General features: G+C 34.7%; 2 protein-coding genes across 3 annotated transcripts; one reads left to right on the top strand and one right to left on the bottom strand.

The window, feature by feature from the left end:
- Positions 1-2,771: 2,771 nt before the first annotated feature.
- On the bottom strand, positions 2,772-16,261 carry LOC148942906 (uncharacterized). The gene is made up of 2 exons (XM_089101970.1): positions 16,038-16,261; positions 2,772-3,485 (listed from the first exon to the last, which is right to left on the bottom strand). The coding sequence occupies exons 1-2, from the start codon at positions 16,210-16,212 to the stop codon at positions 2,956-2,958; spliced, it is 705 nt and encodes a 234-aa protein (XP_088958096.1). The 5' UTR covers positions 16,213-16,261; the 3' UTR covers positions 2,772-2,955.
- Positions 16,262-27,833: 11,572 nt separating this feature from the next.
- Positions 27,834-61,637, top strand: LOC148942905 (caveolin-1-like). Of its 2 annotated transcripts, none has more exons than XM_089101971.1 (5): positions 27,834-27,968; positions 34,022-34,183; positions 35,616-35,774; positions 56,666-56,908; positions 61,362-61,637. In XM_089101971.1, the coding sequence occupies exons 2-5, from the start codon at positions 34,022-34,024 to the stop codon at positions 61,470-61,472; spliced, it is 675 nt and encodes a 224-aa protein (XP_088958097.1). In that variant the 5' UTR covers positions 27,834-27,968; the 3' UTR covers positions 61,473-61,637. The 2 variants fall into 2 exon arrangements, with proteins under 2 accessions (XP_088958097.1, XP_088958098.1); XM_089101972.1 differs by lacking the exon at positions 27,834-27,968 and adding an exon at positions 32,866-32,884.
- Positions 61,638-72,089: the final 10,452 nt, after the last annotated feature.

The raw sequence follows: 72,089 nt of genomic DNA, 5'->3' as shown, positions 1-72,089 counted from the left end.
TTGCTTTTTTGGATCATTATCATTGAAAAATGCCCTTTTTAGTATTTTCAGTGGAAAAAATGTTTCACTTAAACGCAACGGAAGTTTTTCATGACGAGAGTGCATGGGGTATATTACCCTTGGTATCTTTCGGTAAATAAGAAATTCAATTATTTATGATATACTATTCGGTATGAAATATATTTAGATTTTAGAAACCTGAAGGAAATTAGAAGAATTTAAGATGTGTAATTAATATACTTAATGGAAATTCTTATTTTTGTTAATGCAATTTTTCTACCGTAATGCTGGAAAGAATACTTTTTGGAATTCTTTTGCTGCTTTGGATTATTATTATTGAAAAATGCCCTTTTTAGTATTTTCAGTGGAAAAAATGTTTCACTTAAACGCAACTGAAGTTTGTCATGACGAGAGTGCATGGGGTATATTACCCTTGGTATCTTTCGGTAAATAAGAAATTCAATTATTTATGATATACTATTCGGTATGAAATATATTTAGATTTTAGAAACCCGAAGGAAATTAGAAGAACTTAAGATTTGTAATTAATATACTTCATGGATATTCGTATTTTTGTTAATGCAATTTTTCTACCGTAATGCTAGAAAGAATGCCTTTTGGAATTCTTTTGCTTTTTTGGATTATTACCATTGAAAAATGCTCTTTCCCAGGGGCAAAAATCTCTTGGTGCTATCCATTTGAATACGAATAATTAATCAAGAAAGGAAATCTATTCGACTTGTTTTTTCAAACTGATGCAGAAAGAGTTGTTCATCTACATTTTATAGAAAAAACATGATTATTTTACCCTTCGGCTGAAACCAGTATTTTTACTGGAAGTCCATTAAACTTTTGAACACGTTATACCAAGGAAATCTCTTTAGTTTTGGATATTGACCCTAGAAAACCTGTCTGGTTGCTTGGTCGCATTATAGGTCCTTAATATAACGTGTTTTGTCGTTTTATAGGTCCATAATATAGAGTGTCTGGTCGTATTATGCAACCCCCGTTGAAATTGCGTAAATGCACACTACTTATAAGCAATAGCTTTTAATTGAGCCATTAAACATCTATCTACGATGATGTGCAGCCTGCTAATCCTTCAGTAGCTTACTGATGAGCAGACAATTTATGAAACTTACTAAAGGGGCTTAGAGGGGGAGTGTACGGGAGGGATTCTTGTAAAACTTCAGTCAAGGGTTCTGGAATAAAACTATTACAATAGTACCTGTTTTGTACTTCAGGGCTTTTCCACTTAAGAAGTGGCACCAAAAGTGTTTTTTTTCCAGTACTTTATCGCACTTACGAATGGTAAAATTGATAATAAAACTAAAGAATCATGTATATATGAACAATAGCTTTCAAATTAGCCATTAAACATCACTCTTATGTTCTGGTAGCCTGCTAGTGCCATCCCATAAGAAATGTCTCAAAAAGTAATATTTTAGTGCCATATGACACTTACAGATGACAGAATTTATAAAAAGCACGTAGATATGATAAATAGCTTTGGAATGAGCCATTAAGCATCTCTCTATGATGTTCTGGTAACCCTCTAAGCCTGTAAATAAAAAAAAATATTTTCCTTGTTGTTCGAGGAAGGGGACTGTAATTTCCCTGTACGAGGTTTTTGACCTATGCTGATTCTAATGGTACACTTTTCATTTTGATCTGACGCCATTTTCGATGGGTTTGAGGCTTTTTTTCGAAATCACCATAAATTTCTTTTCACAATAAACTTTTACTTATAAGACGAACCGAAACAATAGTTACCATTCCTGAGTCAGTGTCAGATGAAAATTATTTTTTTCAGTGGACAGTTTTTTTTTCAAAGGACGTTTTTAAATTTTGGTTACTATGGGCTTTAGTTCACTGAAAAGGTACACTTTTCATTTTGATCTGGCATGATTTTCGAGGGATTTTAGGCATTTTTCGAAATCACCATAAATTTCTTTCCGTAACAAACTTTTACTTTTAAGACGAACCGAAAGAATAGTTACCATTCCTAAGTCAGTGTCAGATGGCAATTTTTTTTACATTAGCAGTTTTTGTTTCAAAATACAATTTTAAATTTCGGTTACTATGAGCTGTGGTTCGCTCTTTACTAGGTTGCAGCCATGATATACCCCAGACCACTCAAGTTGTTCATTCATTGACGCACTGTAAAGCTCTTGTTTCGTTATTTTTTCAGCTTAGCGTGAGAAAAGACAAAGCGAAGTGAGAGGATCGGAGGAAAATGTCCCGGGTGCCGCAGCTGGGAGGGCACAGTGGTTGGAGCGTTGCCGACTTTGATTTTTTTTGCCTGTATTTGAATCAGGAAGTGGGTACTGTAATTAATTATTTCCCGGGCCTAGAAACACCAACCCTAGAAACAGCTCTGATAACTATACAGTAAAAATAATAGCGCTAAAAATAGGTTAGGTACTTGTTTAACAGCCAATATACACACATCGAGAAAAGCAAAAATCAGATAGCCATTACCCGGTAATTACCTATCTGACGCTGCATAAACAAGGGTTTCTCACTCCAGACAATATATTTAAACTTTAGTTTTTTGGGATTTAGGGGGAAAAAGCTACCTAGCTTAGGTTTGGTTATGTATTTATTACATGCCATGCTTTACCCCCCCCCCCCTCTTATGTGCAAATATATAGCCCAAATTTGTTCATAAAGTGCCATAATTTTGTCCATTTTGTTTTATTTCTCTAGCATTAACGAAACTTCACTTCTCGTCTGTTTATTGGCCAATAAACAAGTACCAAAGGTTATAATATATTCACAGTTTATTTTAAATCTAATTTGGTGCATTTCAAATTAAGAAAAGCAGTGTTTTTCTCTCATATAAATCCAAAGTAAAACTGTCTTTGTAACACAAAAATACACATATGCCAATAATACATATGCTTAGGAAAGAATGTTCTTAAGAAAGTTAATGGAAGCAGACTGTTATTACGACTATTCTTGCAATTCTAATTTCAGAAAATATGGTGCATGAGTCCTTTGTGTAATATCTTTTATTATTTTCATTACGTCAAACTGAAATTCCACTGCTTCTTCTTCGCTAAACTTTTCAACAGTAGGTAATATACCTTTAAAAAAAGACCACATTCTGCTTTCCTCCTCTTTTTCCACCGAGTCTATAAATTTAGCCATTTTCGGGTTGAATTCAACCCTTCTATCGTCTACCTCTTTCATTTTTCTTTTTAACCTAATCAATTTTTGTCTGAATGTCTGAATCTTTTTGTCTGGAATGCTGTTGTCATACATAGGTGAAACTGTATTCTCATCTCCACCGTCGTCACCTTCGCTAGTGGGTATATTGAATTCACGATATTCGACAATTTTTTTCAAGAAGCTGATTTCTTCATAGTAGATGTATTTACGAGAAAGTTTGTTGGTCGAGTCTGCTCCCTGGTCTTTCGTTTTTTTGTGGCATCTCACCCAGCTGCCTCGCATATTTTCCCATTTCTTCAACACAGATTTCCCTAAGAAATAAATATTTTTAAGTTTTTTGGCTTCACATAACGAAAACATATTAAGGGTAAAGACTAGTTTTAAGCCTCATTTTCATTTGACGTTATATATGGACATTTTGCTGTGAATGTCCGATATTCTTGAATGTCGACATTCACTGGTGAATATCCGAAATACCTTTTTATTCTCCATGGATTTAGTGAGCGTTGCCGGTCAGCTTTTCTGCTTAATGCAAGATGTGATGATAAAAGGTTAGGTTAGATTATGTTTTGTTAGGTTTGGGCTATGTTGGGTTTTTTAACCAATCTCTGATATTTATAACCAAATTTAACCTAAATTGACATACCCTAACCTAATTTTAACTTTTACCATCATAGCTTGCGTAAGACTGAAAAAGATGACTCACAAAGCTAATTGAATTCAAGCAGAAAAAAAAAGAATTTCAGACATTCACCGGTGATTGTCGACATTAACCAGATTTCGGACAGTCACGGTAACAGACAAACTCTAAAGAAAACTGACTAAGAAAACTGCAATAGTACGTTTTTTTAATATTGCACAGAAAAACGGGATGTTTAATTGGCTGATGCATTTGACATTGTGCCTGTAAAACACAAAAATAAAAAAGAGGCTTTGGGCAATTACAATTCGAAGTTACAAGGTTACATCAAGACTGGTGGGACGAATCATCGTTCCTAGAACAAAGTCGAGAATGAGTATGAGTAATTATATTCATAAATTTAAAATAGAGCGAAAATAAGAGTTCTAAGCTTATCTTGGAAAAAACTATTTTTGCGAAGGTTTATACAAAAATCAGGGCCGGATTGACTAGGTACGGGGCCAAATTGGAAATTTTTATTGCGGGGCCCTCTCTATACGTTAAATTCTAAGTAAAATTCAGAATGTTTTTATTTGTTTTTCTTATTTGTTTTTGTTTTGTTAATAGTCTCTTTAGAACCCAAGGGGAACCCCCTGTTTTTAACTTAGGAGCACAGACACGTAGGGTGTTACATAATCCTTTTTTGAGATTTATTTTTCTCTCAATACATGTTTCTCAGAGGTCCACTAGATTCTAATGATTTTTGCCCCCGTTCAGACAAAAGGCCAATTTCCATCCAATAGAATTGCGCCTTCATCAAATGGTCCATGAAATCCTTTCCAATATTCTGTTCCGAGGAATACTTTCTACATGATAGTCGTAACACTGCAATAAAAATCCACATTTTCCAACCGATTAAATGATTTCCAAGCCATTCTACATCAGAGCACAAGCGTCCCCCAAGCTATTGACCTTTACATTATTAAATACACCTGCCTATTAGAGGTTTATTAGTGTCCCAATGCAATACAGACAGGTTGAGTTGCACAACGGATGTTACATAACATTGTTTTTTTCATTGCATTAGTGAAATACATTGAAGTTTTATTCTAAACAATAAATCTTGAAAGACACGGGCCTTTGTAGATACAAAATTTATTAATAAAAACAAATTTACAACATTATTAAAACATTGAAAAAGCAGTTAAAAAACATGACAAACGAAAAAACAAAAACATTCGTAAATTAAGGAAAAATAGGGCTCCTGGCAGTCGATTCTGGAGGGGGCAAGGTTGATATTAGAGTCAAATTTAGGCCCTATTCAGGTATTTCTGAGAGCTTTTAACAAAAATATCACGTCTCTTTGAATTGAGCCTATGAATATTTACCCACCATGACAATATGCGCATTTGAATAATATTTTCTCATCACCCCAAGACATTTTCAGATATTTCTTGTTAAAAATTATACTTCAACCCATTGATCCAAGTTTTTGCAAGCCAATCCTTTCATGATGCTCCACAAAACAACCAAAACCACCACCGCATTATGTGCCTGCCCCTCTGTAATCCACGCGGTATTCTCCTCATCACCTCCTAGGTCATTTTCATCCTTTTCCCTCTGACAATAAGCTTGTGAATTTAAATTAAAACACTGTTTTTGTGTGTTTTCTTAATGGCGGGACTTAGCATTTCATTCCTAGGACGTGATACCCCAACCAACTCACGCATCAGTACCCCACTATTACTGCTCTGCGGCACCCTCTGACATCTCCTCATCACCCCCGAGATATTTTCAGACATTTCTTGTTAAAACTTATGCTTCAACCCATTGATTCAAGTTTTCGCAAGCCTAGCCTATCCTGATGTTCAACAAAAGACCCTCACATCACCATGGCATTACGCAACTGCCCGTCTGTCATCCAGGTGGCATCAACCTCATTACCTTCTAGGATATTTTCAACCCTTTCCCTCCGGTAATAAGCTTGTGAATCTAACTTAAACACTGTTTTTTTTTATTTTAACAGTGGGACTCGGTCACTCACTGGTAGACCGTGATATTCCAAGCAATTCACGCCACAGTGCCACACTATTACTTCTCTGCGGAACCCTCTAACATCAGATCATCATCCCAAAAACATTTTTCAGACATTTCATATACTGAATTATGCTTCAATCCATAGATTCAACTTTTTTTTACGTGCCAACCTTTTCATGATAATCCACAAAACACCCCTAAACCACCACGACATTTCACACCTGACCCTGCGATCCATGTGACACCCTTCTCATCAGTCCTAGGACATTTTCAACCCTTTTCCTCTGAAAATAAGCTTGTGAATCTAAGTTAAACACTCTTTTTTACTTGAACAGCAGGACTTAGCAATTTCATTTTTAGAATGTAATGGTCCAAATCATTTCACACCACTTGGAATTTAAAACATTTCTTGAACGAGCACTCTCCTTATTTCCAATGGTCTTATAAAAACTGGCATTTTTGCCCCCCACCTCCGATTTCACATTTCTGATTCCACCAATTCCTATCCGAGTTCCACCAATTCCAAGATTTTGTGCGCGGCTGCCTCTTTGTTAATATATGGCTACCAAATGGTGCACCCCTCTGGCGCATATTATCCCGCAAAAGGGTTTTTCAACTTATTTCCCCGACAAAAATAATTTATAAACTAAAAATGACTTTTTTTTATTTGCACAGCGGAACTTGCAGTACTATTATTAGATTGCAAAGCTCCACGACAATCCCCAGTCTGTTGCACTCAATGGCAGGCATGTAACACCCTCTGGTGTGCATCATCAGACTTATAGCATTTTCAGCCATTTTCCTTAAGAAATATCTATTCACACTAGAATCGATCGTTTAAACAAAAACCCCTCATTGACGTCTCTTTTTTATGACTCCTGCCAATTGAGACCAGCGTAACACAATGTACCACCTCCTATGACACCCTCCGGCGAACATCCTAATAAATCACAAATTCTTATTACAAAATTCAAAACACTATTACAAAACAGAATAATAATTCTCAAAAAACAAAAAATAGATCCTGAGAGATCACAAAATTCCTATTACAAAATACGATTTAATTCCTAAAAAACAAAAAATTGTTCTTACAAAATACAAAAATACTTTGCATAATTCTAAAATAGTTTTAACAGCACCTCAAATGCTTCTCCTAGAACAGGAAAAACTTCAGTCATAATACAATAATTCCTACAAAATAGAAAATATTTCTTACAAAATACAAAAACACATAGCACAATTCTAAAATAGTTCTAACAGAATGAAAAACTGTTGATCATGAAAACAAAATACTTGCTAAGAAATCCAAAAATTCTAACAACACCCATACACTTCTTCTGGAATACGAAAAAGTTTAACCATAATCCAAATAATTCATATAAAAAAAGAAATAAGTATTACAAAATACAAAAATACCTCGGACAGTTCTAAAACACTTCTTATAGGATGAAAAATACTTGATGAAGAACACAAAATACTTTCTACAGACAACAGAATTCTAACAACACCCTATATAATTCTTATGGAATACGAAAAATTCTAGCACAATCCAAAATAATTGTTACAAAACAGAAATAAATCCTTAAAAATACAAAAAATATATTGCTCACTTCCAAATAGTTTTAACAGAACGAAAAATAGTTAGTATAGAGCAGGAAATACTTGCTAAGAAACACAACATTCTACCAGCATCCCAAACACTTCTTATATAAATTCTAAGGCCACTCTGGCCTGCCATAACATAAAAAACGATCAAAAATGGGTGTTTTAAAGGCCAAACGAATATACTGAAGAAAAAACAAAGCACATTTTTCGAGAAAACAACCGCCAGTTTTCTTCGGCGCGAACAAAATTATATAAACAAGGAAAATAACGAAGAAGAAAAAAACTCGGATAGTCAACAAAACTAATCAAAAAACAAAGAAAAAACAGCAACAAAATTAGAACATAAATGCAATTCAATAAAAGACAAAAATTATAAGAATTAAAATCAAATACCTAACAACCATGAAATGAGCTATTGCCAATATCTGCTATTTGCACAAAATCCAAAAATTCTTAACTGCCATTGGAGGATGCTAACGAACAAATGAAAAAATAAAAGAGAAAATTTCATTCACTGAAACAAACAAACCAGCAATTAAATAGTCAAAATATTCGCTTTGTTTCTTTCTTCAGTATTTTGTTTGGTCTTTAAAAACTCCATTTTTGATAAATTTTTTGTTTATGATACTTCTTATAGAATACAAAAAGTTCAAACATAATCCAAAATAATCCCTACAAAACATGAATATCTCTTACAAAATATGAAATACCTTACAAAATTCTAAAATAGTTCTAACAGAATGAAAAATAGTTGGTGTAGAACACAAAATACTCGCTACAAAACACAAAAATTCTAACAACACCCTAAATACTTCTTATAGAATACAAAACCTTCAAACATAAACCAAATCCATTCTTACAAAACAGAAATAGATCTTACAAAATATAGAAATACTTTCCATAAGTCTAAAATAGTTTAAAAGAATAAAAAATAGTTGGTAAAGAACACAAATTACTTTCTACAAAGACAAACAAATTTTACAACAAATCTTGCTACAAACAAATTTTAACAACATCCCAAACACTTCCTATAGAATACAAAAACTTCAAACATAATCCGAAACAATTCTTACAAAACAGAAATAACTTACAAAATACAAAAAAAAACTTTGCACAATTCTAAAATAGTTCTAAAAGAAAAATAGTTCGTGCAGAACACAAAATACTTACTACAAAACAAAAAATTCTAGCAACATCCCAAATACTTCTTATAGAAACAAAAACTTCAAACATAATCCAAAATCATTCCATGCAAAACAGAAATAAGTCTTACAAAATACCAACATACTGCAGACAATTTCAAAATAGTTCTAACAGAAAGAAAAACTGTTAGAACAGTAAAAAATATACTTATTACAAAACACAAAACTTCTAACAAAACCCCAAATGCTTCTTATAGATTACGAAAAACTTCAAGCATAATCCAAATAATTCCTAAGAAACAGATATAACCAATACAAAATACAAAAAATATATTGCACAATTCTAAGATAGTTCTAACAGAATGAAAAATAGTTAGTGCAGAACACAAAATATTTACTACAAAACACAAAATTCTAACAACACCCCAAATACTCCTTCTAGAATACAAAACAAACCTGGAATACAAAACCATTCCTACAAAACAAACGAACGCTTACTGAACCCAAATGAACCTAAATCAAAATCAGTTGACATAATGAATCCTAAGTGAAAAAATCAGTTGTGGTGCCATCAATAACTTTAGTGAAAAAAGAGATGGTAGTAAATGGGAAGTTTCGCTACCAAGGACATAAAATTAAATTGTTTTTTCGTATCTTCTATCCATGTACCTTAGGTCAGATTAATAGTTTTCCTTATAATTAGAAGTTTTGGTACCAGGGACATGAAACTAAAATGCTTTTTCGTCTCTTGGTTCCAAGTGCCTTAGCTTGAATTAACATTTTTCTTTATATTTGGAAGTTTTGGTGACAATGACATGTTATTAAAAAGTTTTTCGTCTCTTGGATCCATGTGCCTCAGGTCACATTAAAATTTTTCATTATGTTTAGCAATTCTAGTATCAAGGACATGAAAGTAAAGTTTTTTTTATCTCTTGACCCATGTGTCTCAGGTCAAATCATGCCTCAAAACTGTGGTTTTCTAAAAATTTTCTTTATATTTGAAGGTTTTGCTATCAAGGAGATAAAATAAAAATGTTTTTTCGTCTCTTTAATCCATGTACACTAGGTCCAATTAAGATTTGTCTATGTTTGCTTGTTTTGCTACCAATGACATAAAATTGAATTTTTCTTTCTCTTGGATCCATGTCCCTTAGGTCGAATTAAGATATCTCTTTATATTTGGAAGTGTTGCCTCCGGGGATATGAAATTAAAATCTTCTTTCGTCTCTTGGATTCATTTACCATAGGTCAAATTAAATTTTTCTTTATATTTGCCAGTTTGGTATTAATGTAAAGGGAATTTTTGGGGCATATTATGATGATGGTGTAAAATATAACATCCCACTCGAAGAAGAAATGGATAGTTGGAATGCCGTATGAGGCACGTTCATTTCTAAGAGGTAATGCTAATGCTATAAAATAAGTTGATAACCTAAACATTTATTTTAGCCAAAAAACACTGCGTCTTTTCACTAGATGGGGTTTTCAAGCGAATTGTGGCATAAAAGTATCATTCTAGTCAACGGAATGCCGAAAAGCTAAAATTGAAATGTCTTACAACTAACATAAATCCATACAGATATTGAACTTCCTGTTTCAGAGGTTGGAATGCCATATGAGGCACGTTCGTTTCTAAAATGTACTACTAGTACTATGAAATAAACTGATAACATACATTTATTTTAGCCAAAAAAGACTGCGTCTCTTCACTGCAGGGGTTTTCAAGTAAATGGAGACATAAAAGCATAATTCTAGCCAACAGAAAACCGAAAAGCTAAAAGTTAAATGTTTTAGAATTACGATAAATCTATGCAGATATTTGATCTCCTGTTTCAGAGGCTGGAGTGCCGCATGAGGCACGTTCGTTTGTAATAGGTACTGCTTATACTATGAAAAAACTGATAACATAGAGAAATTTTAGCTAAAAAAGACTGTGTCTCTTCAGTACATGGGGCTTTCAAGCGAATTGTGGCATAAAATTATCATTCTATTCAACGGAATACCGAAAAGCTAAAAGTTGAATGTTTTAGAATTGTGATAAATCCATACAGATATGGAATCTCCTGTTTCAGAAGTGGGAATGCCGTATGAGGCACGTTCGTTTCTAAAAGGTACTGCTATCGCTATGGAAGAAAATTATAGCATAGACATTTATTTTAGCCAAAAAAGACCATGTCTCTTCAGTATAGGGGTTTTCAAGCAAATTGTGGCATAAAAGTATCATTCTAGCCAGCGGAATGCCGAAAGCTAAAAGTTAAATGTTTCCGAATTACGTTAAATCTATACAGATATTGAATCTCCTGTTTCAGAGGTGGAATGCCGCAAGAGGCGCGTTCGTTTCTAAGAGATACTGCTAATACAATTAAATAAACTGATAACATAGAAATTTATTTTAGCCTAAAAAGATCGCGTCTCTTCACTGCAGGGGTTTTCATGCAAATTAATGCATGAAAGTATAATTCTAGCCAACGAAATACTAAAAGGTGAAAAGTTGGATGCTTTTATATTTCAGTAAATCTGTGCAGATACTGAATTCCTTGTTTCAAAAGTTAGAGTACCTCATGAGACACATTCGTTTCTAAATGGTGTAATTGATTTGAAACTGGGGGAATAACGCCCTTTCCAGCCTTAATTTTTAACGTGTTTTTTAACTGCCTTTTTCTATGTTTTAAAATTATTTGTCAATTTGTTTTAAATAATAAGACTCTTATAAACAATGTCTGCGTTTTTAAGATGTATTCTTTAGCACAAGTAAGACATGCATTTCCTTTAATTAATATCTTGACAGTAAATGTCTCCTAGAGTGTGTCATATTCGGAGAGTTACAGGTCATGCAAGTGCTTGCCAAAAATTGGGAATCTTAGCTGTCACGCAATAGGTTAATTCTAGAATATGGTTCCAGATACAAAATACTGGGAATAGCAGTTTAAACCTTCCAGTTAAGGCACAAAGCCATTGGAAGGGAATGACCTTTCGAGTCCTGGCGGGGTCAAGAAGTAGGGGAAAAAATATGAAAGGTGTTTCGAGCGAAAACATTAAATGCCACAATAAAGAAAATGTCTTGAGGCTTTTGGGCGAAAAATGTCAAAACGGTATTATCTGGCAGTGATGGTTGCGCAATCATTACATGACCTTACATAAAGTGTGTGCCGCCATTAAGTTAATGAAAAAAAACGTTTTGGGGGTTTCGGGCGAAATAAATATTACGTGACAGTGTTGCATAATTATTACGTAATGTGTGAGTTGTCGTCACGTTCCAAGCGGGCTTTTTCGCATGGGTTCCTGTGGCAGGATCACATAAAATTACGTCAAGCATATTAGATCTGACGGTTTGAAACGGGGTAATTGGTATGACGTCATAGGACTCCAGTGTGTCATGGAGTCTTGATAAGTGTGTTCCCTTAATATGACTGGTGACTGCGCTGTGCAGGTGCAAGGGGTTAAGAGCTCCCCCTGTTAATTGAACATGTGTATTATCCCAACCAGAGTCATACGCTCGGAATCTTGCCAGTGCGGGAATCTTGCCAGGGCTGTCAAAGAAACCACTTAGGGTGTGTCTTGGCACCAGCGGGCTCCGGTAGAAACAGCTGACCACACTGTACAGGTGCGAGGGGCTAGGAACTTCACTTGTTAATTTCCCTATTATCCCGACCACATTCCAAGTAATTGAAACACTCAGGTCTCTTGCCTGGGCATGCCAAATTTTGCCTGGACATGCCAAATCTTGCCTGGGCGGGAATCTTGTCAGCTAGAAACATATGCAAGGGGCTAGGAGCTCCCTTTTTAATTTCTCTATTATCCCTACCACGTTCTAAGTAATTGAAACGCCCCAATACTCTTGCCAAGGATAGGAATCTTGCCAGGGGTGAGAATTTGCATGGAATTACGTCACCCGGTCGCCAAAAGAGGGATTCGCCGTTAAACCATCTTCTTGCGCCGTCAAACCAATGGAGGAAAGGAGTAGTGGCTATGGGCGTCGAAGAAGTGTCTGTGGGGATACTACTGCTAGTTGCTCTCGGGTATACTTTTGACTCCTAAAAAGTGACCTAGAAATTTCACTTTCCAATCAAATGAGCCCTCTCTGAAGTTTATACGAGCACCCTTTTCATAAGAAGCATATTCGCCCCCAGGACAAGATTTACAACCCCTCCCCCGGCCCTGGGGGTTGTATTGCCACCGGAGTTTTTTATCTAATTTTTGAACAATTTTTGAAAAAACTGGCAATCTCAAAATTTGTAGCGGTTGGGTTTGGGGAAAAAGGGTGGGGAAGATAGGGGCCCTCCGATCCCTCTTTACTCTTAAAAATTGAACTAGAACTTTCAATTTCAATTCAAATCAGCCCTCTGACGCTTATACGAGCATCCTTTTCAAATCTCTTCCAATTGCCCTTAAATTGAGCTAGAACTTTCAATTTCAATTCAAATCAGCCCTCTGAAGTTTATACGAGCATCCCTTCCAAATCCCGTCCAATTGCCCTTAAATCTCTTGACTCTTAAAAAGTGAACAAGAACTTTCAATTTCCAATCAAATGAGCCCTCCATGAAGTTAATACGAGCATACCTTTCATAAGAACCACACATGCCTTTAGGGCATAACTTAGAACGCCTTCTCCCGGGCCCTGGAGGGTTGTGTTGACACCGATAATTTTCTTATCCGACCTTTGAACTATTTTTAAAAAAATGTCTATCTAAAAATTTTCATCAGAAGGGTTTGGAAAAAGAAGGCATGGGGGGGGGGCTAGTTGCCTTCCGATCTCTTTTAACAATTAAAAAGTAAGCTCGAACTTTCAATTTCCAATCAAATGAGTGCTCTCCGAAGTTCATACGAGCATTCCCTTCTGGGGCATAAGAACCATATATGCCCCAGGGCATAACTTACAACGCCCGCCCCCGGGGCCTGGAGGGTTTTGTCGAAACCTGAGTTTTTGTTATCTCACTTTTGAACAATTTTTAACTTAATGGCTATCTTAAAATTTTCATCGGATGCATTTGGGGAAAAAAGGCCGTGGGGGCTAGTTTCCCTCTAATCTCTTTTGACTCTCAAAAACTGAACTAGAACTTCCAATTTCCAATCAAATGAGCCCTATCTGAAGTGTTTACGAGCATCCCTTACATAAGAGCCACATATTCCCCCAGGGCATAACTTACAATGCCAGCCCTCAGACCCTTGGGGGCTGTGTCGACCCCGGACCTTTCGTAATATGTTCTTTGAATTATTTTTAAAAATGGCTATCTCAAAGTTCTTAACGGATGGGTTTGAGGAAAAAAGGGCGTGAAGGGGGGAGGGGGCTAGGTGCCCTCCAATCCTTTTTTAATCTTAAAAAGTGAACTAGAACTTTCAATTTCTAATCAAATGATCCATCTTTGAACTTTTCACGAGCATTATTTCCATAAGAGCCATATATGCCCCAGAGCATAACTTACAACGCCTGCCCCAAGGCCCTGGGGGGTTGTGTCAACACCGGAGTTTTTGTTATATGATTTTTGAACAAAATAGTTATCTCACAATATTTATCGGATGCATTTGGAAAAACAGGGTGTGGGGGGGGGGGGGGGGCTGGTTACCCACCGATATCTTTTGATGCTTAAAACGTGAACTTGAACTTTCAATTTCCAATCAAATGAACCCTCTCTGAAGTTTATACGAGCATTCCTTCCATAAGAACCATACATGCCCCCAGGGCATAACTTATAACCCTTGCCCTGAAGACTGTGATGGGAGTGTCCTGCTCAAAGATATAATTTGCAGAACTTTCAACTATGTTGAACAAAATGGTTATCTCTAAATTTTCATTGGATGTGTTTCAGGAAAAAAGGGGCGTGGAAGGGGTGTTAGTTGGCTTCCAATCACTTTCGACTATTAGAAAGGGCACTAGCAATTTAATTTTCTAATCGAATAAGCCCTTTTTAAAGTTTCTACGATAACGCTTTCTATAAAAAACCTTATATGCCCCCAGAGCATAATTTACAACCCTTTCCCTGAGGACTGTAGGGGGGGGGAGGGTTTTCATCTTCACAGACCTAATTTCCAGAATTTTCAACTACGTTGAACAAAATTGCTATCTCAAAAATTTGAGAGGGGGATTAGCTGCCCTCCAATCGGTTTTGATTACTAAAAAGGCACTAGCCCTTTGAATTTCCAATCAAATGAGCCCTTTTTGAAGTTTCTACAACAAACCTTTTTATAAAAAGCGTATATGCCCCAAGGGCATAACTTACAAGCCTTGCCCTGAGGGCTGTGGGTGTCCTCCTAAAAACATAATTTCTGTCTGGAAATCAACTACGTAGCACAAAAAGGCTATCTCAAAATTTTGATTGGATGTGTTTGGGGAACTGGTAGGCGTGGAAGGGGTGTTAGTTGCTTTCCATTTACATTTGACCCTTAAAAAGGGCACTAGAACTCTCGATTTCCAATCAAATGAGCCCCCTCCGAAGCTTATGCGATGACCCCTTCCATACGAAGTGCCTCTGGGAAAAAATAAATAATAATAAATAAAAAACATTGGAATAAATAAAAAACATTGGAGCCGTATGGCCTTTACTATAGTCAACGCTATAGCGTTGCCTCTGATAGTATTTGTTATTGGGAAACATACGGACATTTTTCACGGGAGAGTTTCCTGCTGGGGGGATATTCTTGGGGAATTTACAGTGGGGAGAAATTTGTTGGGAATAATTGTCTTTCAGTGGGGATGTATTTTACATGGGGGGGGGGGGGTACCTGCATCGTACTTTTTTTTACTAAGACTAAGCTAATTATAACGGAATGCAAACCGATTTTTCTCAGATCACACAGATCGAACTTCTTGAATGTTTTCGGGATATTTAACAAGTACTCGTCTTCTTATTATTCCCTGGTTTTATTTTTCTTATTGCCCCCCCCCCACAAGAAAAATAACAAATACGCGTATGATCTAAGCTACCAGTAATAGCATTGAGGAGGGGGAACTGCCACTCTCCCTCTGAAACAAGAATTCATCAAAAGAATGTTCAAAAGCATGATTATGAGAAATATTCTCATTTAAATCTTGGTAAAAAAAAAAAAACTTTTGGTAGCATTTCTCCCAATTCTGAGAAATTTTGTTCTGACTCTCAGGAATAGTGGGGCATGTCACCATTATAGTTGGAAGGTGCCATTGAAAAAAAATAGAACAAAAATAAAATAAAATTAAAAAAATTAAAAAAAAATGTCCATCTTGCAAATTCTGCCTGTTTCCCAAACCTATCTCCCGTGGGTTTTTACTGAGGTAGGCAGGATTAAAAGTTTTCAGTCTTCAAAGGAGGTATATAAACTAGTTTCAAAAATTATTTTTTGTGTTTAAGTTAACTATAGTGGGAAAACAACTTTTAACTACAGTTTATTAAGTTTAAAATGGTTTTATTTCTCATTTTCATACATATTTTTACGACCTATTGCTCACCAGAGGGAGGGGGAGGTAACCACTAGATAAGATCACTTACTGAATTCGTTTCTTTTGCTGTTTGTTAGAGATTCATAATCTTCATTTAAAAGTTTGCAGATTTCGGTCCATGCTTCGAATCTCCTTCGTTTATCTTTATAGGACCCCATTGACTTGTCCCATAACGCAGGTCTTTCTTTAATTGCACTTATTAACATTTCAGAATCGATGTTCATTGCTATAATATTAAAACCGTCAAACTTTTAAAAACTCTAGTTGAATGACATTATTGCCTATGAATTTTCTGGTGGAAAGAGACCCGGTGAGGCAAGACCTAAAGGCAATTTACACATTACACGCTGACCGGGATGTAAAGCGATTTCTATCGCTCCGCTTACAAGATGAACACTTTAAGTCCTAACAGGGTTGCCAACTTTCACACTTTCAGTGTGCAATGCACTCTTTTTTATCTCATTGCACTTGACAGTCACAGTCTTCACGAATCAGAATTGCACTCTTTTTGCCAATCATTAGCTCTTTGCATTCTTTCACGAACTGATCATAGAAAAAGTATTAGCAAAACAGAAAACTTCAGATTAGTGCATAAGATTTAACAGTTAGCCAATACGATCTGTTGTCTCTGCCTGTGCCACCCCCAGTGGTCTTTCCAGTATTTCCTCTGAATAAGATCAAAATCAAATTAACAACTGGAAACATAGAAATTCGAATTTAATAAAAAGAAGTCAAAAGCTGTTTGGCGCAACCATTCTTTGAAGACATAACAAATAATTGGGTTTATTAACTTTATTATTGTCTGTAAAGTTCTGTGTATTTACTGATGGGTTCTGAGTTCTCCTCAATCGACTTTGCAAATGCATCTAAATGAAATGTTATGTCACATGTATTAATAAACATTTTTGTAGGCTATTGATGTTATTTTGGCACAATAGCAAATCTAAATTTACACTTCTGTGCTGTTGGCATAAACTACCCAAAAAAAACATTTTTATCTGATTCACCTAATCTAAAATACCTCTTTCGCAGTCACTCCCATCTATTCATGTCCATTAATATGCTCAAACTTAATGTACTCAAAGCAAAGCAGTACGTTTGCCGAACAAGAAGCTATCCGATTTCTGGGAATGAACCCAGAAAACTACTCATTCCATATAAAAATTGGAAAGAAATTTACAAGAAAAGAGAAAAAGGAGGAAATCCAGTAGAGGAAGAAGAAGAATAATTTTGTACGAATAAGATTGTGTTCGCCAATCATTTTTTTTGCTACTGCGGTACAGATGAACACTACAGTGAAGTCAGCTATAGTTCATAATTAGTTACTTGGGCCTCTAATAGGCTATTCCTTTCAAAACATTTGGACAAATTGGAGACAAAACTGTATCTAAATATTTGGTGAAGTCAATTGTAGTTCAGTTAAAGGTTCAGGCGATCAAAATTAAGGCGCTTACATTTCTAGCAGAGTAATACCGGTACTCTTCTATTAGCTGGACTCTTTTTACATCTCAAACTCGAGACGCGTTGGAAAACCCGTTTTTACGGGATGATACAAGACATCGCTATAGAGAAATACAATGTCTAGCGTGGTTTTAATTGCGTATACGATATTTAAAGTATTTTTTTTTGGGGGGGGGGGGGGTAGAGGGACCTAGATTAGGTTAGGTTACGTATTTAATATATACTTTGCTTTGCCCCCCACCCCTCCCCGCTAATGTACAAAAATATAGCCCAAATTTGTTTCTAAACTATTATATAGTCATTCTATTTTATTTTATTTTATTTCATTAGCATTAACCAAACTAGCACTGTAAAAAAGATTCCATTTAATAGAAGAGTATCGTAATACCTCTTAGCTATAAACAGAACGAGGTTCATTTAAGTAGTGATCCCTCCTGATCTTATTTAAGACAAAATTGGAGACAAAACTTTATCTAAATATTTGATAAAGTAAATTAAAGTTCAGTTAAAAGTCCAAGCGATCAAAATTAACTCATGCTTATTTCTAGAGGAGTTTTAGCATTTAGCTATAAAAAGAACGAGAACCATCCAACTCATTTTTCAAAGGTTCATTTAAGTAGTGAGTCCTCCTGACCTCATTCAAAATACATTTGAAATTAAAAGGTAAATGTGTAATGATCGCAGGATAACGTATAATTACTTACGAATGACATAAGAGTGATCAGAACAGTGAGAGGAGCTGCACTTGCGGCAGCAGCCGCGCGCGGAAAATTCTCGACTTGCACTCTTTTTGAGCAATTTTCGCTATGTTATGCACTTTTTTTAAACATCGGCAGTTTGCAACCCTAAGTCCAAATAGCAGGCTTGTTTTGCAGTCCCAATCATTGCTAATAACAATTGGTACTAAAATATTTTTGGTTGCTCGTGAAAACAAAATTGCTGAAGTACCAAGGACATCAAAATGAAATAAATATCCCCTGGCCCCTATGTTAGGTCTATTTTAACCAGAAAGCTCCTATTTTGTAAGATTTTACTTTTGGTTGTTTCAAAACAGGCGAGGCTTTTAGGCGAGTGACTTATTATCATAAAAAACAAAGTTTTTCTGGGGGAAGTAAAGAGCGAAGTTGAAACTTAAGATGAACAAAAACTTTTACTTCACAACCTATCTGACATATATCAATAAAACTGATGAAAATAAATCAACTGTTGATATTTCCCTATGTTTGTGGGATTACAGAAAACTAGCGCTTTACAGAAAACACAAAAGCAAAGTATAAAAACAAGAATATTGATTTAGAAATCGAAAGTAAATACGAAGCCTCACAACAACGAACTAGCCTATAATACTTTTTATAGTCATATAGGAGCTGTGATATCAGTATATTTGAGTATACAATTAAAATTATCTTAAAAACTTGGGCATAAAAATAATAAGTTTAAAGTCTTTAGACAGCATATAAAATAATGGATTGATTTATCAGGTAACATCTTGCTCTCACCTAGTATTACTCACAATGAAGACCTCGTCAGCCGTAATATGAACTCTGGAAATCCCAGTTATCTCTCTTTACAAAATGGAGGAATTTTAGTTGCGACACAGATTCTAAAGCGAGTTTGTGGTTCTAGTACTAATAAGATTATTTTATTTCGAACTTGTCTACAAAATAATTATTAAATGTCTTTTTCAGATCCAAAGACGACAGTCAATCATTGAACTGAGCTCATTGTGCAGAAGTGATGCCAAATTAAACGAAAAAAAATGAATAAAACAACAATCTAAAAATGCTTTACTGTTATACTGTTAAAAGTGTCCTTAAAAGGTTTACTTTTACTGTTTTTCTGTAATCTTACAAACACAGAGAAATATCAACAGTTGATTTATTTTCATTATTTTTATTGATATATGTTAGATAGGATAAGAAGTAATAATTTTTGTTCATTTTAAGTTTCAACTTCGCTCTTTACTTCCCTCAGAAAAATTTAGTTTTTTTAATTAATCTATGCTTGTGTTTGATATAAAAAAAAAATATTTAGAAACAACATTGCTATGACCTTTTCTATTTAAACAGAATAATTTCTATTCGTTATACGTTATAACGTTGGTCCTTAGTTTCAGTTGAAAACTTATATTTATGCGTATATAATTTCTAATGGCCTCCAATCTAGGGTAGATAAGGCACCTCAACCCTTATTAAGGAGCTGAACTAAGAAGCCGTAGTACAAGAATTGAAGGGAAAAAAGTTTAGAGTGGAAAAAAAAAAATCAAAACATAGTGTCGTTTCTTTTTATAGAAAAGACTTTAAAAAAGAAGAAATAGATCTTTAATTCTTTGTTTTAAAAAATTAAATCTAGTCATGCTTAAGAAAGTAGCTCCAGGCGAGTAGCTTCGACACAAAAGGTTAACTGAGCGGACAGGTTTGTATATTGACATACTTGCGGAAAATTTTGCTAGCTCAACAGAAATGTGACTTTAGGCTTAGGAATTTATTTGACCTGTCCCTAAATAAAAAGCCACTCATTACTCAGAAATAAATGGAAATTTCATAAAAAGATCATTTCTTGTGTAGGTACGATATATGCTATTACAAACTAAGTTTGTTTTCATTTCAAAAAATTTGGGAAGAATTACCTGAATTCTTTTACAGAACTGTTTTCATTTGTCTCTCTTCCTCTTTGGATGCACAATCTTACATATGGAGAGAATATTACCGAGGAATTACCAAGTAAATAATTTGAAGAAGTAGGTATAACAATACGTAATCCTTTTTATAATATACAACTTTTGAGTGGTTCCAGAACCATGGGCGCCCATATAGGGGGGCAGGGGGGGGGGCTGTCACCCCCCCCCTGGCTGAATGATGCTGCCTTATTTTTATATTTTTGTTCTGAGATTTCTATTATATAGCATTAAAAGTGCCAATTAGACGAGGTTTGCCCCCCCTGGAATTCAGCTTATGGGCGCCCATGTCCAGAACCACATGTCTACACTTCTCCAATCACTTAGTGGTTAGTGGTTGGAGTCAGGGGCGTAATTTGCTATAGGACAGAGGAGGCAACTTCCCCTCCCAGACCTCATTTTCTTCCAGAACCCAGTTTGCCCCTGCCCTCCCAACTGAAAGTTATTTTCTCCAAAAATGTTGTCAAAACTAAGGTAAGCCTGCATAATTCAAGCATCCACTGAAACGGGTCAGTTCTCTTTAGTACATTTTTACCTTTTTATTACTGTATGGGTAGTTTTTCAGTTTTATCTGTCATTTTCACTTGAATTGGCTCCAACTTTGAGCTGCCCCCCTGAGAATTTTCACAAAATTACGTCATTCGTTGGGGTATGGATTTAGAGATCTACTCAGAATGTCGATGCAAACCATGAACTGGATTACCTCTGTTCCCTTTTGAATCAAAATACTTAACTAAATACCTTCCTGTGACATTCTTTAAAAAATGAGTGCATCAAATTTACAAAAACAGTGAAATAATCTGAAAGTTATCGCAAAGAAGGGAAAAAACATAATTGAAAAAAAAAACGAAAAACACACAAGCAGAAATCGAACGCAAGACACTCTATTTCGAATTCGAATGCTGTACCAACAGAACCACGCCTCTGATAAAGAGATTTGTTATATTAGTGTTTTTACCTTAATTACGTGGCTTAAGGGTAGTTTGAAGGAGAAACACACGAGAGGTGTTCTTGCAAACCTCTAGTTACGTGTTTTGGACCATAATTGTTACAATGATGATTTTGTTTTATCCTTCCAAGCTTTTCTACTTAAGAAGTGACATCAATAGTATTGTTTTTAGTGCTGTATCAAACTTACGGATGATAGAATTGATAAATATCACATAGGTACAAGCAATAGCTTTCAATTGAGCCATTAAACGTCACTCTAAAAAGTACTAATAGCCCACTAGGGACTACCAGTACTTTAGTCATTGCACCAAAAGTCCCGTTTTTAGTGCATTTTCAACTTGCTGATGATTGAATCATAGGCAGCGCGCAAGCGCTGCCTAAGTAAAGAACGATGTGGGCATAATGTGTGTGTTTTTTCCCCTCCATACCCGAGCACTTTTTATCGAAGGAAATGTCATAGAAACTTCGAAAAGGGCTCATTCGATTGGAAATTGGAGTGGCTAGTGCCCTTTTTAATAGTCTAAAGTGATTGGAGGGCTACTAGCCCCCCCCCCCCCCCCCACGCCCATCATTCCCCTAAACACATCCAATAAAAATTTTGAGATAACCATTTTATTCAGCGTAGTTGATTTTCAGATAGAAAGTATGTTTCTGAGGAGGACACTCCCCCACAACCCACGGGGCAAGCGTTTTAAGTTATGCCCTGAGGGCATATAAGACCGATGTTGGCACAATGTACTATTTATTATTTTTTCCTATAGAGCAGGGCACTTCATATGGAAGGCGTTGTTGTGGAAACTTATACAGGGGCTCATTCGATTGCAAATTGAGAGTTCTAGTGCCCTTTTTAATTGTCGAAAGTGATTGAAGGGCAAATAGCCCCCCCCCCCCCCCCTCACGCCCACCATTGCCCCAAATATATCGAATCAAAATTTTGAGATAGCAATTGCGTTAAGCGTAGTTGATTTTCAGATAGAAATTATATTTTTGTGGAGATTGATCACCCACAACCCTCGAGGAAAGGGTTTTAAGTTTTGCCCTGAGGCCCTATAAAGTTTTAATAGAAGGCTTTGTCACATAAACTTCAAAAAAGGGCTCATTAGTAATATTTTTTGTTGTTGTTGTTGTTTAGACCAGGGCACTTCGTATCGAAGGAGTTGTCGTGGGAACTTCGAAAGGGGCTCATTCGATTGAAAATAGAAAGGGCTGATACCCTTTTTAATAGTCGAAAGTGATTGGAGGGCAACTAATCCCCCTTCCATTCCCACCCTCCTACGCCCACCCTCCCATTTCCCTATTATGTTTAAAAACTAAATGTTGCCATAAGATTAAATCAAAATGCACTGTGATAATGCTAATTATCACAACGTGATAATTTTCACTTTACTGAAAAAATACAAATGAATATGCATTGTCAGTTTAATATACATATACTGATATTTAGTAATCAAAATGTTACTATTATTTGACTTATAAAAGTTATGAAAGTAAAAACATTTATATTTTTTTCAGTAGAATGAAAATTACGTTCTGACATTGGGAAGGCATGGGAGTTTTGCGCCAAACTTATGTTAATTTCTGCTCGTTTTGAGTTTGACTCGGTTATTTATTGTAATTTCTGTTCGTTTTGGGTTTCATTTATTTGTCGATGCTGATTTGTGGTAGTTTCACGCTTGGTATTTTTTGTTTAATGGAGTTCTTTACCTTTTTTTTGAAAAACTTATTTTGTGGAAAAAGTTTTTTTTAATTAATTTATGGAAAAGACGTAGGTATGAGCAGTTTCTTTTATATTAACTACTAAAAATCTGTCTAGGTACCTGCAATACCAGTACGCCCAATAACAATATGCCCATGCCGTTACGCGTGTTATCAGTACGTCCAACACCGGTACACAGTGCAGCCCTTTCCCCCTTTGCTATGGAGGGTCATATCATCACCAAAACCAAATATATTTGACCTTTGAACTATGTTGATTTAAATGGCTATCTCAAAATTGTGACTGGATTACTTTGGGGGCAGGGATCCTTTGGGGAGGGGGGGCTAGTTGCCTTCCAATCCTTTTTATCACTTAAAAAGGGCAGTAGAAAATTTAATTTCCGCTTTAATGAGCTATTACACATCTTTCTATGACAATCTGGTCACCCCCAAGCCTTGCTAGAAAAAAAGAAAGAAAGAAAAAAAAACGGAAGGCAGACCAATGCTGCTCATACAAAAAAGTCATTTTCTTTCATGTTAAACGAGGGGGGCTGTAATTTCCCGTTATTGGATGTTTGATCGTGTTGATTCCAATGGTAGACTTTTCATTTTGATCAGACGCCATTTTCGAGGGGTTTCAGACTTTTTTCGAAATCACCATAAAATTCTTTTCGCAATAAACTTTTACTTTTAAGACGGACAGAAACATATAGTTACGATTCCCAAATCAATGTCAGATGAAATTTTTGTCCACTAGGTTGTTTTTTCTAAACGTGTTTTTTAACTTTTGGTTACTAAGGGCTGCGGTTCGTTCTTTATTTGGTTGCAGCTATCGCTGCAACCATGATAAGTGGACCATGTTGAAATGTGTAAATAAATAAATGAAACTAATTAGTTAAATTTGACAATGTTGTTCATCCTTTCATCATATTAAATAAAAAAAACAAGTTTTTTAAACTGAAAGTAAGGAGCGACATTAAAACTTAAAACGAACAGAAATTATTCCGTATATGAAAGGGCTGTCCCCTCCTCAACGCCTCGCTCTTTACGCTAAAGTTTTTTATTGTTTTAAAAAATAAAGTTGTGAGACAGAGTCAAACTTTAGCGTAAAGAGCGAGGCCTTGAGGAGGGGACAGCCCCTTTCATATACGGAATAATTTCTATTCGTTTTAAGTTTTAATGTCGCTCCTTACTTTCAGTTTAAAAAACTTGTTTTTTTATTTAATTTCTGATCGTTTTTAGTTAATGCAGCTTTTATTTGCATAAAAATTTTATTTTTCTTTTGCTAAATGGATGTCTTTACAAATTAACTTACGTAACTAACTCCTATATTCGTATATTTTTCTTCTGGCAAAAAATACAAAGTTGCAGATTTTTGCAGATATGAGCTTGAAACCTATGTAATAGGGTTTTCTGATACGCTGAATTCTGACGGTGTGATTTTCATTAAAATTCTTTCACTTGTAGGGGATGTTTCCCCCTCTTTAAAAAATCGAGTAAATTTTCTCAGGCCTGTAGCCTTTGATGAGTAATACTAAACTTAATAAAATTTATATATTTAGGATCAGCATTATAAACACATTCTTTTGATACATTTATTGACATCAAAATTCCGTTTTTAAAAGTTTCGATTACTATTGAGCCGTATCGCTTGTTTTTTATTGTTTTTTTATTACGTATATGTTATTACGAATATGAAGGGGTTCTCCCCTTAGTCAATACCACGCTCTTTACGTTAAAAGTTAAAAAAAATTTTGATTCACAAACCCCTGAATCACAAAGGCCGTTTAATTAGAATAGATAGCTCTTTTGAAAGCACTAAAAAAACTGTAGCGTAAAGAGCGAGGTATTGACTTGGGATAGAACCCCCTCACATACGTTATAATTGCTGTTCGTTTTAAGTTCTAATATTCCTTCTTACATTTCAGTTGAAAAAACTTGTTTTTTTTTATTTAATTTCTGATCGTCTAATGATCGATTTAATTTCTAATGCTTGGAAATCCGGGGCCCCCTTCATAGAAATGTCTCTTACCCCAAAGAAACATCCTCCACGGAAATATTCTCCAGAGTAACCCCCTCCTCTAGCCCCCCCCCCCCAGAAAAAATCCTTCCTGAAAATGGTTTTATACTTCCCAATAACCAATAAATAATGCTGGCAAGTCCGGCGCCCCCTTCATGGCAATTTCCCTTCCCCCATGAAAACTTCCATCATGAACAGATCCTCCAACATAACCACCGACCCACCCTTCCCTCCCACAACCACAAAAAAAATCTCCTGAAAACTTCTGTATACTACTTCCCAATAACCAATACTATATGTTAACATTGGGTAAAGTTCATAACTTTTAGCCCTCCCTCTGGGAACTTCGGGGGATTAAGTCACCCTAAAAGACATATTTATCATATTTTCGACCATGCTGAACAAAATGGCTATCTCAAACTTTTGATCGGGTGACTTTGGGAAAAAAATAAGCGTGGGAGGGGGCCTAGTTGCCCTCCATTTTTTTTTGTTAATTAAAAAGGGCATTAGAACTTTCAATTTCCGTTCCAATGAGCCCTCCCATAATATTCTAGGACACTGGGTCCATACGATTACCCCTGGGGAAAAAAAACAAAAAAAAAACGCAATCGTGATATTTCTTCTGGCAAAAAATGTAAAATTACACATTTTTGTATATAAGAGCTTGAAACCTCTACAGTAGGGTTCTCTGATACGCTGAATATGATGGGGTTATTTTGATTAAGGTTCTATAACTTTTAGGGGGGCTTTCCCCTTTTTTTGAAAATCAGCCAAATTTTCTCAGGCGGGTAACTTTTGATGGGTAGCACTAAACTTGATGAAAAATATATATTTGAAATCAGCATTGCAATCTGATTCTTTTGATGTATCTATTGGTATCAAAAACCCGTTTTCTAGAGTTTCGGTTACCATTGAGCCGGGTCGCTCCTTATGTAGTTCGTTACCACGAACTGTTTGATCACAAGTCAGTTTATTTGAGATGGTTTGTAGATACATGTTGCGTAATCCGCGAAACAATATTTTTTGTTCGGTTTAAGTTTCAATTTTGCTCTTTACTTCTGTTAGAAAAAAAAAAAAAATCATAACGGGTTGTCTATCTCGGAACTATTGATAATCAGTATTTCGACCCTATTCAGGCAGAATTGTTGCTTTTGGGAACAAGCTGGGGTGTCATCGGGGGGCGGAGGCTATCAGGAAGATTTGCCCTCCCCCTAGAATAATACTTTTTTTTATTTGCAAAATGTCTTCTCCGGTGTTTTTATTTTGGAAAGTCGAAAAAAATTGTCCCTTCCAGATTTTGAAAAATACATCCCATCTACATTTTTGTGAATTGATGCCACTGGAGGCAAATCAGTGGTGTCAATTTTCAAAAGTGTCGGGGGGGGGGGAGGAACAAACATTTTAAAATCTTTGGGGGAGGGGAATTTTGTTATTTTTAAACAAAATATCAGAAAATGTATTTTTGAATGAAATTTTCACAAAAAATCTTCTAAATATAGTTGTCAGATACCCCCCCCCACCTTAACTGACACCCCTAGCACATGTACCTGAATAGACGTCTTCACGCGACGTAATTTGTCTTGTTATTTAAAAAGAGCGATAAATTTCAATTTCCGTTCAAGTGACCCTTTTTCTGATATTCTACGACTACTGGTTCAGCATGATGAAAAAAAGAAGATAAAACGGACCCCCGTCACCACCCTTCTCAAATAATGTGCAAAATACTGTACTTTTGTAGATATGGGTATCTCTTAACGCACAAAAATGCTGAATTGGATGATTATCCCCCTTTGGTAGGTTGTTGGCTCCCATTTTCTAAAATTATGCCAATTTGTTTATGCAATTAGCCATTGGTGGATTCAAGTTTGGTAAATTTTCCGATTAACTCACTAATGAGATAGCTTAAAAAGAGACGTAGGCTACCTTTAGGAATAAAATTTCATCTTGAATCCAAACAAAACATTCATTTGTGTCCAAATGAGCTTTACCCATCCCCCTCCCCACTTTGCAAATATATACCATGAGTTGTGTATGTACACTGAATTTTCTATAAGTTACTCTGTCCTCAAATTAATTTAACAGTTTTTCAAAATAATGAAAATTCATCGTATAATAGACTACCATATAATTCAAGATTTATCTCTGCACATTAAGGGGGGGGGGGGGGCTAGTTCATCCTCAACACTAACAGAAATGAATGTTGTATTTAGATTCAGGATGAAACTCTGTTCATCTCTGTTCAGTTTCTTAGCTATCTCATTCAGGGTCTTATCTCATTCAGTGTTTTTTTCTCCTTTTTTCTGAGGGGGGGGGGGGGAATGGGAGGGTACAAAAGGATTTTGTTTTTCGGACGGGGCTTACAAAATTAAATAAAAACATAAAAAATTTGTTCATATTCATTTTTGTTACGTTTTACGAGTCGGACAAACCTTTCGGGGGGGGGGGGGTTCATATCCCCTACCCCCTGGATACGGCTTTGATTTCATTAGTGAGTTAACCATGAAATTTACCTTTAATTTTAGATATTTGAAATGTTTATAAAAAATTAATTTTTATTTGTAAACAATTTTTTTTAGTACAACGATATAAGAATTCCATTCTATTCATTTTCTAATGACAACAGTCAGTCTCTACTTACCATGAATGGTTTAATTTTTGAATTAATGTCCATTCTACGTTTAACATTTTATAGTGATTTCTGCTCCTTTTAGTTCACTCTTTAGTTTTTAATTTCGTTTCTTTTTTTCAATCTTCCAAGTGGTTTAAATATTTTCTCACAATCTGTCGCTGTTGATAATCCTCCTAGCCAAATGAAAAAAAATAAAATATATGAATTGTTTTTTTTTCACAGCCCGATAGCTTGTAAGAAATTAAACCTTTTAATTCATGCTGAATAGCTATCACTGAAAGAGGCAAAAAGGCAAAACCTGTGGGTGTCTTTTGTATTTTCGATTAAAAATCCAGCCCTTTAAATTTAAAATAGACTCCCCCTCTCCTCCGGCTACAACGGCAACATTTCAAACAAAGCAACGAAAATGAAAAAAGAACGCTATTGGTCAAAGGCACTGATCGTGCAAACGGATTTTGGTGCTTCAGCCGATCGAGGAAATAGATTGCATTTAGTGGAAGTTCACTGAGGGTGTTCGTCTGAATTACATTCGTGAATATCTGAAAATGTGAGTGTTTCGGCTGTTTTTTTGTGCATTATAGAGAAATTTTATCCTGAAGTTGGATAATAACAAAATACTTTATTGGGTAAATTTTTCGCATATCATATTATTGACTTACGAATAAAGTAAACATACGACTCGATGCCTTTTTTTATGCTCTTTCCAAACATAATAATCATTTTTGTCGGAAATGAATTTTGCCCCTATCTATACCAATTCAGGGTATATATTTGCGTATTAGGGGGTGTTGGTGGGGATAAAGTTTTAACTTACCTCCCATTTACATCAGAAAAAAATTTACCCCCCCCCCCTAATGTACAAATATATACCTTGAATTGGTATATATAGGGATGGGGGTAAAATTCATTTCCGACAAAAATGATTGTTATATTCGGAAAGAGCATAAAAAAAGGCATCAAGTAGTATGTTCACTTTATTCGTAAGTCAATAATATGAACTGCCGAAAATTTACCCATACTTTAGCCTGTAGACCCATCCCTGAAAGTTTCAGGTAAAATTCTACTTTAGTTACTTTTGGCTATCTTGGAAAGGGGTTGGGTTATGAAAAAGAAACTTTCAGGGATGGATGTACACGCTAAGGTATGTCCCGGGAAGGTACTTTGAAGTACCTACATCCACTCCTTCTCCCTCTAGAGGGTCCTGAAATTTGCCTGCATGAAAGGTCTAGGCTATAGCTATTGAAATTTTTACAAAACAATATTTTACCTTAATTCTCAGTTTTTCAGTTTCTTTTTCTCTGGCTTTAGTTTCTTAAAATACAATTCCTGTTGTTTGAGTAGAATTTTAAGCCATATCAGTGTCTTTTTTTTCAAAATTTAGGAAGTGTATTTGCATATCTTTAAAACCTTATAAATTGGGAATGACCAAAGTTGTGAAGCTGAAAACAATTTTGTTTTACTTTATTTAAGCAGAAAAACTATTTTCCAAGGTTTCTCTTTTATAATACACATATTTTAAAGGTCATCAAAACTCAGAACCCTCTAGAGGGAGAAGGAGTGGAGGTAAGTGCTTCAAAATACCTTCTCGGGACACACTTTAGCCTTTAGACTCGTCCCTGAAAGCTTCATCAACTCAGGGATGGATCTACAGGCTAAAGTATATCCCGGGAAGGTATTCTGCAGTACCTTGGCTATCTCCACTCTTTCTCCCTCTAGAGACTCTAGGCAGGCCTGCCTTTCCAAAAACTAACAAACAAGTACGTGTCCAATAAGAGAGTCATGCTTACTCTCGCCATTTACCCCTGCCGCAGCCATTTAAACAGTTGCCTCTCAATTACTTGGACTATCTGTTTTGGCTTTTCTCTCTCTACAATTGGCCATGTGTTGATGCAACCTACTGCCAAATACTTGATAACTTCATTTCAGAACCCTCTAGAGGGTCCTAAAATCTGCCCTGATCTAGAATGGGTCCCACACCTGCTGGATGTAACTCAAAATTTGGAATCCCTACCCCCCTCTAAAATGCGAACAAAGTATATGACAAATCAAGCCTTTTGTCCGAAAAAGTTTACGAAAATAGCTCCAGTCAGAGGTTGAAACCATTTAAGAGGTTTCTCTGTGCGTGATATTTTATAGGGGTTGTCGTTAGAAATCTTGTAGCCTCCTTTTAAGGAATACCAACCCCTTCTTGGTCAGTATTTGAGTTGACTTTTAAAGCCTGTAACAATTCTGGGTACTTGCTTGCTATAGCAACCGCATTTTGTTCTTGACCTGTAATGACACGGCTTTCTGTGTCCACTCGGAGATAATTTGCTTAGTATGAGGGAGATAAACGATAATTATGCAGAAACATTTTAATTAAATATTTAATAGATAGACTTAGTTTGGTATTTAATATAATGCGTTCTGGGCGACCTGCTTTCCATAAGTCTCTGTTGTATTGACCATAATTTTGTTACTAAAGTATTATATTTGGTACTACCGGACAATCCAGAGCACACTCGAGAAATGAAGTTAGGTTAATCCTAATAAAATGTACCAAAATATGAGGAAAATATAATACTTTATTAACAAAATTATGGAAACTAGCCTACAACAATGAATTATGTGAAGCAGGCCGCCCAGAACGTATTATATTAAATATCTAACATAACTAGCTACAAAGGAAGTTTATTTCACTGAATCTAAGCTAATTGTCTCCGAATACAGAATGGTAAACCGGTTTTTAGATGATTCAACTGACCAAACTTCTTGAATGTGTTCTGGATTGTACGATAGTACCTTATATTTTCATCATATTTTGGTACATTTCATTAGGATTAACGGTACTATCCCATTATCCGGGCCTCTCTAAAAAGTCAAGTTTGGTTAATCCTAATGAAATGAAATAGGAGGAATAAATACTAGTTTAGAATCAAATTTGGGCTATATATTTGCACATTAGGGTGGGGGAGGGGGGTAAAGCATTGCATACATTAAATACGTAACCTAACCTAGGTACCATTTTCCCCTCCCTAAAATCCAAAAAAACACAGTTTACTATCGTATACGCAATGAAAACCTTGCTATCATTGCCTGCTCTACAACAGTTAAGACGTCACAAAACGGGTTTTATCATTGCCTAGTCGTTAGTGATTAAGCCGAGAGACCCGGATAATGGGATAGAACCGGATTAACGTAACTTCAATTCTTAGGTGTGGTCGCTATTACAAATAAGTACCCAATAATGAAATAACTTCGAAAATAAAATGTTTTCCGTATATATATCCATAGCATTGCCAACGGAAGTTCGGTCATGCGCTCTTTTCGGAATACTATGCACTTTAATTTTAAATCCAGATGGCAAATAAGTGGTGTAACTAAGTGAATAAGCGTATTTCATTTAATTATTCTCTTCTATTTTGGATTACTTAGTAATAACTACGCGATTGACTTGAGGTTTCCTCATGTGCAGGGAAACAATTCACCCTCATTTCCGCAGATGTCCCCTCGGTCTATGCCACGCCACTGTTCTTTTGAAAGAGCAATTGAACCTATTTTCTTTGTCCCACTTCCTAGAAAGCAGTCACGATAGAAAACTGTTCCCACCATCTCCGGTCCTGCCTAGTATGGGAGACTAGTAATTAGTCTTATTTACTAATGATCAGTACTTCTGCCATCACTCATAAGCTTAATGTGGATTTTTGATGAGGTGCATGAGGAACAAGGGAAGTGCATGGTGCGGATCTACTGCTCTTGGACGGCGGCGATGCACGGGCTCTTTCTGTACAACTTAGCCCCTAAGGACCACAATATCATCAGTCATAGGAGACATGGCCAGATTTAAAGCTTCGACGCTCCAAGGCCCAAGCATTTTTGCCGCTTCGTTTTTGGTAGATTTTCGGGGAATTCTTCAAAAATTTGGGGCTAGTGGAAGCACTGAACAGAACGCAAATGCAACTGATGAGCCAAAAGTAATGAAAGAAAGAGGTGATACCGAACTCTCAGCTGCAATTCTTGGGAGAAATCTAACAGTTTATATAAGTAGCCACGGGATTCCTGAGTTGTTTTAAAATCACTTTTCTGTGAATAGGCTGCATGGCAGCAGGGTGCACCTGGCACATTGACCATAAATAATATTGGTCCAGTCTTTGTTAAGTAAAAAACTGCTCAGTTATAATTTATTGCGCCCCCTGGCACCGTGTGGCCCTAGCCCCGGGCCTAGTGGGCCTATTGGTAAATCCAGGGTTGCATGGTGATCCAAATTAAAAAACAGTTTGAATCTAACTTTGAAACTCCTTTGAAATTTCTGAGATACACATCCTGATGTTTTTGTACATTTCCGTTGGAACCAAGTTCTTTCTTTGATACAGGGAGAAAAAAGAATGTCTTGCAACTCTAGTATAGGTCTAGGAAATATAGTAACTAGTGAGCTAAGAAGTTTCAAACAAGAAAATATATTCTAAACAAGAGAACCGATTACGGTTAATAAATATGTTCTTATTTATGTCTGCTTGTAACCACTCTGTGAAAACATTTTGCCCGGGGACTGGCACAACGCTTTGCAGCCCCTGACTGACACAGCTCTTTTTAGCCCCTAATTAATAGCTTAGTGGCTGGGCATTACCAAGGGCGTATTCAGGATTTTTGTTTCGGTGGGGGGGATACAGAAACTTTAGAAAACGCTTCAAAGCTTTGTTTATAGGCCTATGCATTTTTCTTCCGTTTTAACGTTTTAGACAAAAATTTCAGAGAAGGGGAGGGTCAAACCGATAACCCCACTGGATACGGCCTTGGGCTTTACACAAGGCCGTACTCGGGGGGGGGGGTGACCCCCCTCTCCGAAATGTTTGTCTGACTCGTAAAAACGTAAAAAAAATAGATGTAAACAAATTTTTTATACGTTTTTTTAGTTTTTTTTGTGTAAACCCCTTCCCCGAAAAAATCTTTGAGTACCCCCCCCCCCCCTCCCGAAAAAATCCTGGGTACGGCCTTACTTTACATATATCCTAATTGATCAATTTATAAGTGCGTAAAGTATCTTAACAGTTAGTGATTTCTATTTTTAGTTGTTTTTTTTTCTCTATGGGGTCGTCATTATGTAGAAATTTCTGTGAAAAATCTAAGGCTTTTTCACGAGGCTAAAAAAAGACTAAACCGGAAACGTTATTACTAGACGAATCAAATTTGCAAAATATGTTCTTATGTTACAAGGTTTCTTATTTTCCTTGATAAGGATAAGCATAATTAACTATCGAAAGGCTCTGAGATTCCCTAGTAACTTATACTTATCGGGTTTCAGTTTGACAACCTCATTTTCAATATTCAGCAGTGCGGATAATAATATTAGTTAGTGTAAACGTGTGAGAAATTCTCAAATGAAAGAGTGTGTTCAATACTTTTTTTTTTAACTCGGAATCTGTTTTGCATAACACAGCGCTATAGACTGTACAAGGAAAATACAAATGGAAGCCCGTCAACCGGGTATTTGCAAGAGATAATGGCGTGATTTCTTATCGCGTTTACAATATTTAAACTATCGTTATTTGGGGTTTAGGAGGGGGGAAAAGCACCTAGGTTAGGTAAGGTTAGGTTACATATTTAATGTATGCCATGCTTTGCCCCACCCCTCTCCCCTAATATGCAAATATATAGCCCAAATTTGTTTCTAGACTATTTTATTTTCATCCTATTTTGTTTATTTCATTAGCATTAACTAAACTTGACTTCTTTCGTGTGTTATATATAATGCGGAAGTACCACATTTTGCTTCCCACATTTTTAAGAAAGATCCTGAGCAGAAAAACATGTAGGAATTTGTTCTTGGAGGGTGGTGAATAAATCTTCGTGAAAACATGAAAAATTATATAAAAACCCCCGATTTTGAAATTCTGACGGGGGCACTGACCCAAAACCCCACTACGCACGTGTCTGCTCCAGAGCCTGGACAACTAGGGCATTCAGAAACTCCTGGGGTATGCCACTGATATATATATATATATATATATATATATATATATATATATATATATATATATATATATATATATATATATATATATATATATATATATATATATATATATATATATATATATATATATATATTAAACCAGACAATCGGGTATTTGCTAGATAAACGGATCGCAAAGCATGATTTCTTATTGCGTTTACAATATTTAAACTGTTGTTTTTTGGGGTATAGGGGAGGGGAAAGGTACCTAGGTTAGGTTATTTATTTAACATATACTATGCTTTACCCCCCCCCCCCATAATGTGCAAATATATGCCCCAAATTTGTTTCTAAACTATTATATTTTCATCCTATTTTATTTCATTAGCATTAACCAAACTTGATTTCTTTCGTGTATAGCGGTTGGTGAGATATAATGCACAAGTACCTATATAAATTTGGCTCAACCTAAATACCATTGATTGAATATAAGCTAATATTTTGTTGAAAGATTGAATTTCCTTGTTTTATATTGTAGCAGAGAAAGAGAAACTTTGTCTTTCTCTGTGAAACAATAACATAAAACTGTCAAAATTAAAAACTGCTTTTCGGTAAATGCTTTGATTAATGCTAAGTCATTATTCAATTAAATTAATTTGATTTTTTAGATGTCTGAATTGAAATCGGGCTCTCGCGCTGGCTCAAAAGCAAATTTGAACGAGTCTGAATTACCGTTGCTCGAATCAGTAGAAAAAGACATAATGGAGATGAAAGAGAAGGCTTCTCTTGGTGGATCAGAGCCCGAGAAGGATGATTCTAGCCCAGAAAAGGTACAACTTATATTTGATTCTAATTTTATTATACAGCTTGATAGTTCTTAATGGTTTCCAAGATCAGGACCGTCAAGTGGGGGTTCCTTGCCCGAGCCTCAATTGGGCCAAATTGAGAATTTTCATTTTTAATCCAAAAATTTACAGTAAAAGTTAACTACTATAAAGAGAATTGGGACCAAAAGATTGATCCCCGTGGTTTAGTGTTGGCTCTCGACGGCCCTGCTCAGGATGACAGATTGTTTGTCCAAGACCCTCATACAGCCTTTCCCTTAAAATGTTATCGCCGCAAATATTAGTGGGCACTGTCGTATTATCTGCAATTCTATTCCACAATCAACATTATTTCCGAATATAATTGTCTCTATGGGAGCCGGTGTTTACCCAGTTTTTTTGGGGTGGAGGGGCAAAAAAAGGTACCTAGATTAGGTTATGTATCTAATATATGCTATGCTTTAACCCCCTCTCCCTAATGTGCTAATATATAGCCCAATTTTGTTTCTAAACTATTATATTTTCATCCTATTTTGTTTTATTTCATTAGCATTAACCAAACTTTACTTGTCGCGTGTTTTCTGGCTTATACATAAGTACCCAAATTTTTATACTATAACAAAAAAAGTTGTTAAAAATATGATCCACAGTTACGTCAAGAGTTGCATTTCACAATATAACGCATTCACACCTTTAAGAGAATCAGCACAAGAGAAAAAAATTAAAATATTTACAAGACTAAAACTAAGCAATTTTAAGTGACTAAAAAAAAAAATCAATCCAACCCTCTCAGAAAACCCCAAAATCAAAAATTAGACAGAGGACTATGACAGAGATGCGGGAACATCACCATGGAGTTGACGGAAAGTGAAAGACACGCGCGAAAGAATGTTGAGTGACATAAAATCAAGTAATGGGCTAATTGGGTTAGTTGTAGAACAATTCGTTTCCTGTGTAATCCTCCTTGCTTTATCATATAACTTCAACATGGTTTCAAAAAAGAAGAAAAGGTTGACCTCCATATTGTTGGGCAATAAGAAACATAAGACTGAACTTAGCAATGGAACAGAATTGTAAAATTCTTTGAGTTTTAAGCTCCTGTTGTACCGTCAAATTTTTTATAGTCTGCTATTATTTTTATTTTTGTATACGTTTTTTGGCAAAACTGCCAATTTTTGTCAAAAAGGTTAATAGTTACACTTAATCTGGTACCTCTGGAAAAGTAGCTATATCCTGCAAAATTATTTGTTATATGCCAGGTTGTAATGAGAGCGTGTTTGCGGAATTCAGCACTTTTCTCCAAGAACACTAGCACATTCTTTAAAAACCATGTCCAAAATGAGAATTGGTAAAAATAGGGTATTGGATTGAATTTTCAGCTGGCCGAGAGTGCCAAGCTCTGTACAACGTACGAACTCATTTAAAACCTATTTCTTAGGAAGGCGAGGAGAAAAAAGATGAAGAAACAAAAGCAGAGAAGAAGGCGAAGAAACCAAGGAGAGAAAGAGCTCAAAGAGAAAGGAGTGTTGTTGAAAACCTTACAGTGGGTTTGAATGTTATTGACCGTGATGATAAACATATCAATGAGACTGTAAACGTAAGTCCTTTTTCTAATAATTACTCCCCACGTTGCCAGATGAGACGTATTTGTTCCATTCCCCGCTTTCATAATGTGGCTGCACAATAAAATCCGTGCGTTTTTTAAAGCGTGTATGTTTTTAAAAATTAACCTCTGGCGCTTCTCTGCTAAAAATGGCACCTTTGGCGCATCTTTGGTTCTACACCTGCGCTATCTTACACTAGACGTCTGGTAACACGGGTTTCTCATAGTTAATGTAAGATTTGTCGGTCTAGCCCTGATCTATGGTCATCTGTATATAAAAGTATCCACGTCTACTTTATCATGTCGAGCAGACACGTCATTTCAGTTTTCCTTTGAGTAGAGAATGGGTGGAGAAGAAAAACTGAAGGGAGCCCATTTACACCTCATTTAATGGTTATTTTTTTTCTGTTTTGGCCTACATTTTAATAGTTTTAAGCTTTAAGAAACCATCTCCCCTCCAAATAAATTCTTATTCTCGAAAAATTGTCGCTTGCTAGTATTAACACATTGCAGCTCGATCCAGCGAGGTACACAAAATTTCTCTTTGGTTGGCTGGGAATCACGAATTACGTTAAAAAAATGAATTATTTGAAAAATGTAAGAAACAGGATTTTTTCAATGTATTATCGAGTCACCTAAGCCAATTGAAAAGGAACTTATAGTATAGTGGTTGTCTTAAATAAGCACACGGTATGTATTTTCATGTAGTTTTCACAGTGAGGAGGGAGGTTTTTTAACCAGGACTTCACTAAATGACACAATGGGGGAGGCATCAGCGAATCGCACACTCCACAGAACCTTCTAAATTTGCCTAATATTTTTTTTTTTGGGGGGGGGGGGGGGGGGCGTACACAAAAAACTCTAAAATCGCATACAAAATTTGTTTATGTCCATTTTTGTTACGTTTTTACGAGTCAGACAAATATTTTTTTTTTTGAGGGGGGGTCAATCCTCCTAGCCCCCCCCCCCCCGGGATACGGCCTTGGATGAGTATGCTGTAGTCTGGATTACTCAGACTTATTCCTAAATAGAATATTTATGGGTTACCAAAATTGATTTTAGATAATATATGTAAGCCCTTGGCCGAAAATTTAAAAGGTTTAAAAATTGTCATCTTTGCGTTATCAAGTCAGGTTTTTGTATCAAGATACAAAATAAGGAGCGACTCGGCTTAATAGTAACCGGAAATGAGTTCTGATAATAAAACAGAATTGACATTTTATGGTGATTCCAAATACATAAAATCCATCAAATTTAAAGTTACCCATCAAAAGCTACGAGCCTCGGTAAATTTGCTGGATTTTTAAAAAGGGGTAGAACACCTCTAAAATTGCAAGTTGTGATGAAATTTCCAGCATAAAATTCAACAATACCATAAGACGGTCTTATGGTACGTTGAATTTGACCAATAAAGTAAAACCCTTCCGAACAAAAATCCTGGGTATGGCCCTGATAAGACCCTAATGTAGAGGTTTCAAGCTCCTATTTACAAAAATGTAGAATTTTGTATTTTTGCAGAGTATGAAGACCACGGATGCGTGTTTTTTAAGCAGCCAAAAAGATTGTGCCACGGCAAATTGGCGTTTCCTGCCATTTTGAGGTGTAAGCTACGATTTAGACCCAAAGCGGGTCAAGTTGCTATCGATTGAAAATTCTGAGACAGCCAATCAATTTAAAATTATTGAAAAAACATGTTGAGCTCCCCAGCTTCAGAGACAGTAATACCGCATGGTGGCCGCAAAAAATACATGTTCATTCTAACGTTTTCTAATTCCTTCAGAGGAAAATCAAATAGATCCTGGGGATATAAAAAATACATCTCATCTTCGTTAATTTGGACTGAGCCTGAATAAGGGTGCTCCCCTGTTATTGCAGATTTTTTTTTCTTTGTAACATAAAAGATTACATATGCTTGCCGGAACAAAATATAGAAAAGTAGGGGGCATCATGTGAGTACCTTCAGGGAATTTGCTTTTTATGGTGATTCCAACTTATTCCTTAAGTTAGTTAATCAAAAAAGGCTACGAGTCTTAGAAGTTTGACTTGGAAAAATCTCTTTTGAAAAGACTTTTGTCCTGTTTCTTAAGGATGACTACTGGTTCATTAAGTTGGAATATAAAGTATTTCCAAGCTCTTTTGTGTAAAAAGAGGGGTTCTGATTAAGGAGCAGCCCCCTCATTTGCAGAATAATTTATATCTTAATTTCTAATATCACTGTAATTTCATATAAGGATAATGTACTTTTTCATTTAATTGGTGACAGGTTTACGTTTTTATGAGTTTATGAACGAGAATTTCCAGTTCAAGTTTTTTTTCCCAGAGATTTTGTCTCGTATTTGACAAGCACTTGTATGTCTCAAATTTTGTTTCACATATATCACTTTGACAAGCACTTGTGTGGGGGATCTTCGGGTCATATTGACAAATTCCGATGTCAGTACTCCTAAACATAAACAAGCCATCAAAACAAGTGTGGCCGTAAAAGTTCCATCCAAGAGTTCGTGGGAAAGTATCTAGAAATCTCTTAAATGGGGCTTTTATGTCCCCTTTATTTTTGGATGACAGGAGAACCAGTCAATTTGAGCAACAAGACGCTCAATAAGGAGACATGTATCCTAGAGGGTAACCGAGGGGCATGGACCCCTCTCCCTAGCCATAACTAAAGGTTTGTAATTTTCCCTAGAATTTTTTTGATTTTACATGTAATTTGCCTATTTTTGTAGTTAGAACTTCTAGTACTCACACATCTACACTGATTATCATCGCGAATATGTTAAATAATAAGCCAGATTAATACATTAGAATACCAGACAAACGGCGGACAATAACAACTAATGTTCAAGTTTCATGAAAGAAACATTAGTGTCGTAAACGTCTTAAAAGCCCGATCCAAAATTTCAAGCTGATTTTATCTTTTCTTTTAGAAGAAAAACTTAAAGGTACTGGCGCCGCTCGCCTATAAAATTCTAAAAAAGGTTTTTGACAAAATTGCTATCTAGCTTTCAAAACCTGTCGCTTGCTGTAAATTGTTGTCCTACGATCAGGCACGTACACAGAGGTGAAGATTCGGTAAATTTTTCGCAGTTCATATTATTGACTTACGAATAAAGTAAATATACCACTCGATGCCTTTTTTTATGCTCTTTCCAAATATAATAATAATTTTGGCGGAAATGAATTTTAGCCCACCCCTATATATGCCAATTCAGGGTATATATTTGCACATTAGAGGGGAGGAGTGGGGTAAATTTTAATTCTGATGTAAAAGAGAGTTAAGTTTAAACTTTGCCCCCCCCCCGCCTTAAAATTTACTCCCCCTCCAGGGTATAACTTACCCAAGGTAATTACCAACCTTAAAGACCTAATTTTCAAAACTTTCAACTACGTTGAATAAGATGGCTATCTAAAAATTTTGATTGGATGTGCTATGGGAAAATGTGGCCGTGGAAGGGGTGTTAGTTGCCTTCCAATCACTTTTGACTACTGAAAAGGGCACTAGCCATTTCAATTTCCAATCGAATGAGCCCTTTTTGAAGTTTCTACGACAACGCTTTCTATACAACCTTATATGCCCCCAGGGCATATTTTATAACCCTTGCCTTGAAGACTGTGGGGGGAGTTTCCTGCTCAAAATTATAATTTCCAGAACTTTCAACTGCGTGGAACAAAATGGCTATCTCAAAACTTTGATTGGATGTGTTTGGGGGAATGATGGGCGTGGAAGGGGTGTTAGTTGCCTTTCAATTACTGTTAACTATTCAAAAGGGCGCAAGTCCTTTTAATAACTCATCAAATGAGCCTTTTTTAATGTTTCTACGACAACGCGTTCATAAAAAACCTCACATGCCCTCGGGACTTAATTTGCAAGTCGTGCTTTGGTAGCTTTTGGGGGATGTCATCTTTAAATGCAGGATTTCCATAACTTCAAATTATGGTGAAAAAAATGGTTCTCTCATAATGTAGATTGGATGTGTTTTGAAATATGGTGGGCGTGAGAGGGGGGTTAATTGCCCTCCAATCACTTTTGACTATTAAAAAGATCACTAGCCCTTTGAATTTCCAATTGAATTAGCCCTTTCTGAAGTTTCTACGACAACGCTTTCTATAAAAAAACCTTATATGCCCCCAGGACATAACTTACAACCCTTGTCCTGAAGGCCGTGGGGGAGTGTCCTCCTCAAAAACATTATTTCTATCTGGAAATCAACTATGCTGAACAAAATGGCCATCTCAAAGTTTTGATTGGATGTGTTTCGGGAAATGGTGGACGTGGAAGGGGTGTTAGTTGCCTTCCAATTACTTTCGAATATTAAAAAGGGCACAAGCCACTCCAATTTCCGATTGAATGAGCCCTTTTCGAAGTTTCTACGACAACTTCTTCGATACAAAGTGCCCTGGTCTAAAGGAAAAAAACAAAATAAATAATACATTGTGCCAACATCGTTCTTATATGCCCCCGGGGCATAACTTAAAACCCTTACCCTGAGGGTTGTGGGGGAGTGTCCTCCTCAAAAAAATTATTTCTATCTGGGAATCAACTACGCTGAACAAAATGGCTATCTCAAAATTTTGACTGGATGTGTTTGGGGAAATGGTGGGCGTGGAAGGGGTGTTAGTTGCCTTCCAATCACTTTCGACTATTAAAAAGGGCACTAGCCACTCCAATTTCCAATCGAATGAGCCATTTTCGAAGTTTCTACGTCAACTCCTTCGATACGAAGTGCCCTGGTGTAAAGAAAAAAAAATACATTGTGCCAACATCGTTCTTTACTTAGGCAGCGCGATTGCGCTGCCTATGATAACCGTGAAACCAAAACGGATTGATATGTACAATAAATTCATATCAATCCATTTTTTTTACGGTTATCGGAGGGGAAATAGAAAAATTGTGAGGTGTTTTTTTTCTTGAAAACTTATAATTGTGGAGACACGACCTTTTGATACCCTGACGATTTGTTTTAATCATCAACATTTTATTTTGAATGTTCCGAGGAACAGTTGAATTATCCCACTGCATTGATTGTATCCTTAGATTCTCTCAGGAAAGCACCCGTCAAACTTTAGCGTAAAGGGCAGGGGATTGAGGAGGCAACGGCCTCTCTAGGCATAGGACATTCTTGTGCGTTTTAAGTTGTAATGTTGTTCCTGAGTTTCATTTTAACAAAACTTCTTTTATATGTCTATTGACAAGGATGAATTGAAGTTCTCACATATAATGCTCAAGATAAGTAGAATTTCACGAAAATCAATGTAGAATTTCATGTCATTTTTCTTTTTATCTGTATCGTTATTTAGTGTGCCTTCATACCTTAGCATCATGCTCAAAATAATGCAATGTTCAATGTTGGAAACTTCTCTTATTTTTTGTAAAATTTGGAACTTGTCAACGAAGAGAAAATTATCTTAGTATGGGACACATGTATAAAACCTTGAGAGGGTATGGGTGCCAGGGATTTCCCAGATAAGTGTCTGAAAAATATATTTTTTTTTTGTCCATATACCCAAGATATTCCGCATTCTAACATATTTTGCTGATTTTTCCGAAGAAACGGGGTGATGCTTAAGCGAGTAATCTCCCAAACCTGTCAGCACATCTTTTCTCAACGTAGGCCTGGGACCAGCGTAGAGAATGAACATGCTACTGTTTCTTAGGTCTAGCATGCTGTTTGAGAAAAGGCTGTGATAATACATTCTTTGTCTATTTAGAGCTTGAGTTTGGCCTGATATCTGGAAAGGAAGTGCTTAATAAATCGCCTGTCTCCCAAAATTAAAATTGAAATGGAAGACACAATAACGATACATCATTGTACTCTTAATAGCGCTAATAATTTAGCTTCAAAGACCAGACCTTCCATGTTCCGAAAAGGTTCATGGTGTTAAGATTATAGCCAGGGAAATTTTATTTCTGAATTTGTGAAATTAGTCATTTATTTATTTAATTTGTAAGACAATGAGAGCTGTTGTTCCGATGAAAGATTCTTATAAATAGGAACCGATCGAGGGACTGTCTACTCCGGTAACTTGTGTAGATCTCCGAATGCCACCTTGTTTCCACTGGATGGCTTACTTCTGCCACTGCCTCTCTTCATTCCACACAAGGAACACTTCGTGCCATGCGCGGAACACACTGGCCACCCATGGCGTGTGGAACCTGGTGTACACGATTTTCGAAATGGAAAACAACTTGGAACCAATAACAAATGAATCAGGCACGTACGCAGGAATTTGTTTCGGGGGGGACCAATTTGTTTCGGGGGGGGGGGGAATCCTTCAAACCCATTATTCTGTGAGAAAAATCAGAAAATTATGGGAAAATGAAAAAAATCGTGAGATTTCGAGGGAGGGGGGGGGGGGCGGGCCCGGAGGCCCCCCTGCGTACGTCCCTGAAATGAATATAGCTAAGCTAGTGAAAATTAAAGACGGTTTTAAGTTAACTCACTGTCACTATTTTTTTTTGGTTCCATTGCTACTGAATCCTCGTAAAACTGAGCCCATTTAGCTGAACCCCAGTGCAGATCAACCCCATTTAATTGAACATCCGTGTAACTGAACCCCCGCGTTACTGGACACCCGTGCAACTGAGCCCAATTTAACTGAACCCTCGTGCAACTCAATTCCCTCACTCGGTTTTCAGTATTCTACAAATATGACGCAATACCATGAGAATTGTTTGTCAAACAGTTCGTGGTAACGAACTGTAAGTAAGGAGCGACCCGGCTCAATAGTAACCGAAACTCTAAAAAACAGAATTTTGATACCAATAGGTAAATCAAAAGAATCAGATGTTTATGCTGATTTCAAATATATAAGTTTCATCAAGTTTAGTCGTACCCATCAAAAGTTACGGGCCTGAGAAAATTTGCCTTATTTACGAAAAAAGGGAGAAACACCCCTTTAAAAGTCATGAAAATCACATCATCAAATGCAGCTTATCAGATAACCCTACTAATGAGGTTTAAAGCTCCAATCGGCAAAATGTGTAATTTTGTATTTTTTGCCATAAGAAAGATCACGGATGCGTGTTTGTTTTTTGTTTTTGTTTTTATTCCCAGGGGTGATCGTATCGACCCAGTGGTCCTAGAATATCGCAGGAGGGCTCATTCGAACGGAAATTAAAAGTTTTATTGGCCTTTTTAAATGACCAATAAATGGAGGGCACCTATACTTCCTCCCACGCTCATTTTTTTCCCAAAGTCACCCGATCAAAATTTAGAGATAGCCATTTTGTTCAGCAAGGTCGAAAAATACAATAACTATTCCTTTGAGAATGACTTAATCCCCCACAGTCCTGTGGGGAAGGTCTGCAAGCTATGGACTTTGCCCAATGTTTACATACAGTATTGGTTATTGGGAAGTATAGAGAAGTTTTCAGGGGGAACTTTTCTGGTAGTTGGGGGGAGGGGTCGGGTGTTTCGTCGGAGGATCTTTCCACGGAGGAAGTTTTCGTGGGGGAAGGGACATTGCTATGGAGGGGGAGCTTGATTTCCCGGCATTATTTAAAAACGATTATAAATTAAATAAAAAAACAATTTTTTCAACTGAAAGTAAGGAGCAACGTCAAAACTTAAAATGAACAAAAATTATTATGTATATGATTGGGTTCGCCCCTTGTCATTACGCTAAAGTTTTTTTGTATTTTCATCAGGGATATTTATTCTAATTATCGAACGGCCCTTGTGATTAAGGGGTCATTCTTGAAGAATTGGAACAAAATTTGAACTTCATCGTAAAGAGCGAGGTATTAACTAGGGGGCGAACCCCCTAATATACGTTATAAGAATATAAAAATATAGAAGTTTATTACGGAAGTTAATTCGTAAGTTACGTCAGCTCAAAATTTCGAGAAAGCTATTCAGCCAAAAAAAAAGTAAGATTAATGTGTAAATTTCGTTTTAATTATTCATGTACGGTGAGCCAAAATCAAAGCCGCATTAATTCATAAACGTTCAGAAATTAAATTTAAAAAAAAAACAAGTGTGTTTAACTGAAACTATGGAGCGACATAAAAACTTAAAGCGAACAGAAATTATTCCGTATATGAAAGGGGCTGTCCCCTCCTCAACGCCTCGTTCTTTACGCTAAAGTTTAACTCTGTCTCACAATTTTTTTAAAACAATAAATAAAACTTTAGTGCAAAGAGCGAGGCGTTGAGGAGGGGACAGCCCCTTTCATATACAGAATAATTTCTGTTCGTTTTAAGTTTTAATGTCACTCCTTACTTTCAGTTAAAAAAACTTTTTTTTTTGTTTAATTTTCTAAAGTCATGAAATAATGAGAATTGGCGTACTAACATTGTCTGGTGTGAAAAAGCGATCCAGATAGGTTGGGAAAATTTATTTCCCCCTCCCAGCATCCTTAATGTTTTTCCTAAATCGTCTGCTAAATGAAAGTGGAGACCCAACAACCGGGAAAAACATGTCAAAACGAAGATTGACAATTGGACAAGGGTGAGTGAATATCAATCATGACCATTCCTAAACGTTCTCACCTGGGTTAGTTTTCTTTATTTGTATCAAACTTGTATGCCTCTATTATTGAATTAATTAGCCGGCTTGCAGGTTGATAGAATATTTTAATTGAAATTCAAGAGTGGTCATAGCAGGATATTCAACTGAAAATATTGTTGTTTGTACTGAGTTTATAGTAACGTTTTTGTTTTTCCTTTGTATAAATCGGGGGCACCATTCACAAATTGGCAAGGCAAAAAAAGAAATAAAAAGAACGTCACTACAATTAAATCTGAAAAAAATACACAATTTTTTTTTCTTGCGCGAATCAGGATACGGGGGCATTTCATTTCCTCCAGAAGGGGGGAATTTTAAATGGGGGGATATGTCAGACACCACTTTTATGTCTAAAATTCACTTCACCGGAGAAAAAAACAAGTTGACGGTCTAAACGACTCACAATAAGCAAAAACACAAATGAAGACAAAGACCCTGGTGGTCCACCAGTGGTGGAGATAGTAACATCAACTTAAATAACTGTTTCGAAATCTAACATTTTCAAGTTTTGTCGAGTCTCATGTTTTGGGACTCTGGTAATACCGAGGGGTCGCGCCAACATTCAGAAATCTCGTCCACCAGTTGGTGCGTGCCAAGCATGATGGATCTCCACCAAGCATTTTAAAGACTGCGGCACGTGGTGGGGCATTACAGGACGCGTGGTGCTTCGACATGTACGTGTGGTGGCGGAAGGCCGGTGACCCCTCAGGTGCCCTTAAAGGACATGGACTTACAATATTAAAAGCAGCCCAAAGATAGATAACTGCAACGACGAAAATGTTTCGGGCTCAAAGCTAATGTCGATCATCCCAGTCTCCTGCTTAATTAAAAAATCACTATTAATCGAACTAATTATTTAGTAGCTGTTCATGCAAATAAAATACCTCGTACAGAATATCAATTAACTTAACTATAGACCTTCGAATACCCAAAAAGTACAGAAGAAATTTGAACTAATTATCTATGGAAGCACTACGCAGTAAGACATACGTTAACAGCAACATGAATAGCTGCCATTTTTGGTTGTAACTGGAGCTACGAATACGGATTTAATACCATACAGGTAGATGATCTTTAAATAGACCACTCAGAACCTGAATTCACCGTGTCAACCTTTTATGTATATATATATATATATATATATATATATATATATATATATATATATATATATATATATATATATATATTTATTCTAGGATCGAAGATCTTGATTGACTTAAATTTCTTCATATTTCGAATAGACAGGGACAAAAAACTGGACATATTTTTGTAGGTGGCCGGCGTTTACCCCCTCCCAAGGCCGTACCCAGGATTTTTTTTCGAAGGGGGTTTTACTCAGTTTTTTTCTTTGGGGGGGGGGGTTACACAAAAAAACCTCAATAAACGCACACAAAATTTGTTTATATCCATTTTTGTTACGTTTTTACTAGTCAAACAAACATTTCGGGGGGGGGGGGGTCAAACCCCCTCGTGGGTACGACCTTGCTCCCTCCCCCTGGCGATTATCCTTCCGGCAAAATACCCTCCCGGAGTAATATAAGGCTTTCCGAATTTGAGAATTTTATTTGACTTTTCTTTTTTTATTTTCCGTGGAGGGAAGGAATTTTGGTACTTGTGTATTATGCACCACTCAATCAAGTTCACGCTGTGTAAAACTCGAGAACAAACAGTTGGCTTCGTTAGTTTCTTTCAGCTTAGCGCGAAACAAGACAAAGACAAGTGACAGAATAGATGTGAAATATATAATGTGGGCTATATTTTTACACATAAGGGGGAGGGGTAATGTATCTGGATAGTTTGAAGTCAGAAAACAATTCTTACTTCATAATATGCAAAACAATTGTACCTAACACATTTGTCATGCAGACTCGCTATATTTAACCCCCCCCCCCCTAATCTGCAAATATATAGCCCATTGAGATTTATTTAAATTATTTAAAAATTAATTTATTATTTAAAAACGATCAGAAATTAAATTTAAAAAAAACAAGTTTTTTTCAACAGAAAGTAAGAAGCAACATCAAAACTTAAAACGAACAGAAATTATTACGTGTATGAAAGGAGTTACCCCTTCCACAAGACCTTGCTTTTTGCGCTAAAGTTTTGATTTTTGTCCTAATTAAGAACGATTCCTGAAACACAATGCCCGTTTAATTAGAACAATAAGCTTTGTTTTAAACACATTGTTTAACTTTAAACCAAATTTGGACCATATATTTATAAATTAGGGGGGGGATGGTAAAGTATAGCGAGTCTGCATGCTAAACTTTCAAGAGGATTGGCACTTTCAAGAGGATTCTTAAGGACCATTTAGTTAAGAATCAAACTGAATAATAATTTTTTTTTTTTTTTTTTTTTTTTTTTTTTTTTGTTTTTTTTTTTGTGGAGTTGATGTCCCCTGAATGTTTAGTTTTGTTTTATGGTGGTCTTCTCTGCGCTATGACTCCCAGACCTCAGGTATGACTATCAATATTTATTGCTGAAACTTGTATAGTTCACTAAGGAGTAGCATTCATGAAGACGGGTTAAATTTTATTGCTTTCGCACCATTTTATTACAGTCCAGTAATTATAAGCCTTATGACTGAATTAACCCATAAACCTCAATTTTGCTACCTAGCCTCAGAAATAAGCAGAGTTGATTGAATTGGAATTTATATAGTTTTAAATACAAGCTAAAAGGGCTGTACATGGCTTAAGTTTTGATTTTTTAATATTTTGGATAAGAGTTATGAATAATATCGTAACAGCTATTATGATGTTGGTTTTACCTGACAATACACATAATTCTGTTTCGACGATAGGGATTCGCTTATAGTAATAATAATTTTTTTTTTTTTTTTTTTTTTTTTTTTTTTTTTTTTTGTGAGTCTATTTAATATAATTGATAAATTTAGTTTATTTATTCTAATTTTTTCTATAGTTTCCAGTTTATCTATATTTTCTTTTCTTCTCCTTCATATGTGAGTAAGTGATCATTTTAAATTTTCTTTTGTTTTTTATCTCTGAGTATGTAATTCATATGTCATCCCTCTTTGTACAGGCCAATGAGCCTTTGAGGGATTAATAACATGTAATATTATATGTGTATTTAATGAAGAATAAAACTTATCTTATCTTATCTTAAATGTGTTAGGTACAATTATTCTGCTTATTAAGAAGAAAGAATTGTTTTCTGACTTGAAACTCCAACTGTCACTTGTCTTTGTCTTGTATCGCGCTAAGCTGAAAGAAACTAACGAAGAAACCGGTTTGTTTTCAAGTTTTACACAGCGTAAACTTGAGTGAGTGACGCATAATACACAAGTACCAAAATTCCTTCCCCCTAGGGAAAATAAAAAACAAACAAACAAGACTCAAATTAAATTCTCAAATTTGGAAAGCCTTTTTTTCCACTAGAACCATTTTTTAATATACAACTTAATGCAAAAATGCTTCTCTTTTGGTGTTCTCTATTGTTAAACAAACACAACTTAAAAAGAATAGGGACATTTTTTCCAAGACGGTGCAATTTAAATCGGTGAATATTTCGGCCCTATGTCCAAGGGCCGTCTTCAGCACAACATTAAAGAAAAAATATATATATAAACAACTTACATTAAAATACGAAGTTTAAAACTAAAAATGCTTTTAAAAAACCTTGAAAACAGCCCCAGCATCCTTACTTCAACTAAGTTCAACCAGGACTGAAAAATAAAATAATGAGAGAGGATGAAGTCATTCAAACGAAATAAAATGAAATTATCAACTGCAAGTTTTCAAAGCTAATCTTTTTTTTAGCAGCTAGTCTTAAAGGCCTTTTGTAACGGTTTCAATACTATGGTTAGTTGTTTCGCCAAATTTTTTTGTTATATAATTTTTAATTAAATTTGAGCATAAGGAATTAAGTGACTATTCTCCTAAATCAAAATTTGTAGAAACATTTTTTTTTATTTTAAGCTTCATTTTGATGTATTCCCGAATTACATGTTTTATCCCCAAATTACTAATAATGTGAGAATATTTTTTTTAAAGTTTTTAAAAGCATTTTTAGTTTTAAACTTCGTATTTTAATGTAAGTTGTTTATATATATATTTTTTCTTTAATGTTGTGCTAGGGCCGAAATATTCACCGATTTAAATTGCACTGTCTTGGAAAAAAATGTCCCTATTGTTTTTAAGTTGTGTTTGTTTGATATGGAAAGGCAGTGTGGTCTTCGTCAATATTCTCTATTGTTAGCTATAGCCCGGGGCAATTTGGCCTCTGAGTGAGTAAAATATTAATACAATTTATAAGCTTCACAAAATTGGAACATTTTTCCCAAGTTCACTAAATTTTGTCAAAATTTTACAAAGCTTTAGTGACTTTTCCCAAAATTGCTCCAATCCAACTATAAATAATCTCAATCTAGGAACACAACTCAGCTGTGTCATTTGTTGAACCTTCAGCAGAAATACACAACATTTAAGCATTTTAAGTTCTAAACTATAAGCAAGCCTGTATCCAGGAGGGAGGAGGGCTAGGGGGTTTGACGCCCCCCCCTTCCAATTTTCGTCCGGCTCGTAAAAACGTTAAAAAACATGCATAAAATCAAATTTTTTATGTTTTTTTTTAAGTTTTTGTTAACCCCCTAAAAAAATCGTGGGATATGGTCTTGATCATGTCTCACAATATGTCAATTATAACAATATAAAATAATTCGACAACTATCTGCAATTAGAGAGTGACTGTCTTTTTATTGTAAGAATATATAGAACCGTTGGACACGCCCATAAGGGAATGCAAACTATTGTATAGACGCAATGTAGAATAATGTCATAATTCGGAAGAGCAAGAATATGTTTTGGAGTTTTTATTATTGCTGAAATTTTGAAGCTAGTTCTAAATAGTTTTTGATTATTAAATAATTTTAATACCATCCGTTCGTACCCTTTGAGGGTGTATAAAGTTTATGACTAGATTGGAGCTAAAACGTCTAGTAGCAACGAAAGGGGTATAACCTGTATCCTTTAGGCTAAAAACATATGACAAAAAAAATAAATGAATAATAAAATTAAATACCCGAGATAAACGAGGGTAATGTCAGCCAGTGGACAGAAAATAAGCGAAAAATTACTCAAGCAGATATTTCGGCAAGGACCTCCGCTAAGCCGCGTGTAGTGCTCAAAAAAGAAGAAAAACTTTTCTTGGCTATTTAATTTTATTATTCATTCATTTTTATTTCTTGTTTTACACACGTCAATTATAGCTACTGTGGTCTTAGAATGTATTTACGTCGAACTATAGAAATCCTGTTTTGGGGCGTAGATCGTTATTAAAACTAATTGAAATAGAAACTAGATGCATACAAAAGTTCGTAAAGAAGTTACAGCTCTTGTAAACTTTATTTATTTTCAATTGATTTGACTTCGTTAGTCTTGGCATAAGTTTTACAAGCAATATAATTAAGGGTACTGATTTGCTTTGCTTTACCCCCCCCCCCCCGCAAGTGCAAATATATAGCCCAAATTTGTTTCTAAACTATTATATATTCATCCTATTTTATTTCATTAGTATTAACCAAACTTGACTTCGTTCGTGTGTTAGGTATAATGCACCAGTACCTAATTAAGTTCTCACTCCTCTCGTCCTAAAAAAAACCATGGGGCTAGAAATGTAAAATAAATAAATAACTGGATAATTTCTAGCACCATGCTGTTTGGACATAATGAACCTTTGTGATAAATGATGTAAAGATCAATTCGTAGCCCATTATCTGCGAAAGGTTATGGTGAAGATTAAATATCATTTTGGCAGTTTGTTCTCATTCCGTTTTTATTTCAATTTTTAATCTGAAATTTAAACCCAATTTAAAAATAATTAAATGTTTTAAGATAGTCCAAGCTGCCTGATTCGTTCAAGGTACGGTCAACACATTTTTTCAATTTTCTTTGCCGATGGCTGCATCAATTTTCCTCATTTCTATCGTCACTTAGCTTTTAGAGAACTTGTTTTTTCCGAGGTTATGCGAATGAGAAATATATATATTTTAGTTAGTTTATGGCTCTTAATCAAATGGACAGGAAGTGGATGTATCCCTCCTATTGTTGCATTACGGTCAAACGATTAACAAAGAGAAGAAAATTGTGCGTGGCTTTATATTGTTGCGAGGGGTTTTGCCCTTTAAAAATCATAAACACTAATTGGCGCGCGCCACGCATGGTGGCGATGTACCATGCGTTTTGAGAGCAAGTGCGACGAGGCATGGGTATACCTATACATGACACATAGTTCACTGAGAATGGTGTAACAAGTGGTGCTCTGTGACATTCACCAGGTGACAGAGAGTGGGCAACCCTTTGTATTATTCTCTCATAATCAAAGGCTTCAGAATACTATATACCAATAACGCATTTTAAGCCATCTCCGTGTGAATTTCCTGTGTGGGCAGAACCGAGTCTATATAGCCGATTAGTTAATATGTTAATAAATCTTATAGCCAACACCTGTGCCAGAATCGCCAGTCAGAGTCAGGGCTGCTTTCCCAAGATGTTGGTATTTCAGTCCTCTGCTTGGGAAAACTGTATATATTAAATATTTACGTTTTACGGATGAAGTTTGCCAGATAGTGCTTTTCGTCCACTCGTCTGGGACCAAACGAAAAGCACGATATCCTCGAATGACATGGGAGAGGATATCCGGGTTGCAGCGGTAGCTAGCAACCTAGTAAGAGCCGATCATATAAGAAAGGATTCAAAGGAAATTGGAACCTCATGGGAGGGGATAAAGATTAAAATTTTGAGTATATTGGGCTATAGGAGAAGCGTATGCCGCTGTGTGGGCCTTTTTTTTTTTTTTTTTTTTTTAAAAAACATGGAATATTTTGGGATACTTCTAATGTGTACTACACACTCGAGAATTTGTGACGCTAACAAACTAGTCAAGCAACTTCTGTGAACAGGCAATTGCTTTGGCTTGCTAGGCAAACAGGGTTTTCTCATTCCGTGAACAATATTTGAACTTTAGTTTTTTGGGGCTGAGGGCCAAAAAAGGTACCTAGGTTTGGTTAGGTTACGTATTTAATATAATGGGCTCTGGGCATCTTTGTTAGTTTTCATAATTTTGTTACTAAAGCATTTTATTTTCACCAGATTTTGTTTGATTTCATTAGCATTAACCAAACATCACTTGTCGAGTGTGAAGTATATAATAGAGAAGTACCTATTTTAAAGGTGAGCATTTGGAAAAATTCTCATCTGTTCAATTGTTAAATTCTCTGTGGCTGCCCTGGTCAGAGTTAGTCACGCTCATTCTTCCCAGGGGATATATAAACCATCGGGTTCCTCAATGCAATTTACTGACGTTTGGAGTCCAGGGATGGAAGACACGGATTCTACCCACTACAGATGCTATGGGACTAAAATAAAAAGTTAGTGAACGAATTCTCAAATCGAGTACGGTAGATATTTGTTAATAGCATAGGTCTTTTGACCTATCAGAGCGGTGTTATCATAGGTCATTCTTGCTTAATTTTATATATTTATGGGATTACAAATAATTCGCAAGTTGCGTGATTCGCAATTCGCATGTTACTTTTCCTCTTTTCTTTTATGTGGTGAGATTTTGAGAGAATTTAGGCTTATTAAACTGCTCTGTTCAGTTACTAATTTTTACTATCATTATTCTCTATACTTAGGAGAAGGTATAACAAAATTTAAATATATATTTTTTAATAGAAACTTATATTCTGATAAAAAAAGTGAAAATTTCATGGCAAATTTATCTAATGAAAAATTACGAATACACTGGATTATTCGCAAACATTGTGTTCAATTTATAAGAGACGGAAGTCACATTGAAACAGGGCAAAGCAAATAGAATAGCCTACTTAATATGATGAGATAATAGCGATTATAACACACACACACACACACATATTATTATATATTATGTGTAATAAATGTGTAATATTATAATAAATGTGTAATATTATTATATATAATAATATTATATTATTATAATATTATTATTATTATGTATTATATTATTATAGTATTATATTATTATATGATATCATAATATTATTATGAGATCATAATAATATTATGAGATTTCCATTTAAAGCTTTCACATTACATTATGAGTGTTCAGACATTAAATTATCTCCCTTCATTTAAAACAAGTGCTGTGTCCCCAAGATGAACATATTTTCTAGACATCTGTCACGGCATATTGAATTACGTGGTGGTTGATATCCAAAACCTATGTAAAAGGAACCCTTGTTGGAATTCTTCAAGTCCATTTAATGCCAGAGTTCATCATCAGCAGAAAAAAGACCACACAAAACACGTTTGTTATGGCAATAAAGATGCTTTTTTGGGAATAAGAAGCTTAAGCTTCTATTGCCCGTCACTCATGTGTCTTATCAGCATCTTAGGGAATGAATGTCTTGCTTGTAATTTTTGACTTCAGATATAATTTTGTGAAGGTTGGCAATGTGGAAATCACACACGAGTGGGGCTTCCCCCTGAACATATTTGATAATCAGATACTTATGCACAGATGGTGGGGCATTCTCGTCGCAAATCTTTGAATATTTACTATTCCCCAATCCGCCAAGAATCTCGAGAATTTATAGATGATTTGAACGTAGAGCACGTTCAAACCGTGAAAACTTTGATAGTTTGGTCCTCTCCTGAAAAAATTCCTCCCGGCCTGAAGATTTACGTTCAAACCATGAAAACGTTGATATTTTGGCCCTCTCTTGAAATGCCTATTCCTCCCGGCCTGAAGACCTAGGACGTGAACATCTTTGGGCAAAGTCGGGCCATTTACTAGGTAGCATATGATTTCAAAATCGAAATACACTATGTACCAAAAATCAGTTGTCAGCTACTACTTTGGAAGTTACTAGCAAAAATGTCGTTCTAAGTGCACCCGAGAAGGAAAATCAACTAGGGAAAGGGATAATGCTGAAAGAAACCATATTTTTTAGTCTCTCTGTGTATCCTTTTTACTGCGTATTTTAATCATTTGTGGATTCATTCGGCAAGGGGGGAGTATATAACATCTGTTTACGGTGTAAGTATCGCTTGTAAAGGTTTATCGACTAATTTCTTGCCCCTAAAATGCCATATTGGTTCTTGTTTGTCGCAAGAGCGTCATCAGGAAACATTCAGAGTGGGGTGGGGGGGGGGGTAAGTAGAGCCGTGATTTGTTTTTACCAAGATTTAAAGGGAAGAGTGTGATTTCGGTTTTGATGGGACAATTCCTACATTCAGGTCTCTAAACATTTTAGAATAAATTCACCTATTGCAAAAAGATATCCATAAGGGGTTGGTCTAAGGATCCCCAGCAGCGGTCCTATGCGTATTCTCCCCGTAAAATGCCCCCATGGGATATTCACCCCTGGAAAACTCCGAAGTGAGGGGGTGGGGGGAAGTGTTTCGACACCTGGCCCTTTTCTAGGCTGTATTTTGGGTTCTAAGTGTTTACCCCACCGCCCCCTCCGCAGAGAAAACCCTCCCGTTGAAAATACCCCCCGCGGAAAATAAGGCCTTCCATATTTGAGTATTTTATTTGAGCTTTGTTTTTTATTTTCCGTAGGGGGAAGGAATTTTGGTACTTGTGTATTATACGCCACTCAATCAAGTAGTGTGGTCAAGTCAAGTTTTACACGTTGTGTAAAACTTGAAAACAAACCGGTTTCTTCGTTAATTTCTTTCAGCTTAGCATGAGACATGACAAAGACAAGTGACAGAATAGATGGGAAATATAATTTGGGCTAAATATTTGCACTTGGGGGGGGGAAATATTTGGACAGTTTGAAGTCAGAAAACGATTCTTAGTTCCTAATATACAGAATAATTGTAGGCTACCTAACACATATTGCATGCAGACCGGCTATACTTCATCTCCTCTCCTCCCCCTTTTGTGCAAATATATAGCCCAGATTTGTTTTAAAGTAACGAAGAAACCGGTTTGTTCTTGAGTTTTACACATCGTAAACTTGAGTTAGTGGCGTATAATACACAAGTGACAAAATTCCTTGATGTAAATTCATCTGTCCATAGTGTTTACGCACCTGAATCAAATATACTTAACTGTCAATTTTAATTTAAAGTAAAGTTTCAACTCAAAGATAATTATTTCTCTACATTAAAATATGTCTTAGTAGCACATCTCTCAACGAATTTACATATGAATTTGATTGGGATTTTTTCGTGGAAACCCCTTCGTAAACACGTCATTAGTATTCACACTAGGGGCTACCTAGATAAGGCTGTTTGATTTTAGATTGATGGATGAGATAGGGACAAAACCCTAGTTTGACATGTGATTAACATGAAAAATAGTCTGAACTGGAATGGAAGCGGTGAACATTTGTTAAAGGGTGTTCAAAGTTCCTTATCTTAATTTATTCTATCCTTATCTGACTGAACTAAAATTCATTTGCATGTCTGTCTCTCAGAAGGCCTTCATCTATTCTTTTCTATTTATTTGGGTAGTAATAGAATTGAAGTCAGCCCAATTTAACCTTGAACGGAAATAAACATTGAGATTAATATTGACCGCCATTACGGGGTTTTGGAACATGTAAAATTCTGTTAGAACATATTAAATCCTGTTTGTACAGCGAAATATAGAACCCTTATCAGGATAAAATATACGTAAGCTTTATGTTCTCTGCGAAAAATAGGCTAGTATTATGCGATGGGCTTACTGTTGTAACTTGCACCAAAAAGACAAAATACTTATATTATTGGATTCATTGAGATCAAATATATTCATTGAGTCAGCCAGAATTAGTATATTAAAACAAACTTGTTTAAAAAATAGGGAAATTTATTTAGCTCCGCGTGTTTTCAATGTATTTTTCAATTTAAAAAAATGCAAAGCAAATCTCAAAGCTGAATCTCAATTTATCGAATTTTCATTCCATGCTACAGTGTTAAACTGTTGGAAGGCAAATAAATAACGCATGACAGTTGCATATCAGTATTCAGCTACCAGCCACGTGTATAGATAGGAACAGTTTCATTTCCAGCTGTATCTAGTAAAAAATTAGGGGGGCTAAAACGTTATTTAATAAATGTCAAAATGGGTGCCAGATTCTGATACAGGATTTATGGTTACGATTCGTTAAAAAAAAATGATTAAGCTAAAGGTTGTAAGTGTCAGTTTTTCAGGTGTTTTAAGAGGAGCCGGCGTTTACCCTCCCCCTGGTGAATACCCCCCATCTGCGGCTGGGGGGTTTCTGACGTAATGAGCACCCTCCGAAGTTTCTGCGACCATGAGGTGGAGGTGGGGATGAGGCAGGGGCAGGGGCAGTCTTCCTCCTATAAGAAATAGATTCTGCTCATTTTGGGGTTTAATGTTACCCTTTACTAGGTGCGTAGCTCCAGCATTTTTATTGAGGGGAGGGGGCAAGAGGGGTCTTCATCCTGAGTCAATAGACATGGGCTATATAATAAGTTTTCTCAAAATTATTGGGGAACACCTGCTCTCCCGTGCCCCCTCGAAACGACGCCACTGCCCTTTAATTTAATAATAACAGTGTAGACCAGAAATATTCCCATAAATCAAGAGGGATTAAATATCAATTTCACTTTTTTGATTTTTTTTTTTTTACCCCCCCCCCCCGTCTCATTGAAGGCTCAATGTGAGTTAGATCTTTTGGCATTAAAATGTACCCTTTGAGGCATCTCCCTTCCTCCCTAACTACAAAATAATCAAAGAACCCCAATGTTTAAAAGCCCAAAGGTTTAAAGCCCTTACATGCAAATGTTTCAAATTAGAAAACAACAGAGAATTTACCTAAGACAGTGAAAATTTTTTAGACCTTAAAAATACTCCGTATAGGAGTGGGAATATCGCTTCCTCATCCCCACCTCCGTTTCATGGTTGTACAAACTTCGGAGGATGCTCATTTGGTCTGATATTGAGCCCTCTGGTCCTTTTTCATAAGTTGAAAGTGATTGGAGAGCAACCAGCCACAGGGAGTTAAATCTGGGGTGCTAAACGCCTAGCCCCCTTTGAAGATGATTCTTCAAACGGTTATCTTAGAACCGTGCAGACTGCAATTTAACAAAAAAGTCAAATACTGCCCTTATTTTAAACATTGAACAATTCATAATCTAACCCCCCCCCCCAAAAAAAGGAGAAAAAACAACAAAAACAAAGTGACTTATGAAAAATATAGTAAAGTACAGTAAGTATCGTCAAAGTTTTAGATTTGGGCCGTACAGACTGTCCGAACATGCCTGAATCCCTTGTCTTCTTTCTCAAAAGGTCTGAGTCTTTTTTAGATAAATTCCTGTGTTTGAGCTTGCCTGTTATTGGAAAAAAACTGAAATGATTCTTGTAGTTGTTTTGCTTAATTTTATCGATTCTTTATATATTATATATATTTCTTTTTAGATAAACTTTGAAGATGTCATTGCTGAGCCTGATGCTGCACAGGGAATTGAAGCAATATGGAGAGGTGTATTTCTAATCTTTACCGGTGTCAGATTTTGGGCTTACAGGCTTTTAGCCCTGTTCTTAGCTATCCCTATTGCCTTCGTGTGGGCAATTGTGTTCACACTTATCACATTCGTGTACATTTGGATCGCTACACCCTTTTTAAAAGTGTTTGACATACTACTGAATATCATAAGAAGGGTAAGTACAATTTTTTCTTGGTAAATTGTATTTTTGGAAGGGTAAACTTAGCGTTAAAAAAAAGTACGAGGACAAGGGGGGGGGGGCTGAATTGAGTGCAGGTAAAGCTGGATCGAATCAAAATACATAATATGATAGGCAAAACAAAAAACAGCAATAAATAAGCCTCTGGATTTCAGAAACTAATTTATCGATTTGTTTGCAATTTCCTTTAATCTTCACGAATTTTGACTCTAAACTGTTCACTGTTACTTTCACTATACTGTTTGACTCTATACTATAGTTAAGTCTGACCACATTACATTGCGATATCTTCGGATTATTACTATACTTCATCATGTAATTACTATCGAACGATATTCGGTTGAAGCAACCCCCCCCCCCCCCTCCCTGATTTGTGTCTACCTGGTTCTAGTTTTTCATTTACACCATTATGCTAATACCAATATTAAAAAAAGATAATATGTTATTTTAATTATTCAAATTCTGAAAATTTTGCAGCCAAACTATAACATGACAAACACGCTTTCTGATGAGGAGTTTTACGTAACTTGCTGTTCCTGGCAGAATATTTACAACAATAATAAGAACAAGCATTAATTTTTATTCTTCTTATAATACAAATACAATTCTTTTGATGTCTTTCAACTTTCTGAAAACTCACTAAGAATTTCAAGAAAAACAATTCTTAATAGACGTTTGATATTTTCTTGGACAGGACTATTCCACCAGTTATTAGAAGAAAAATAAAGGTTTCGTCACCATCAAATTTCGAAGAACATTTTTGAACAAATTTCGAAGAACATCTGGTTGAAAATTAGCCCAATCTGTCGTCAGTGCATATTTTAGATTAAAATATAAGCCACTTTATGCACTGTTCCCAATGGCTTCAATTAAAAAAAAATCATGGGTGGCAAAATGTGTTTTTTTTGTTTTGTTTTGTTTTTTAATCCAGGGAGAGGGAACCTATCGTTTATTTTCAATTTTTCCTATCAGATTTAATTTTTTCAATATATTATCCAAAAAAAAAATCCTCCCCCCCCCCTCCCCCAATTGACACAATTGAATGTCCGCATGTAGCAGAATGGTTTTTAAAATAATAATTTGTCTCGATGGAATGGGTAATTGCGTTACTTAATGCAGTAAGCTTTTGTTGCGAACCAATTTTGGAAACTGCTCCCAGAAGTATTTTAATTGAAACTTCTTTTTCAGCGGAATCATCACTTAAGTTTACTTTCTTAATCCTACCAGGGAATAAGGCAAACCGTTCTTTTGAAACCGTCTATATTATCGTTAGAATATAAATGTAGCTCTACCATAATTGACATAAGATAAATATCAAAGTCAGTTACGCGAAACATTGAGAAAGAAATGGCTCGTCTGATTCTAATTTAAGCCAAAAAATATCGCCTTTTGGAATTCAGAAAAATTTCAAAGCTGGTTAGAAAAACCAAGAAAAGTAATGGCTCGTCCGATTCTACTTCTAGAAAGAAGAACCGCCAAGTAGAAAAGTTGTAATATTCAAATATGACCTTGATTCTATTAGAATTCCCAAAAATACCCAAGCTAGTTACACGGAACACTGAGAAAGAAACAGTTTTTTTCTGATTTTAATTCTAGCCTAAAAAATATTGCCTGTCGGAATTTTCAAAAATATAGCAACGCAGAGGAAGAAACGGTTCGTGTGCAAGAGAACTAATGCAGCGTTCTAGCTTCACAAGATAACGATGCTATACCCGTAAACATCCTTAGCTTTAGTAATTTCTAACACTTGTCCATATCTTTCATCTCACGACCGTTAAGGACTCGTCGTAGGAAACAGGAAACATAACATCAACCGTCAGCGACAGGATTCCTAGATATGATTACCCATATGTAAAAGAACTTTCATCACAATGTCAAATTGGCTTCCGTGTTTCCGGCTAGACAACGACTTAATACTCTGTAAATATACAACTGAAATCCTGTAAGTTATTGATGGTATTGGAAGTGTATTCATTATTAACATATATAAATGAAAACTCACTCGTCTCCATGTTCCTATTTAAGTTAAATATTGGAAATAGACCTTGCGAAGAATTTTTTTTTTTTTCAGGGAAGGTGGTAAAAGCTTTGAAACATTTTTTTCTGCGTAATATTTTTTTTTGAATATTGCAGTATGGTTAAAATTATGTACTCATATGTTCAAGTTTTTACTCTTTTCTGGGGGAGGAGACTCCTACCCCTCCTCTAACCATCGTCTAGCTACATAGCTGATTAACTGATTTGTCACTTGAAGCTGTATCTCAAATTCAGTGACAAAATGTAACTACGTTTTAGCGTTTAACAGATCCAAAATTGGGTACTTACGTGTTATAGCGACCACACCAAGAAGTGAAGTTCGGTTAATCATGATGAAATATGCCAAAATATAATAATTTAGTAACAAAATTGTGTAAACTACAACAGAAAATTATGGAAAGCAGGCCGCCAGTACGCATTATATTTAATACCTAATCACCTTTATATATTAAATATTTAATTAGAATATACCTGCGTAGATACCGTTTATCTAGCTCAGGCTAAGCGGATTATATCCGAGTGGGCACAGAAAACCGGTTTCACTATGTATCAAGAACAGAATTGTGGTCGCTATAACATGTAAGTACCAAAATTTCTAATAAGTCAGAACAGCAACAGATATATGCGGTATGTTTAGAAAAAAACGCGTTCTTTTGAATATAATGATGGTAGACTACAGGGGTGGATCCAGGTGATGGTGTTAGGGGCACATGCCCCCCCCCCCCCCCCGAACATAAAAAATTGCACTAATTACAGTGTTGGAAGGGTTAAAAACCGATTAGGGAGTGACATTTTTATTGGTATCCCCCAAGGCCGTATCCAGGGGTGGGGGGGGGTTACCCGGTTTGAACCCCCCCCTGAAATTTTTGACCGAGTTGAAAATAAGTCGAAAATTAGTAAAACCTAGGTAAAAATCAGTATAATTAGCCGAAAACTGGGTCAAAAATTAGTAAACCCCCCCCCTCGAAAAAAAATCCTGGATCCACCCTTGGTATCCCCCTCTCCGTACCCAAGTATTAATCCTGTATCCATCCCTGGAAGCTTTTTATACTCGGCGTTGGCGAATCGATATCCACATGTTGCGTATTAAACGTTCTGGAAGCAAGCGTTTTGTCAGTTTTGCACCCTCCTTAGCCAGATAAGGGGTTTTATCTTTCATAAAATGTATTTAAATGCTGCCCTAGTAGGTAGGGTGCCTAGAGACACATGCATTCCTCGTTTACCTTGCTACCATGGGCATAAGGAGGGGGGACAGCTGCCCCCCTAGACCTTCAAATTTACATTAGATATGGCTGAAAAAGCGGATTGTTGGAAAAGCAGTTGATAAAAGGCCCTCCATCACACTATCGACTGCCCCCCCCAGAAAATATGCTGGCTACGCCCATGCTTGCTACCGATTGTATGGAGACACTTTCGATAGTTTGCTGCTCCCTGGAGCATAACTAAAATGTCTCGATACTTCTACCCTGATTGCTTCAATATAGTTCAACTCTTAACACCCCCCCTCCTCCCAAAAAAATCACTGGCGATGGGGAGGCTACTTGCCTTCTTAAAATATAATTAACAAAAAGAAAGAAAACTAAACAAAGAAGACAAATTAAATAATATGCCTAAAATAACGCAAAAAAATTAATAAATTACTTAACTAATGTGAAAACTATTCACAATTTCTATACTTTCCACAATAATAATACCAATAGAAACAACAATAATAATAATTAAAATATGAACCTTTCCCCGATAAATATTTCTTCATTTTACTTTTAAACAACCCATGGTGCCCAGGAACCCAAATAATCTATGGAATTGAGCTCCATAAGTAAGCCCTGAAAATCTGATAGGAAAGCTGACTCCGAAAATCTGACAGGAAAACTGACCCTGAAAATCGAGCAGGAAAACAGACCCTGAAAATCTGTCAGGAAAACTCCCTGAAAATCTGGCAGGAAAAGTGGCCCTGGTTCCCCTTGTATGCGGAACAACACAATCATCTGCATGACGAGTGTCATACCTATGTAGAGATCTATCATCAATAAAGTAATCACAATCGTAAATCACTTATTCCTAACTGGTAATCATGCTAGTGTCTTATACTAAGCTTTTTTTTCATCAAGTTCAAGTATTGCTTCTTCTGAAGTATCTGAACGTGTTTACGGCTAGACTTTAAGCAACTGAATTGAGAGATAAGCCCTTTTAGACATGAAAATGTTACTGGACCGGTACTTGAACGCCATTTGTAGATGCAGAGCTAGATTTTTCGCGGTATTTCGTATCAATAAAAAGTAACTTTTGTGAATTAGTATATTTTCTATTTTGGTAACCTCTTAAATTATTTATTTCCACGCAATATCATTTGATCTTCTCAGAATTTAATGCTGGTTCTTTTTTTTTTCAGGTTTGGACCGGCCTGGTTATGACTGTTTGCGAACCATTTGCACTAGCCTTTGCCTCAGTGTTTTCAGGCATCCGTATAAAACACCAATCCAAACCAGATTCAGAGGTTTAAACTTGCAAGTAATGCGTGTTATGTAAATACTTATGAATAGCAGTGAGTGGCCCCTCTAAGATTGCTTGTGTTTTTCTAAGTGGCAACAGTTTTTTATCTTTAGGTTTTAAAATAAATTTTGTTATTCTTCTTTTCAGTTATATATAATAAAACTTTTAAAGGTTGTGCTTTTTTTTTAGATAAGATAAGATAGATAAGATAAGATAAGTTTTATTCTTCATTAAATCCACATACAATATTACATGTTATTAATCCCTCAAAGGCTCATTGGCCTGTACAAAGATATAGTTTTTTACTCTTCTGTGAAGGGGTCTTACCGACTAGGAAATTTGGTTTTAAATCGAGCCAAGTAGTCTTATGCAACACAAGGTTCTGATCGCATAATAACAGACAATAGGAATTTTATTACCTTTATTCTGTTATAAAGGCGGATCTAGAGCAAAATCTTGGGGGGGGGGTGACAAGGTTGCGAGTAATAGACCAAATTGACAATTTTATTGAAAAAAGGGATAAAGAAGAGAAAAAAAATGAGGATGCCAGAAAAATATTGGGGGTGGGGGGGCACGATCAATAGCAACCGAAACTAAAAACGGAATTTTTATATGAATAGATACAACAAAAGAATCAAGTATTATGCTGAAATACACAATATTCATAAAATTTGATTCATTGGAAATGTATAGTTCTAGTTCTCTTTTAAGAGTCAGAAGTGATGGAAGGCAACTAGCCCCCTCCCTGGCATCCTCTTTTCCCCAAATGCACCCGATCGGAATGGTGTATAGCCATTTTATCACAATAGTTCAAAGAGTATATAACAATGTCTTCAAGGTGAACACAACCCCTCAGAGCCCAGGGGCAAGGGTTGTAAGTTAAGCCCAGGGGGTATGTAAGGTTTTTGTGGAACGAGTGGTCGTATAAACTTCAGATCCAATGGGGCTTATTTGATTGGAAGTCGGAAGTTCTAGAGCCCTTTTTAAGATTCAAAATTGAATGGAGGGCAACCCCCCCCCCCCTAAGCCTATCATTCCCCAAAACACACCCGATCAAATTTTTAGGAGATCTATTTTTTTCAGCATTATTGAAAGATCCATAAAAATGTCTTATGAGATGTCAACTTCCCCGCAGTCCTCAGGGCAATTCGTTTGTTGTTTACATATGGTATATGCTATTGAGAAAGACATTATAAATACATTATGGTATATACTATTTTGAACTTGATTTCCAAACAGACGAAAGACATTCAGGTGAGCCTTTCAGAGAATTTTAAGTAGAACTAAATCAAAACACGTTATGTGTGTACGAATTGTGAAAAGGGCGTGGAGTGTATTAATTTGGAACTTTCAGGAAATGATAAGGGAGGTGACCAAAAAGGTAATATTTGCATACTACTACTACAGCTACAACCACTACTACTACCACACTGCTCCATTTAGAATATCAAGGGGAAATCTGAAAAAATAAAAAAGAGCGTATCTCAACAATTGTTTTGGGTATTAAGTTGGAACTTTCGTAGGATGCTTAAAGGGAAAGATAATCTGACCAAAAGGTAAATATACACGCTGCTACTAATACTATTATATCTGCTATATTTACTACTACTACTACTATTGCAACTACTTGTAAGGTTAAGAGGATTGAGATGAAAACTTCAAGAAGTACATAAACAAACAGGTTATCAAAAGGACATATGATCAATGCAATAACAAAAGCTAATTGTTTTAAGTTGAAACTTCCAAAACTTGATTAGAGGTATGTTCAACTGACCAAAAGGCAATATGTTAATGCTACTGTTCCTTCTGGGATAACTGCTATGAAAATTAATACTACTATTAGTGTGACTACTATTACAACTATGCCTAATAATGTTCTTTAGACTTATGAGGTCGGTGTGTAATTTGAAAATTGAAAAGACGTGGATAAAATTAACTGGATAAATTTGAGGTTTTCTGGCATAAACAACAACACTGGGAAATTTTCAAGAAAATTTGGGGGGGGGGGAACTGAATCATAAGATGTCATCTGTATGCAGGTTGTCAAAAGGGCGTAACAGCAATATCTTGAAAACAGTTTGGTGTGTGAAGTTGAAAATAACAATGCTTGTGGGGGTGGTTGAATTAGTCAAAGGGAAATATTTGCATCCAAGTTATACTGCTTCTACTCATATTACTACTACTGCTCCTATTATTACTACTGCGAATGCCACTAAAGCTGAGGCTAGTACTATTAATTCTACTGCTACTACTATTGTAATTGAAACTAAGGGTATTAAAGCAAAAAATTTGGAATGTATTGAAACTGCAAGGAACTAAATCGAATCACACTATTGCCACACAGGTTGTCAAGAGCACGTATCAGAAATTATGCAGGAAGTTGAAATGGTATTAGGTTGAAATTTTCACTGTTTGTTGAAGGGGATGCTGAAGAAACCAAAGGTTCTATGCACATACTGCTAATATTGCTCTGCAACTATTGCTACCACGCAAGCTAAGGGTATTAAGGCGTAGCTTTTAAGGAATTTTTAGGCGGATGTTAAACAAACTATGAGTATATGGATTTTCCTAAAGGTGGTAAAACAGTATCTCAAGAACGGCTTACTTTATTAAGTTAGACCTTTAAGAATAAGTTGTGGCGGATTGTGAACTAGCCAGAAGGAACTATGTGTACACTAGTCTTATTACCACTACGGTTACTGTAACTCATGCCGCTAAGGCTATTAACTATTAAGGTGAAACTTAGGGAACGTTTAGGGGAGTTTAAATATAACGATTTACTCCTGTGATGACGTTCAAAATAAATTTTTCGTTTGCAATGCTAATCAATTATTCATTAATTGAGGCAGACGCTTTCTTACGGTAAGCGGATTTTGAATATGTACCAAAATCGGGTCGTCGAGTGTTCGACTGCATTCTTCCTCTAGTTCTTGGGGTTAAATTGAAGTTACGACCTTTTTTTCGTCCAGTTTTTAGCTTTGTTGTTGGAAACAAAAGGGCCGTTTTTCTTCATTCTATGGTTTCCTATGAGTATATTTAGTATACTCATTTAGTATATTTAGTGTTAGCGTCTGAATTCTTATGGACAAAAAGTTTTTTTTTTAATTTAGCTAATTAGTTTTGCTTATTTTTTTTATTACGATAAAAGCTTCGTTAGCTCCGCTATGGGTTGATACTGAAGTTGTTTCTTCTGTGTTGACTCAAAAGGGAACCTGAAAAAAACACATATATAATATTAGTCATGTGCTTAAAAACAATTTTTTTTCTGTCATTCATAGCTTACTTTCGTGATACTGAAGTTGTGTCTTCTGTGTTGACTCAAAAGGGAACTTGAAAAAGACAAATACGAAATATTAGTTATATGCTTAAGAATAATTTTTTTTTCAAATAACTTATAACTTACTTACAGCTTTTTTCTTCCGTGTTGACTCAAATGGGAACCTGATAAAAAGAATTATAAATATTAGTCATATGCTTAAGAACCATTAAAAAAAATATTTTATAACTTACTTACGTGAAACAGAAGGTTTAGAACAATATTTTTTTTAGAACAATTAGAACTACACTTTTAAATCATTCATAACTTACTTTCTTCTATGTTGACTCAAAAGGGAACTTGAAAAAGACAAATATGAAATATTAGTCATATGCTTAAGAGCAATATTTTCAATAATTTATAATTTTCTTACGAGAAACTGAAAAAGACAAATGTAAAATATTAGTCATATACTTAACAACAATTTTTTTAAATTATTCATAACTTACTTTCGGGATACTTAAGTTGTTTCTTCTGTGTCGACTCAAAAGGGAACCTGATAAAAACAATTATAAATATTAGTCATATGCTTAAGAACCATCAAAAAAAAAAATTAACTTACTTACGTGAAACAGAAGGTTTAGAACAATATTTTTAAATCATTTGTAACTTACTTTATTCTGTGTTGATTCAAAAGGGAACTTGAAAAAGACAAATATGAAATATTAGTCATATGCTTAAGAGCAATTTTTTTCAATAATATATAATTTTCTTACGAGAAACTGAAGTTTTTTCTGTCTTGACCAAAAAAGGAACCTGAAAAAGACAAATATAAAATATTAGTCATGTGCTTAAAAACATTTTTTTTTTAGGTCATTCATAGCTTACTTTCGTAATGCTGAAGTTGTTTCTTCTGTGTTAACTCAAAAGGGAACTTGAAAAAGACAAATACAAAATATTAGTTATATGCTTAAGAATAATTTTTTTTCAAATAATTTATAACTTCCTTACATGATACTGAAGCTTTTTTCTTTCGTGTTGACTCAAATGGGAACCTGATAAAAACAATTATAAATATTAGTCATATGCTTAAGAACCATTAAAAAAATAATTTATAACTTACTTATAATTTATAACTTACTTAAGAGCATTATAATTTTCTTACGAGAAACTGAAGTTTTTTCTGTCTTGACCAAAAAAGTAACCTGAAAAAGACAAATATAAAATATTAGCCTGAAAAAGACAAATATAAAATATGCTTAAAACATTAAAAACTATTTTTTTCAAATTATTTATAACTTACTTACGTGAAAGTGAAGTTTTATTGTCCATGTTGACTTTAAAGAGAATCTGAAAAAGACAAATATAAAATATTTGTAAAATGCTTAAGAACAATTTTTTTTCAAATAATTTATAACTTACTTTCGTAACATTGAAGCTGTTTCTTCTGTGTTGACTCAAAAGGGAACCTGAAAAAGACAAATGTAAAATATTAGTCATATGCTAAAGAACAACTTTTTTAAATCATTCATAACTTACTTTCGTGATACTGAAGTTGTTTCTTCTATGTTGACTCATAAGGGAACTTGAAAAAGACAAATATGAAGTATTAGTTCATATTATTTTTTTTTAATATGAGAATATTTTTTTAATAATTAAATTTAATATGAGAATAATAATTTTTAGTCATATGCTTAAAAGTAATATTTTTCAGTAATTTATAATTTTCTTACGTAAAATTGAAGTTTTTTCTGTGTTGACTCAAAAGGGAGCCTGAAAAAGACAAATATAAAATGTTAGTCATATTTTTAAGAACAATTTTTTTTAAATCATTCATAACTTACTTTTCTGATACTGAAGTCGTTTCTTTTGCGTTGACTCAAAAGGGAACTTGAAAAAGACAAATACTAAATCATAGTCATATGCTTAAAAACATTAAAACTTTTTTTTTCAAAGAAAAATGGGAAATATTAGTTATACATTTAAGAATATTTTTTTTTTCAAATAGTTCATAACTTCCTTACATGATACTGAAGCTTTTTTATTCCGTGTTGACTCAAAAGGGAACCTGAAAAAATAATTATAAATATTAGTCACATGTTTAAGAACAATTAAAAAAAATCATTTATAACTTACTTGAAACGGAAGGTTTTCTTCCATGTTGATTCTAAGGGAAACCTTAAGAACATTTTTTTTTTCAAATAATTTATAATTTTCTTAACTGAAATTGAAGTTTTTTCTTTGTTGAATCGAAATGGAACCTGAGAAACACAAATATAAAATATTGATCATACAGTTAAGAACATTTGTTAAAAAATTATTCGTAACTTACTTTCGTGATACCGAAGTTGTTCCTTCTATGTTGACTCAAAAGGGAACCTGAAAAAGACCAATATAAATGTTAGCCATATGCTTAAGTATGATTTTTTCAAATAATTTATAACTTCCTTAAATGAAACTGAAACTTTTTTCTTCCGTGTTGATTCTAAAGGGAACCTGAAAAAGACAAATATAAATATTATTCATGTTCTTAGAACAATTTTTTAATAATCATTCATAGCTTACTTACGTGATACAGGAGTTGTTTTTGTTTCTTCTTTGTTGACTCAGAAGGGAATCTTAAAAAGACCATTATAAAATATTAGTCAAATGCTTAAAAATAATTTTTTTCAAATAATTTATAACCTACTTACGTGCTACTAAAGTTGTTTCATCTGTGTTTATTCAAAAGGGAACCTGAAAAAGACAAATAAATATTATTCATGTTCTTAGAACAATTTTTTAATTATCATTCATAGCTTACTTACGTGATACAGGAGTTGTTTTTGTTTCTTCTTTGTTGACTCAGAAGGGAATCTTAAAAAGACCATTATAAAATATTATTCAAATGCTTAAAAATAATTTTTTTCAAATAATTTATAACCTACTTACGTGTTACTTAAGTTGTTTCATCTGTGATGACTCAAAAGGGAACCTGAAAAAGACAAATATAAATATTATTCATGTTCTTAGAACAATTTTTTAATAATCATTCATAGCTTACTTACGTGATACAGGAGTTGTTTTTGTTTCTTCTTTGTTTACTAAGAATGGAATATTAAAAATAACATTATAAAAAATTAGTAAAATTATTAAAAATAATTTTTTTAAAATAATTTATACCCTACTTACGTGTTACTTAAGTTGTTTCATCTGTGATGACTCAAAAGCGAACCTGAAAAAGACAAATATAAATATTATTCATGTTCTTAGAACAATTTTTTAATAATCATTCATAGCTTACTTACGTGATACAGGAGTTGTTTTTGTTTCTTTTTTGTTGTCTCAGAAGGTAATCTTAAAAAGACAATTATACAATATTAGTCAAAGTCTTAAAAAATTTTTATTTCAAATAATCTATGCACTAAGTACGTGCTACTTAATTTGTTTAATCTGTGTTGATTAAATAGGGGACCGGAAAAATACAAATATAAATATTATTCTCGTTCTTAGAAAAATTTTTTATTAATCATTCATAGCTTACTTACGTGATACAGGTGTTGTTTTTGTTTCTTGTTTTTTGTCTCAGAAGGGAATATTAAAAATACCATTATAAAATATTAGTAAAAAGATTAAAAATAATTTTTCATAGCTTAATTACGTGATACAGGAGTTGTGTTTGTTTATTCTTTGTTGACTCAGAAGGGAATCTTAAAAAGACCATTATAAAATATTAGTCAACTGCTTAAAAATTTTTTTTTTCAAATAATTTATAACCTACATACGTGTTACTAAAGTTGTTTCATCTGTGTTGACTCAAAAGGGAACCTGAAAAAGACAAATATAAATATTGTTCATGTTCTTAGAACAATTTTTTAATAATCATTCATAGCTTACTTACGTGATACAGGAGTTGTGTTTGTTTATTATTTTTTGACTCAGAAGGGAATCTTAAAAAGACCATTATAAAATATTAGTCAAATGCTTAAAAATAATTTTTCATAGCTTACTTACGTGATACAGGAGTTGTTTTTGTTTCTTCTTTGTTTACTCAGAAGGGAATCTTAAAAAGACCAATATAAAATATTAGTCAACTGCTTAAAAATAATTTTTTTCAAATTATTTATACCCTACTTTCGTTTTACTAAATTTGTTTCATCTGTGTTGACTCAAAAGGGAACCGGAAAAATACAAATATAAATATTATTCACGTTCTTAGAACAATTTTTTAATAATCATTCATAGATTACTTACGTGATAAAGGAGTTGTTTTTTTTTATTCTTTTTTTTAAAAGAATGGAAAATTTAAAAGAACAATTTAAAAAATTATTAAAATTCTTAAAAAAATATGTTTTAAAAAAAATTATAAACAAATTAAGTGATAATAAATTTGTTTAATATGTGTTGATTCAAAAGGGAACCTGAAAAAGACAAATATAAATATTATTATTGTTCTTAGAATATTTTTTTTATAAAATGTCATATATGACGTTCGATATAAATGAGTTTAGGCTTTATCTTTTTTTGTTTATAATTAGTGAGTAATATGCATACCGTTATTCAATATTAGTCAAATGCTTAAAAATAATTTTTTTCACTATAACTATAAAAAAAAAACTTTCTACTTAATTTGTTTCATCTGAAATTACTCAAACGGTGACCGGAAAAATACAAATATAAATATTATTCACGTTCTTAGAACAATTTTTTAATAATCATTCATAGCTTACTTACGTGATACAGGAGTTGTGTTTTTATATTATTTGTTGACTCAGAAGGGGATATTAAAAATAACAATTTAAAATATTATTCAAATGCTTAAAAATATTTGTTTTCAAATAATTTATAACCTACTTACGTGCCACTAAAGTTGTTTAATCTGTGTTGATTCAAAAGGGAACCTGAAAAAGACAAATATAAATATTATTCATGTTCTTAGAACAATTTTTTAATAATCATTTATAGCTTACTTACGTGATACAGGAGTTGTTTTTGTTTCTTCTTTTTTGACTCAGAAGGGAATCTTAAAAATAACAATATAAAATATTATTCAAATTCTTAAAAATAATTTTTTTAAAATAATTTATAAACAACTTACGTGATACTAAAGTTGTTTCATCTGTGTTGACTCAAAAGGGAACCTGAAAAATACAAATATAAATATTATTCATGTTCTTAGAACAATTTTTTAATAATCATTCATAGCTTACTTACGTGATACAGGAGTTGTTTTTGTTTCTTCTTTGTTGACTCAGAAGGGAATCTTAAAAAGACCATTATAAAATATTAGTCAAATGCTTAAAAATAATTTTTCATAGCTTACTTACGTGATACAGGAGTTGTTTTTTTTTCTTCTTTGTTGACTAATAAGGGAATCTTAAAAAGACCATTATAAAATATTATTAAAATGCTTAAAAATAAATTTTTTCAAATAAATTATAAACTACTTAATTGCTAATTAATTTGTTTCATCTGTTATTATTCAAAAGTGAACCTGAAAAATACAAATATAAATATTGTTCACGTTCTTAGAACAATTTTTTAATAATCATTCATAGATTACTTACGTGATAAAGGAGTTGTGTTTTTTTCTTCTTTTTTTACTCAGCATGGAATCTTAAAAAGACCATTATAAAAAAATAGTCAAAAGCTTAAAAAAAAATTTTTTAAAAAAATTTATAAACTAATTACTTTTTAATAAATTTGTTTAATCTTTGTTGACTCAAAAGGGAACCTGAAAAAGACAAATATAAATATTGTTCATGTTCTTAGAACAATTTTTTAATAATCATTCATAGCTTACTTACGTGATACAGGAGTTGTTTTTGTTTCTTCTTTGTTGACTAAGAAGGGAATCTTAAAAAGAACAATATAAAATATTATTCAAATTCTTAAAAATTATTTTTTTTCAAATAATTTATAACCTACTTAAGTGCTACTAAAGTTTTTTCATCTGTGTTGATTCAAAAGGGAACCTGAAAAATAAAAATATAAATATTATTCATGTTCTTAGAACAATTTTTTAATAATAATTTATAGCTTACTTACGTGATACAGGAGTTGTTTATTTATATTATTTTTTGACTCAGAAGGGAATCTTAAAAAGAACAATATAAAATATTAGTCAAATTCTTAAAAATAATTTTTTTAAAATAATTTATACACTACTTACGTGTTACTAAAGTTGTTTCATCTGTGATGACTCAAAAGGGAACCTGAAAAAGACAAATATAAATATTATTCATGTTCTTAGAACAATTTTTTAATAATCATTCATAGCTTACTTACGTGATACAGGAGTTGTTTTTGTTTCTTCTTTGTTGACTCAGAAGGGAATCTTAAAAAGACCAATATAAAATATTATTCAAAAGCTTAAAAATAATTTTTTTAAAATAATTTATAACCTACTTAAGTGTTACTAAAGTTGTTTCATCTGTGTTGACTCAAAAGGGAACCTGAAAAAGACAAATATAAATATTATTCATGTTCTTAGAACAATTTTTTAATAATCATTCATAGCTTACTTACGTGATACAGGAGTTGTTTTTGTTTCTTCTTTGTTGACTCAGAAGGGAATCTTAAAAAGAACATTATAAAAAATTATTCAAATGCTTAAAAATAATTTTTTTCAAATAATTTATAACCTACTTACGTGCTACTTAAGTTGTTTCATCTGTGTTGATTCAAAAGGGAACCTGAAAAAGACAAATATAAATATTATTCATGTTCTTAGAACAATTTTTTAATTATCATTCATAGCTTACTTACATGATACAGGAGTTGTTTTTGTTTCTTCTTTGTTGACTCAGAAGGGAATATTAAAAAAACCATTATAAAATAATAGTCAAAATCTTAAAAATAAATTTTTTAAAATAATTTATAACCTACTTATGTGTTACTTAAGTTGTTTCATCTGTGATGACTCAAAAGGGAACCTGAAAAAGACAAATATAAATATTGTTCATGTTCTTAGAACAATTTTTTAATAATCATTCATAGCTTACTTACGTGATACAGGAGTTGTTTTTTTTTATTATTTGTTTACTCAGAAGGGAATCTTAAAAAGAACAATATAAAAAATTAGTCAAATGCTTAAAAATAATTTTTTTCAAATAATTTATAACCTACTTACGTGTTAATTAAGTTGTTTCATCTGTGATGACTCAAAAGGGAACCTGAAAAAGACAAATATAAATATTGTTCATGTTCTTAGAACAATTTTTTAATAATCATTCATAGCTTAATTACGTGATACAGGAGTTGTTTTTTTTTATTATTTGTTTTATCAGAAGTGGATCTTAAAAATAACAATATAAAATATTAGTCAAATGCTTAAAAATAATTTTTTTCAAATAATTTATAACCTACTTACGTGTTACTCAATTTGTTTCA

Source organism: Artemia sp. Qi Xiang Cuo, chromosome 16, assembly GCF_049724085.1.
Source record: "Artemia sp. Qi Xiang Cuo chromosome 16, ASM4972408v1, whole genome shotgun sequence".
Classification (NCBI taxonomy): Eukaryota; Metazoa; Arthropoda; class Branchiopoda; order Anostraca; family Artemiidae; genus Artemia; species Artemia sp. Qi Xiang Cuo.
Note: the sequence above shows the minus strand (reverse complement) of the source record. Positions and strands in the feature narration are given on the sequence as shown.

What these genes read in the sequence shown, in the direction of transcription:
- LOC148942906 (XM_089101970.1), bottom strand. Translation starts at nt 16,212, where the DNA reads ATGAACATCGATTCTGAAATGTTAATAAGTGCAATTAAAGAAAGACCT. An exon ending in CAGCAAAAGAAACGAATTCA is followed by an intron (nt 3,486 to 16,037) that starts GTAAGTGATCTT and finishes TTTATTTCTTAG; the next exon opens with GGAAATCTGTGTTGAAGAAA.
- LOC148942905 (XM_089101971.1), top strand. Translation starts at nt 34,022, where the DNA reads ATGTCTGAATTGAAATCGGGCTCTCGCGCTGGCTCAAAAGCAAATTTG. An exon ending in ATATCAATGAGACTGTAAAC is followed by an intron (nt 35,775 to 56,665) that starts GTAAGTCCTTTT and finishes ATTTCTTTTTAG; the next exon opens with ATAAACTTTGAAGATGTCAT. An exon ending in TACTGAATATCATAAGAAGG is followed by an intron (nt 56,909 to 61,361) that starts GTAAGTACAATT and finishes TTTTTTTTTCAG; the next exon opens with GTTTGGACCGGCCTGGTTAT.